This window comes from Chenopodium album, chromosome 25 (genome assembly GCF_948465745.1).
Source record: "Chenopodium album chromosome 25, dcCheAlbu1.1, whole genome shotgun sequence".
Lineage (NCBI taxonomy): Eukaryota > Viridiplantae > Streptophyta > Magnoliopsida > Caryophyllales > Amaranthaceae > Chenopodium > Chenopodium album.
In genome coordinates this window covers 30,724,115-30,796,203 of record NC_137858.1, presented here as the reverse complement: position 1 = coordinate 30,796,203, position 72,089 = coordinate 30,724,115, and the positions used below count along the sequence as shown (strand labels likewise).

General features: G+C 35.6%; 2 protein-coding genes across 2 annotated transcripts; one reads left to right on the top strand and one right to left on the bottom strand.

The window, feature by feature from the left end:
- Positions 1-21,986: 21,986 nt before the first annotated feature.
- On the bottom strand, positions 21,987-30,506 carry LOC145613955 (serine carboxypeptidase-like 17). Its single transcript, XM_081668985.1, has 14 exons — positions 30,355-30,506; positions 29,488-29,633; positions 28,999-29,075; positions 28,730-28,852; positions 28,153-28,255; positions 28,031-28,068; positions 26,037-26,138; positions 25,803-25,889; positions 25,533-25,688; positions 24,917-24,988; positions 24,715-24,833; positions 24,339-24,452; positions 22,239-22,284; positions 21,987-22,143 (listed from the first exon to the last, which is right to left on the bottom strand). The coding sequence occupies exons 1-14, from the start codon at positions 30,504-30,506 to the stop codon at positions 22,060-22,062; spliced, it is 1,419 nt and encodes a 472-aa protein (XP_081525111.1). The 3' UTR covers positions 21,987-22,059.
- Positions 30,507-35,524: 5,018 nt separating this feature from the next.
- Positions 35,525-62,766, top strand: LOC145613324 (sucrose transport protein SUC4-like). The gene is made up of 5 exons (XM_081668409.1): positions 35,525-36,211; positions 40,101-40,843; positions 42,603-42,666; positions 42,739-42,782; positions 62,469-62,766. Exons 1-5 carry the CDS (start codon positions 35,620-35,622, stop codon positions 62,634-62,636), a joined length of 1,611 nt encoding a protein of 536 aa, XP_081524535.1. The 5' UTR covers positions 35,525-35,619; the 3' UTR covers positions 62,637-62,766.
- The last annotated feature ends 9,323 nt before the right edge of the window (positions 62,767-72,089 follow it).

Sequence of the window (72,089 nt, the reverse complement as noted above, 5' to 3'; positions counted from 1 at the left end):
TCATGGAGCGAGAACAAGATAATATCACACGCGGAGTCATCATCGATTGGTTTCCCAAGGATATCCATTTGATTGATTAAATCAATCAATTCATTGACATAGTTCTTCACTGATTGACCAGGTAAGAGTTTCTTTGCCATTATCTTACCATGAATCTTGTAAGTCTCATACCTTAAACTGTCAGCCCAGGAATAGTAAATCTGAGGGATCGAATTAACGATCTCTCTTACATTAGGATCGTTGACGCCTCCACTACCCAATGCCCCTATGCCACCTCTACAGATAGCACGAAGACATTGATACAAGTTGGTCACTTCATACCGATTGAACCTATTATACCAACAGTTTGGAATATATTCCAGTATTAGGTTCCTGACTCTCTGTGCATCCAAAACTAATTTCACATGCCTTTCAGGATCTTGACCTAGAGCACACTTGTTCTCAATGGGTACATATAGACGAGCTTCAAGCTTGTGGCTTGTGAGAACATTTCTCAGCTCATCCTCCCATTCCCTGTAGTTTCCAAGATTTAGCCTTAAATTGAGTTTCATTGGTAAATCTGTGTTGTCATATAAGTTATTCATCTACAAACAAAAACAAAACGAGGTAAAATTCAATAATTATGTTTAATAAATTTAAAGTACCATAAGCAATTTCAAATTTGGTAACTTTAAAGCATTTATTCAATTTTAAATGATCCCTATTGAATAAAATGATTCCAAGATCCTTTATTTGTGCAATAATTGACCGGACTGAGGCCCTACCATCAACCATTACATTTTCAAGGTGAGTAAACTCTTTACTGATTACAACTCTTGTAATTCTTGGTTGAATGATTAACCATCACATGTTTAATTATACCCTTAGCTTCAAGGTTCTAAACTGATCTTTAGGTAACCTTGTTGAGTATAAGCAATTAAAAGTGTAGAACGTGATCTACCCCCACTTCCCCAAGATATATTATGACACTCTGCTGAGGTCGACCCATCATAAACGATCGAAGGTTTCGTCGGGTGTTTAATTGGAAAAGCTGCCTCAATGTTACTGGGATCTAGATTTATTATGTTGTGATTATTTAGTGAACTCTAGCGCATCATCAAGCAACATAAATAAACCTAACATGCATAATCTACTAATGCATAAATAAAACATGACATAGTATGGCCCCTTAATCCTATTGGAAAACTAATAAAGCAAAAATTCTCCCACTTGAACCTTCATGGATCTCATCCATCTTGCTCCTTTGGGCCTTCACTTCATTGGCTTTTGGATCAACTGCAACCTGTAATATTATTCTATTCTACCTTTTACTTAAATAAAATAAAATAAATTACAAAAATACTTAACGGCACGCAGACCGTATTTAGATTACAAAAATACATCACGATGCGCAGATCGTATTTAGAATCTATGGGCCATACTAGTCTTATATATAGCAATAAACAATATCATATATTATAAAGTGCCATATAATAAATCACTCATCATACTTTCCTAAACTACAACATCGAATGTTCACAATAAAGGAAACATGGCTCCTAAATATCTAATATTTTAATTAATTACTGTAATTAGATAATATCATATATTATTCATGACCAATCATAAAATATCATATAATTTAATTTAGGTATGAGATAGAATCAAATCTTATTTTAATAATGGAAGATAAATCATATTTATTTTCCATGATTATCCTAATTAATTTAGGAAATTCTACCCTAATTACTAACCAATCACATATTTTTAATCAATTATTATCCATATTTAATTATGGGATAATCACATTATTTAATCAATCATTATCCAAATAGAATCTTTTGCTCCATAATTATCCAAACTTAACAAAATTAACAACTTTAATCTTGGTAATTATCTTTTCAAAATTAAAACTTATCCTTTTAAAATTCGAAAAACTGATTTTTATCAAAAATAAAATATATTTTTTTTAAACTGTCGCCAGCCACCGTGGTGTGGCTAGCCGAAGCCGGCCATGTTGGTCGTACACCACAAGGTGTACGCTGCTTTGTAGCGGCGCAGGGCAGCAGCAGTGTCGCGCTACAGGTGCACGGTGCTGCAATTGCTGCTGTTGCCGACCCGTGCTGCTGCCCCTCCCCGTCCCTCCCTCCAGACCACCAGCAGCGGCAGCCGCCGTGGCAGCGCCACCCAGCCGCGGTTGCTGCTGCTGAAAATTTTTTTTTATTTTAATTTAAATAAAACAAAACAGAATTTGTAAAATTAAATTAAACTTTATGTGGTCCAATTAATTCCAAAACTAAATCATATTCAATTTTGAAATTAGGGTTCTTCATGAAATTAATCCCCAATTTAATTTAACACTTAAATTAAATAATTTGATCATGAAAATTCATAATTTTAACATGTAATCAAATAGATTAAAGTCTTTAAACATATTACCATCGAAATAAATCAAAAAATTAAACACAAAATTTCACAAATTAGGGTTTAAATTTTCGAAATTTTCAAAAATTAGGGTTCTTGGGGTTCGAAACTTTCGAAATTCTTAGGGAAAAATTCGGATCAAATTAAGGCTTAATATGGAGCAAATTAAACAACTTTAATGATTCTATATTGTTAAATCACATTTAAAATAATAATTGACCCATAATTAAATTATTCTCCCTCCTAATTGAATTAAAATTGTGGATTATCAAAGAATTATTACTCAATATATGTAATTACAAGAGGCTAACTGATACCACTGTAGGAGATTATAGGTACTAATTGCGGAATTAACATGAATCATATTCATATAGCACCAAACCAAGGATCTCATGCATAACACATAAAGAAGTAAGAATTATACCTTTGAAGCGTGATTCCACTAGTGATCGAGCAAGAACAAGGGAGACAAAGAACCCCACGTGTGATTCCTCTACTAAGTCCACGACCACGGATTAAACCTCCACTAATGCTAGTTAGTCGTGACCGAACGCTTCAATCAACCTTCTACGGAGATTAGAGTCACGAGCACACCACAACACCACCCACGCACCACCTAGGAGGAGGAGCGCACGGACGAGGGGAGGAGAGAGAGAGGGCCGAATGGAAGAGAGAGAGAATTAGGGTTTGGGATTTCTTGGTTGCTTGTCTGACAATTCACAGTGTGTTAATTGTTGTGTCATGCAACCCTAGGCATGGTTTATATTTATAGATCATATCTAGAAATAAAACCATGTCACATCCTGTAGACACCCATTTGTGTCTCCCCAAAACCAAACCCAATGATGAATGCCTTTCGCGTCGAACCATAATCGAATGAGGTGAAAGTGTGGAAAAGTCAAGTGTTGCGGTTTAGTTTTATTTAAAATTCTCTTCTCTCTGTTTTTGAAAATAACTCTATTTATTAAAAAATAGCCAATCCAGTTTAGTTTGGTCCGTAATTAAGGTCCGATAATAGTGTAGTTGGATGGGGCTCGAAGAGACCTTTCCATCGATATATTATAAGCCCAATTCCGATGAATATTGAGGAAGTTATGGTCAAAATACTAAACTGGGCCCGGTTAATTATTTACATACGGCCCAATGATCTAGAGGAGGGCCCAATGTTAATTATTATTCCTAAAATTATTAGGATTAATTATAACTTTCTAGAAGTTTCTAGAAGGTTCTTTTTTAATTTTAATATTATTAGATTTAATAATTATTTTTAAGATGGATTTTTATTTGGAATAAAATATTATTATTTTTGAAAATACGTTTTATCTTCTGTACGGATTTCGTAAATCAATTTGGTTAAAGATCGGATTCCGCGTGGAAAAAACGCGTCCAAGTCAGACTGTCGCCAAACGACAAGTCTGTCGCTTGGCGACATACCTTGTCGCCTCGCGACAGCGTGTATTTCTGGCGACAGCGTGTAGTTTTATTCTTTATCAAATTCTATACTTTTCCGGATTATTTTCCTTATAAATAGGGTCTCGAAACTCCGTTTTCATTCATTCACAATCACCCAATTCTCTCTATTCTCTCTTAAGCAATATATGCTTTCTTTCTCTCTCTCTTTCTAAGCTAGCCTTTTACAAACACAATTCCGCATACACAAGATTTAGAATCATCTAGCCAAGTTCGAAGTTGCCTTCACCCTAGACGTGCAAGGTTTAATATTTTCTGAGGGTTTGGTCCAAATCTAGTCAAAACTTTATTTAATTTGATTTTAATTTAATTATTTAATTGTTCTTTATTATTTTCATTGAAGTTTACTAACTTGTGTATTTTGTTATTAGAAAGAGGTACGAGGCTTCCAAGTAAGTAGATTAGCTTACTCTCTATTTCTTTCACAATGTAGAAAGCATGTTTATTAATGTTCAATTCCTAGTATCATGTTAGGATGTTATTTAATGCTTTCTAGTATCATGTTTAGGGTGCCTTTTATTATTTCTTAGGTCATGTTAGCACCATGTGGTTTAAAGCTTTGATTTTTATTGCTTAGTGACATGCTAGGATTTGTTAGTATCATGCCTAGGATCTTGCTATTATATTTAAGCTTTATTATGTCTTATCATGATTATTATTATTATTATTATTATTATTATTATTATTATTATTATTATTATTATTATTATTATTATTATTATTATTATTATTATTATTATTATTATTATTATTATTATTATTATTGTTATAATTATTATGATTATTATTATGTTGCTTGATATTATTTATATTTATAGTTATTGCTTGATCACGCCTTTTATGCTTGTTAAAGGGAATTGGTACTTGAAATCACGCTTAATAAGATAATTAATAATTTGGTTTAGGCTAATATGATTTTAATTCAAGTGATCGCCAATAATAGTTTTATTTGTACATTAATATTCAACCAACATAGATAAACAGGTTTAGGGTAAATATAATGTTTGCATGTTAGTCAGAAAGCGCACATGAATACGAGTAGAACAAAGTAGAGGCCTATTTTATAGGGCGGGTCCTTTCTTTTGTAGATTGGATTCGTACCCTCATCCCCGAACCCTATTTGGTTCATGACCTTATGGAGTTGACGATCTCCTGGATCGTTTTGGGTTTATAAGTTCCTAAAACTTGTTGGCGACTCTTTTTGCTCTAGCTTTCTTCCCTTTGGAACGCCACCATACTTAAGTGTATGATCACAGTGGGGTTCAAGCTTGGGATCATAATGCTTGAAATATTCCCTACACGTCCAAATCCTAATTAGACTCTACTTACAATCCAAGCCCAAATCAATAAGGTGTGTCATATACTCATGAGGCCCAATAATGGGCCTTTAACTTGTTTAACCCAATACTCTTGTGTGTGACCTTGTAGGATCCATTCTATAAGGCTTTGGGCCATTTAACAAGCCCAAAGACCAATTGTCACATCTAGCAATAGACATTAGCAACCTTATAGTATGAACTTATTATCTCCATAACTGTGATCCTTCGATATATCTAGTAATTGCACTTATCGAAGACATAACTCCTTCAATATTAATATAGAACTTAATAATATCAACTTTTTATTATGATCTTTACTAATATTAAACGTATTAATGATCATTTCCTGAAAAAAAAAAAAAAAAAAAAAAAAACATGTTAATGATCAAATTAGTGCATTGACAAGTTTTTCTATGTATTTTAAAGCTTGAGCGGTTTCTTACTTTAGACAATTAGCTATTTTTGATTTGGCTTTGATTAGAGTATATTCTTGTTTTTAATTTCAATTAAACTACATGCTACATAGTTTGAATGTAATAAACTCCCATTTGGAGGATAATTTGAGTATGAATATGAGTTTAGTTGAATATTGTTGGAGTACTGTAAATTGGTAATTATTATAAATGTTATTAGTTTTTCAGAAGCGACTACATAAAGTCGTTAAAGCGTCTATCTTAAAAGACTTTATATTCTGGTGACATGTGTGTGAGATGTCTTAATGTGCAAGATCTATTCAGCAATTGTAATTTTGATGATGAGGAATGCCATTACATATTTGATCGCACTATTACGTGTTTGTGAAATTCATATATTTTTTTTTAAATGTTGCATTTATGAGTATTTAATAATTAATACGTATGATTTTATAATTAAAGAAAAGGAAAAATAGTGTGTTGGTAAGTGTGACAAGTTTGATCTTTACTAATTTCTTAGTATATATGGTAATGATCCAATAATTAGTGCATTGACAAGTATTTCAAGTTTGATAGGGTCAATTATACTAGAGCGAAGATGATGATGATGATGATGTTAAAATAAAAATAAAAAATATAATAAAATTTAAAAAAAAAAACCCCCACTTAGCCGACAACATGATAAGTCCTCGTAAAGTTCTTCTTACGATAAGTATAAAACATATTCCTGGGCCTCAACCATCAGTTTAAGTTTTTGGTTGAAATGGTCCATTAACATGATATCGGAGCCAACGTGACACAAAGGTAACGGGGTTCGAATCTCATCTACCCCTCCTTTGAAAGTGGAATATTTCGTGCAGGGTATGTGGGAGGCCCATGCTACATCCCTTTTCAAGCCCAAATGGCTCCCATGTGAGGGGACGTGATAAAGTATAAAACATATTTCTGGACCTCAACTATCAACTTAAGTTTTTGGTTAAGATGGTCCACTAACAACCTACTTTGATATATGTTTGACAATCACCGTCCAAAATAAAATATATTAGAGATGGAGGAAATAAAAAATAAAATAACCAACATTGTCAATATAAACCCACAAAAGTATATTGTGTTGAATTTTCTAAAGTATGGTTTGCTATCACGTATACTGCTCCATGTATCCAAAAATAGTTAACACGATTAAACTTGACACGCTTGTCAATGCATTTATTTATTTGATCTTAAATGTACATTATTAAATATTAGTACAAAAAATATAAGAATGTTGATAATATAAAACTTTATACAGTACTAGGTTAAAATCTCGTGCAACGCATGGTTGTTAAATAATTTTGACAATTATAGTATAAACTAGATGAAAGCCCGTGCGATGCACGGTTTTTTTATATATAAATCTCAAGAAAATATATTTTCGAATAGATTCTAATGTTTTTTTTCATTATTTGATTTATTTTACTATCTAATAATTTCAGACAAAAAAACACATAATATTTTAATTAAAGTGTTATTGCCTATTACAAAAGTTTTTTTTTTTTTAAATGTAATTTATAATTTGACTTTTTTTTTATTGTTGTTTTGTTTTTTATTGTGGTTGTTAATTATATGACTACTGAATTTAAAAATATGAATAATTGTAAATATGATATCTTTCAAATTTTTTTTGTAAATGTGATATTTTATCTATTACATATTGGGATAAAATCTTTAATATGAAAAGTTATTTTTTTATTTTTAAATAATAAAAATCCCAAATCATTATTCGTTGTTTTTAAAAGATAAAAATATTAAAAAATAATAAAATCATGTATACTATTTATCTTCTATTTAGATAAAATCACCACCTTCGTTTACCCCCATATTGCTTCCATATAATCAAAATGGATAAATAAAACATGTTAGCAAAAATAAAATTCATATAAAATTAATCTTTATAGTCTTATAAAATAAATCAATATATATATCTATCGGGAAGTGAAAAATTGTTGTGAAATTGATCTAAAAATTTTAATTGTACAAAATCAAATCTAGATCTATACATTGAATTTTATCATCATCCTCAATCGCCCGAACAATAATATTTTAAAAAATTAAATCATTATTTTGTTGTCACTAACAATGTGTGCGATATTGCTTCTTATTTGTAACGATTGAAAAATATCTAATGGCCTAAACTTTTCTTTCAATTTATTTTGGACGAAATTGTATAAAGTTGGCTTTAATTGAGACATGAACGCAATGTAATTAAAAATAAAATTAAGTTAATTTGAAGGCTTGATTATGCTACCAAAATCATAAAAAATTGTTTTAATCATAAAACTAATTAATAAAAACTAAAAAGGTCTATAAAAAATTTAAAAAATGTAAACGATTTATAAAGATATAATACCTCTTCGTACTTTGATTTTCCAATTATTTTTGATTGAATTTAATTCTCTGATTTAATTAGATCTACATGTAAAAACAAAATTCAATATACAAAACATAAACATATAATCATTAAGTTTTCCAAATAAACACAATGTAAGCAATAATCACAAATATATACATTTAACACATGGAATTTAAAAAATTAAATTAATTAAGAATTACGCAACCATTGATGACCTAAAACGGACACAAAATTCGCTTGATTTGGTTTTGTATTGATATGAGATTTTATGTGTGTCGTAGAATGCGTCAATTTATAGTGGTAGGGATCACAAATTTTAATTTAATTACAATTAAATAATAATTTTTACTTCTTATCATAAACACTATAAAGATTATCTTAAGATGATTTTTTTAAGAGATAAATTTTAGTTTTTTAAATAAATTAAATCCTCATAAATCATTATTCGTTGTTTTTACCTAAGTGGCAAATTTCTTTAATCTCATTCGTCGCTTTTATTTAGGTGGCAAGTGAATTTTTTAATTCTAAAATAAAATAGAATTCTAATTTTTAATTGGTCAAAAATATACCTTTGCTTATGTGGCGCGCCGAATGCTCTCCAAAAATGCATACTTTATTTATATATATTAGATTATAAAATATATAAAAGATATGATCAAATGTGTCATTTGGGTATATATGGAATATGATTATCAAGCTGGAAATAAATATTATAGGTAAAAGTAGTTTACTAAAAGATTTTGCCAAAAAAAAACAAAAAAAAAACAAAAAAGGCGAGAAAATTTTTCACAAGGTAATGATAAGTGTCATTAGTTATTCACTTTTAGTATAAGTGAATAGATTGTTATTAATACTTATTTAACATCATATCTATACTATATATTAAAAGGCATTCCTAAAGAAGTTTAGGTGCCATGTGGCGCTCTCCTCAATTAATCTGATTTTCACTCTATGTATAAAAATATGGTTCTTACAAGATTTGAAGCCACAACCTTAAATTTAAATTTCAACGTGTTAGCCACTAAACTATCACCATATTACGTGTCATTCAATAAAAATTATATAATTAATAAATATTTTCGCTAGTTCAAATGATTAAAAAAACGCTAAAATACAATTGAATTTTAAATTTTGACAGTAGAAGGGCAAAATGTGATAGTTTGATGTGTATGGTTTGAATGCTGCGAAGAATAAAGCTTGGAAATTGGAATTCTATCTAAGTTTGGAATAGCTCTTTGGTAGTCTTAGCTTCATTCAGCCAAGTGTGCTCGTGAAATCAAATTAAATCTTCTGGTGTTTGGCATCTTTGTGTTTGATAGTATTTGTCATCTACTTAGTTTCCGTTAATGTCATGTCTATAAAATACTTCGTACGGAGTAACTTAGATTACATGTAATTTAAATTTTACACCCTCTCTTTCTCTATTTTTTCTTGAAAAAGGTAGTTTATGATACAAGAAGATCTTATTTAATACCACCCAATCACCCTTATAGGCCTTATTTGATACCACTCAATCACCCTTGTATGATTTTCTACTAATCAAATGTCATCAGGCATGTACAAAAAATAAAGTCTAGTGACAAGTTCAAAATCGATTCACGAGGACTAAGGGTTCAAGGTATATATTAACATAAAACTAAGTCGGAAATAGTCTTTCTGTCTATATATTTCGAAAAACTAGAATCATCAATCTATCATATAAAATCGAATTAAAATTAAATATAAAAGGTAACCACTAACCAGGGGTTGAGATACATACACTTTAATCAACTAATTTAAAAGATTTTAGAATTCAACTACTCAACTACACATGCAAGCATCAATTGTAATGAATCTTAGCCAGCTTATGTCCTATGATCCTTTTCCAAATCACAGAAGCTTTCTTTATAGCTTTGAAATTAGCCGCTCACGCTCTCAACAAGGAATCACAATGCAAAAGAAGTTAATTTTTAATCCAATACATGTCTTTGATTGATGGAGGAGATAACTAATAATTTCCTTAATAAACCTTCTATACATGATGTTATAGGAAGTGTCGGAGAGAGGGGATCACCTTATCTAAAGCTCCTAATAGGGGAAATACGAAAAGTAGTCATAATAATTGTTTGGGTCCAATTTAGTCCAATTGGGCCTAGTCATTAAATGATTCAATTAAAAGCCCAAGGTCAAGGTTCAACTCTCCATTTGTGCTAAGGTCAAGATCAGTCCACAAGGCAAGTTAATTGGGCCCAAATCCCACTTCTCCCAAATGTGCAAAGGTATAAAAGCTATCAATATCTCCTTTTTACATTCATTCACAAAAATCCTCAAGCAATTAATTCTCTTGCATAGCTTTCTCTCTCTACACATTGTACTGACTTTAGCATCGGAGGGGCCTTCCTCGGCAACACCCCCGAGGCTAGTTTACGTGTGTTTGCTGTGCAGGAAACCCTCGGCCCAACATCATTTGGACCGAGCCCAGTCTTCACCACTTCTTTGGACCTTCGGCAAGGTCCCATTGTTTTCACCCGAAACAATTTGGCGCCGTCTGTGGGGAAGACTTTCAAAAATCTTTAAGCCAATCTCATTAGTTCTACCTCAATCTTAGTAACAATGGCTAAGAATCGCAAGAACAAGAACAACGGTGCTTCTCCTTCGAGAAAACGCCGAAAGTTACTAGGACGAGGACCTGTAGAACGCCCTACTCCTAGTTCATCCCCTCCTCGGGACCGGAGCCCCTCTAGGGGACCCGATTCCCAGGGGGATCCAAGGGAGAGGTCCGAATCTCCCATAATTCAATCCAATCATCAGCCGAGTCCACCACCTCGGTCAAATGAGGATAACCGGTCCACTCAAAGGACTCATTCTCATACTCGGAGTCAACCTCGGAGTATTCATTCTCACTCTCGCTCTCAACTGATAACACCCTTAACGGGGCCCAACTCGGAGGAGGTAGTGAGAGCCCTAGTGGTCCTCATGGATGCTATGAAGGCCCAAAACATGCCACCTCCACGCGACCGAACCCCTCCGCAAACTAGGAATCAGCGGAGACATCTCGGTCAGGAAGGGGGGAAACCCTCATCCTTCAGGAAGTTGAATGAATGGGAGGAGGATACCTGGAGAACCGAAAGGGAAAGAAACAGGAACTCTCATTTCTTCAGGGAACCTTCTACTCAGCTCACTCTAAGTAAAAATCACAGGAGCAGCAGTTCTGCCTCTCGGCCAGAAACTGCTCGTCGAAGCGTCCTCAACCGTCTCGGCGACAGGAAACGGAGTGTGCACAGCCGCCTCTCCTACCCTGCAGCCGAAGCCCAGACCTCCCAGCCAGGGACGAAAACCACTTCTACCTCTCCGAGAGGGCGGAGCGCGGTCCCTTCGGCTGGGAATAAGGGAAAGGTCGTGATGCTGCCTTCCAGTTCTCCCTTCGAGCAGTGGATACTGGAAGCTCATGTGCCGACGGTTAAAATCCCGTCGCACATTACTTATGATGGAACTTCGGATCCGAAGGACCATATTGCCTCATACGAGGCACACATGCATCTTTTCCCCAGGTCCGAAGCGACTTGGTGCAAATATTTTCCAACCACTCTCAAGGGGGTCGCGCAAGCGTGGATCTCCAAAGGAGTGAAAGAAGGCTAGATAATTGGGTGGGACGATCTGTCCTCCAAGTTTAAGAGCAAGTTTTCCATGGAAAATCGCCGAGAGAAGACTACTGCAGAGCTTATGGGTCTGCAGCAGGGGGAGGCCGAAAGCCTCCGCGACTATCTGACTCGCTTCAGCAACGAGTCGTCCAGCATTCCTCAGCTGGACCAAGGGGTGGCAGTTTTCGCCCTTCAGCACGGTCTCAGAACTGGACCGTTCTCCAACTTTATGGTCATGAATTCACCCAGGACCTTCGAGGAGGCACTGAATGCTTCGGATAAGTTCATCCGAGCCGAAGAGTGGAACAAAACAAAAACCCAACCTCAATCTAGGGGAGGGAAGCAAAAACAACCCTCGTCTGAAGGCCAAGGCCAGAAGGCAAAGGGAAAGGCGAAAGCCTCGGAACAATCTTCGACCAACGAGTCGAAGAAGGAAAAATCTGCTTCTTTTGCGGGCAGATACGAATCCTACACTCCGCTCTCTCTTCCGCGCGCTAAGATCTACAGCGTGACGAAGGAAGAGCAGAGTTACAGAAAGCCGAGACCGCTCCCATTGTGGTATCAGCGAAAAAATAAGAATCAGTGGTGTGAGTTCCATGAATCACCGGGGCACAACACTGAAGAATGTATCCAGCTGAAGGACCAAATCGAGGATATGGTCCGGAAGGGGTACTTGAAAAAATATATCGCGGATCACCGCGAGAAAAAAGAGGCCGAGAAGTCCGAAAAGGACTCCCGGCAGGAAATCGACTTCCCCCGAAAGAACAGCAAAACTGCGAAGGGAAAATTCCCGCCAATCCTTGTCATTTCGGGTGGAGCATGCTCTCGGAGGGAGCACAAACGTCACCTTAGGGCTCTAACCCACCAGGTGAACCATGCTGATATTCAGCCACCCCAGTCACCGGTGCCGAACATGACGTTCACATCCGCTGATTACCGTGGGGTGACGTACCCTCACGAGGACCCGTTGGTGATCATTGCCACGGTGGCCAACCACGACGTCAGCAAAGTCCTAATTGACGGTGGTAGCGGAGCAAACATTTTGTTCCGAAAGGCCTATAATCAAATCAAGCTGAAGCCCAAGCACCTCACGCCGGTACCCTACCCGGTATCCGGATTCAATGGAGCTTCAACTTATCCTGATGGGAAGGTTATACTTCATGTCACCATCGGCTGCGATGAAGCAGCCAGGAACGTCATGACTGAATTTTTGGTCATCGATACTCCTTCAGTGTACAATGTGATTTTGGGGAGACCCCTAATTCACGAGATCCAAGGGGTTGTCTCAACTTATCATCAGCTGATGATTTACGTTTCAGACGCCAGCTTCCCCGAAAGGATTCAGGCCAGCCAAAAGGAGGCCCGAAGGTGCAACTACCTCAAGCCATCCACTAGTCGCCCAGAGGACGACAATGAGGATGAGGAGGAGAAAGAAAAAGAAAAAGAGCCAAGTACGAAAAATCCGAAAGGCCTAAGTGCTTCGGCCCAAGGTGTTGTGCCCAAAGACAAGGGGCCAGAGAAAGATAAGGCTAGCTCTTCATCTGAGCCGAAAGACTCAGAGGGCCAGCCGAAGAATAAAAAGTCTGGGAAGCCTGCTGACATAGACAGCAGACCATATTGTGAAGAGTCCAGCCCGACAACAATGGACCTGGACCAGCAGACTGAAACGGTCGAATTGACCGAAGGAGATGCTGAGAAATGTGTGACAATCGGGATGGACCTTGATCCGAATATCCGTTCTGAACTTATTCAACTCCTTCGGGACAATAAAGATGTGTTTTCTTTCTCGGCAGCTGATATGCCTGGGATAAGTCCAGACCTCATCTCCCACAAGCTTAACGTCGACCCAACATGTCGGCCAATTAAGCAAAAGGAGCGGAATTACTCCGCAAATAAGACCGAGACATCGCAGCCGAAGTCAAAAATTTGCTGGATGCAGGCTTCATCGAACCCTGTCAGTATCCAGAATGGCTGGCAAATGTGGTGATGGTTCAGAAGGCCAATGGTACCTGGAGAATGTGTGTTGACTTCACGGACCTAAATAAGGCTTGTCCGAAGGACTTCTATCCCTTGCCGAGGATCGATCAGCTAGTCGACTCGACAAGTGGCCACGCCTTGCTTAGTTTCATGGACGCATTCTCGGGGTATCATCAGATCTTCATGCACCCCAACGACCGAGCAAAGACGGCATTCGTCACGAACGCCGGGGTGTACAATTACAAAATGATGCCCTTCGGATTGAAAAATGCGGGGGCAACATATCAAAGGTTGGTGGATCAAGTTTTCGCCGATCAGAAAGGCCGAAACATGGAAGTGTATGTTGACGATTCAATCGTCAAAAGCAAAAAAGTTGAAGACCATGTTAAGGACCTAGCCAAAACCTTCGCCACCTTAAGAAAACACCAAATGAAGCTGAATCCGAAGAAGTGTGTCTTCGGCGTGAAGTCAGGGAAATTCCTTGGGTTCATGGTCAGCAAGAGGGGGATTGATGCCAATCCCTCCAAAGTTCAAGCAGCGCTCGATCTTCATGAGCTGAAAACAAAGAGGGATGTTCAGTGGCTCACCGGAAGAATGGCAGCCCTCTCGAGGTTCAATTCTAGAGCTTCGGAGAAGGGGTTACCCTTCTTCAAAGCCCTGAAACTCCCAAAAACAAAAGAGCTCGTTTGGGAAGACGAGCAAAAAGAGGCCTTCAAGCAGCTTTCGGGAGCATCTAGCTCAGCTCCCAACACTGGCTAGTCCAGTAGAGGGAGAAACCTTGTATCTGTACATGGCTGTTAGCCCAGCCACCATCAGTGCAGTGCTGCTAAGGGAAGAAAATAAAATTCAGCAACCGATCTACTTCGTCAGTCACACTCTGACGGATGCCGAGACTCGCTACCCTCTACTTGAAAAAGTTGCTTTTGGAGTGGTGGTAGCTGCTCGGAAGCTGAGGCCCTATTTTGATTGTCATCAGATAGTGGTCTTAACTGACCAGCCGCTGGAAAAAGTTCTCGGCAAAGTTGAAAAATCCGGTAGGCTGGCCAAGTGGGCTTTTGAGCTCACTAAATTCAGCATCAGCTACCAGCCGAGAGCAGCCATCAAGGCTCAAGCTCTAGCGGACTTCCTGGCCGAATGCTCGTACCAGGAGACGCTAGATGATGAAAAGAAAATCTGGACCGTGTTTACGGATGGATCCTCCACCGTAAATGGTTCGGGGGCAGGGGTACTGATAACCTCTCCCGAAGGCAAATCCTTTGAGTATGCACTCAAATTTTCTTTCAAGGCTTCGAATAACGAAGCTGAATATGAGGCAGCAATTGCTGGCCTAGAAATGTGCATCTCTCTGGAAGCCGAACATGTCTGCCTGAAAACAGACTCTCAGCTAGTTGCATATCAGATCGGTGGCAGATACGAGGCCAAAGAGCCCTCTATGATAGCCTATCTTGCCAAGATCAAATCAGTCATTGCAAAGCTGAGAACTTTTGAAGTTCAGCTGATCCCAAGGGGTCAGAATGCTCAAGCCGATGCACTCTCCAAACTTGCCAGTTCAACTTTGGCCGAGCTGAACAGATCTATTTATGTGGAAGTGCGTCGAAAAAGAAGTGTCGACGAAGCACCCGAGGTGTGCTGCGCCGACCCAGAACCCAACTGGATGGACCCCATCCTAGCTTTCAAGCTTCGGGGAGAAATTCTCGAAGACAGAATTTTGGCCTCCAAGCTGAAGAGAACCAGCTCAAGGTTCATCGTCTTCAGAGGGGAGCTTCTGAAAAAATCCTTCTCAGCCCCATTATTGAAATGCGTGGGCCCAACAGATGCGGATTACATCCTTCGGGAAATTCACCTCGGCATCTGTGGGAACCACATTGGGGGAAGGACCTTAGCCCACAAGGCATTGAGGGCTGGATATTACTGGCCCACTATGGTCTCAGATGCTAAGGAGCTGGTCAGAAAATGTGAAAAATGTCAAAAATTTGCACCAGTCATCCACCAGCCAGCTAGAGACCTCCAGCCAATCCTTAATCCGCTTCCATTTGCCCAATGGGGGTTGGATATTTTGGGGCCCTTTCCAGATGCACCGTACCAAAAAAGATGGTTGATAGTCGGCATAGACTATTTCAGCAAATGGATTGAGGCTGAAGCAGCTTCGAATATCACAGAGCAAACTGTCAGGAAATTTATCTGGCAGAACACCATTACCCGCTTTGGTATTCCGAAGGTTTTTGTCTTCGATCATGGGAGGCAATTTGACAATCTGCCGCTGAGACGGTACACAGATCAGTTCGGCATCAAGTTGGCATATTCAGCAGTGTGTCATCCACAAAGTAACGACCAAGCCGAAGCTGCAAACAAGCAGATCCTCAATGCTCTGAAGAAAAGAGTTGAAGATCAAAAGTCCAAGTGGATAAAGGAACTTTCAGGAACCCTCTGGTCACTTCAGACAACTGAAAAAGAGGCAACTGGCTATTCACCTTTTGATCTGGTGTATGGTGCCGAAGCCGTTCTTCCAGTGGATATCGGTTCTGAAAGTTTACGAGTGCACCACTTCTCGGCTGAGAACGAGCAACTTATGAAGGAATCTCTCGATTTCCTCGACGAAGTAAGAGACTCAGCCCGAGACAGAATGGCTGCTTATAAGTAGAGAATCAGCAAATTTTATAACCGACGGGTCCATGCGAGGCCTCTCAAAATTGGAGACCTCGTCCTTCAGAATGCTGCTGCAGTACAGAAAAGCCGAATCCATGGGAAACTATCAGCAGCATGGGAGGGACCCTATGAAATTTATGATGAGCTTCAGCCAGGGACATACCGACTTCGTCAGTTAGATGGAACTGAGCTGAAAAATCACTGGAATGCTGATGTACTTAAGAAATATCATGTGTAAACTCTTCGGGGCAGAACAATCTTTGTAAGTACATTTTGAGTTATCAATGAAAGGCCTTAGAGCCACCATTTCTATAATTATTTGCAATTTATTATTCTTTCAAATTTTCTTTATGCTATCTACTCTTTAAGGGTTTTTATTCAGCCTTGTCCGAAACCTTCGCCTTCGGGTAACTGGGTTTCGGATTGCTGACAAACTCGTCTTTTGGTCTTTCAACTGAAGTAAAACTTCAGTAAGACTTGTTCTCAAAGACAATGAGTCCATGGACAAATCTGGGATATTGCTTTAACTGAGCCTTGTATCCCAGAAAGCCATTATCTGAAGCATTGCCTTCAGTTGGCCATGTGTTTCAGATATCCATTCTTTCAGATAGACAGAAAACCAAGAATAATAGCAACAATTAAAAATCTTTTATTCAGCTTCGTCTGAAAACCAAAGAAACAAAACCCAACTCAGAAATCCAAAGACTTGAGTCTTCAGATTACTGGGGGGGGCAAGAGGCACTATCAGTGCAAGTTATCTTCAGCAGAATTCTTCAATCCGAAAGCTTTGTACTTAGCAAATTTTTGCGAAAAATTTTCAAGTTCAGAAACAGCAAAAATTTGAAATAAGGCAAAGCAATTGAAGAAGATGCATTAGATAGATGAGAATCATGCTCGGAAAACGAGCTACAAGTTTAAACATTCAAAATACACAATAAAGTATCGGCAGCCGCCCACAAGCGGAAAATTACAGCTGCCGAAGTACGTACAAAAACAAGAGAAAGCAGTTTGTACATCAAGGCAAGCTGAAGCAAAAAACAAGGTAAAAAATTCAGAAAGCGGCAAGTCTAAAGTTAAGCACATGAAGAACTGCAAGATTCTGAAGACGACTGCCCGAGTTCCTATGCTTCAGCCCGAGGATCAGACTGATCAGCAGCACTGGGTCCCTTGGTGGCTTCAGCCCCAGCAGCAGAAGAGGCAGGTTTGGCACTCTGCTGAGCCTCCCTTTCCCTTTGTTCAGCCTCCATCTCCTTTCTGAAGGCTTCTTCCTCAGCTTCATCAGCCGCTAGAATTTCAGCTTCGATTGGAGTTGGATACTTCATGTGAGGGTCTTCGGGATCCTGGATCCATTCTGCGCACTTGGACCAGTCCAGCTTCGGCTCAACATGCAGGCAGACTCTTCGGCACACTCTGAACCCGTTTCTGAAACCCATGTCGTATTCTTCCTGGGTGTAGATACGGACCTTGAGTAGAGCCTCAGCATCAGCGAGCTTCTTCTTGGTCTCCTCCAAGTCTTCCTTGGATTTCTGCAGCTCGACAGCGAGCTTGGAGGACTGAACCTGGGAGCTTCAGTCTGTGCCTGGGACAGTTCGTCCTTCTTGGCCTTCAGCTGATCCTCAACCTCTTGAAGCTTGATTCTCTGGGCCTCAGCAGCAGTAGCAGCCTCGGAGAGTTGGACATTCTGGGCCTGAAGCGCTTCTTCAGCAGCCATTCTACTGGCCTTTAAAGCTTCCAGCCTCTGCTGCACTTCAGTTTGCGCAGCAGCCCCATCTCTGATTCGGCTCTCAATGGCAGCCTTGAATTAGGAGATGTCCACTCCCATGTGCTCCTGAAGGAACTTCTCCCCTTCTATTAATGGGGGAAAAATTTTCTTCTCCATGGCCTCGCAGAAGGTCTGAAGGTCCTTAGCAGCCTTCTTCTCATAGTCTTCAGCCTTCTGCTGCTTCTCTTCGACTGCAAGCTACCTCAGCTTGGCCAGCTTCACTTCTTCCTCTGCCACCCTCTTGTCATCTTCAGCTGCGTCTACCCTATCTTGGAGGGCGTCAATCAACTCTACAGTAAGAGTCTGATTGTGCACAAACTGGAAACAGAGGCACAAGTCAGCAAAAAAAATAAATAAATAAAAAATAATAAGTAAATAAAACTGAAGAGCTGAACTGAAAAGGAAATAATGGCAAGGAAGGAAGTTTACCTGCATCATCAGCAGCTAATTTGACCTAGCTGGATCTGGGACTGATCTGCTGGATTCACCCATCCCAGCAGTGGCCTTCAGCGACCAGACCCTTGCTCTATCTACTTCGGACATGCCAGCAAAATTGCCGAAGTAGGCTGCAGCACCTTCTCGGTTCTGACCCCATATGATATCCCAGATATGATCTGGTATTGGAATTCGGGGGGCCGAGAAACCCATCTCTCCAGAGTGCAGCGTCTGGAAGGAAGGAAATGAGGACGAAGGAGCTTCCTGAACCTTGGATGGTTCAGCCTCTTTCTTCTTCTCAACGGAGTCCTGCTGAACCCCGTCTTGGTCGATTATTACGACCTCCTCTTCTTAGGGGGTGAGGACAAAAGCCTCTACCTCCCTTGCAATATCAGCTGTGAAACCTTCAGCAGTGGGTTTCATAGCATCTTCAGCAGAGTGCTCTGCGGCACTCTCTTGGACCTCCTCCTAAACCCCTCCCTTCGGATCAGGAGTTTTCTGGTCCACCTCCATCTCAGGAGGTGGTGAAGGAGTCTTTGGAGGAGGCTGAATGGGTTGCTGGGGAACTCTCGGCGATCCACCGCCTTCCTCAAGTTCCCTAATGCTGATGCCGATGGGCCTCGGTCTCGTCTGAAAGTCGTGAGGGCCAATAATGGCCATCCTTCTTCTTCTTTTGAGAAGAGGTTGTTCGTCCATGTCCGATTCCTTGGATTCTTCTTGCGGTTGATCTTCGGGACGAACAGGGGATTTCCCTTCTCTTCGTCTTTTGCTCTCTTCAGACAGCAAAAGACTGGGGGGGCAAGAAGCAGCGTGTGAGTAAAAAAAAAAAGAAAAAAAAAAGAAGAAAAATTGCTAAAAAGCTAAGTCTGAAAACTCACCGAGGTCTTCAGCAAAGCCTCGTCTTCTTCTGCTGTCCTAGCCACTGCTTCGTCTTCAACAGCTCTGGAGGTCCCTTCTCCTCCTTCACAAGCTTCTATAACCCGTGCAACCTCTTCGGCTGTACGGGCAGCTTCAACCTCTTCGTCCAGCAGCTGGTACCAGGGGTCCCTCTTCTTTCACCAAGGCTTTTGCCTCTGATACAAAACAATAGCCTCAATCTGGAGGTGGGAGTGGTCTAGATGAACCTCCCTATGCTTCGGATCGGTGATGGAAGGGGCTTGGTCTGTTATAGTCCTTTCGGTTGACGCCGAGACGACCGTAGTCAATGCCGACGTTGGTCTCGTTTAAGAAGGGGCAAAGGTCAGCTCAGCAAAGCAGAAAATGTTGGATAGCCCAAAAGAAAAATGCAAAGCAAAAACAGAGAAAAAACAAATAATAATAAAGGCCTCGGCCCCAGCCGAAGAAGCTTACCATCCCTAAACTTTCGGCTGAGGCCGACAGCTGCTAGCATTTTCTCTTGGAAAACGTAATGCGTATCCGGGAGCCAAGTCTCCGGGATATACTTCATTCGGCCAACACCCCCAGGGTTCAGCTTCTTGCCGAAGATATTTTGCTGATTGAGGTTCAGATATGGGCCATTATCTTCCGGGGGGCCCAGACTTCCCATGTCGGGATCTGGCTCAGCTAGGTACCTGGGGACGCTGAAGACGTAAGGGTGGCCAGGATCTGTGGGTGCCTTGACCCAAATCCATTGACCTCTCCAGTCCTTGTCTGAAGAGTCGTTCGGCCACATTGTCAAATATTGGGGCCGGTTTTCAATCCGATACCACCCTAGACCATGTTCTCCATACCCACTTTGGGCATTCGGCACCAGCCGATGAAGCTTCTTGAAGTAGTGTAGGTTCGGCACATATCTGAAAAACTTGCAGACCCACAAGTACGTCATCACCCTTCGGATGCTGACAGGGGTCAGCTGACACAAGGAGATGTTATAGTGGATCAGCAAATCTTGGACGAATTCGTCCAAAGGAAACCTCAGCCCATACTGAAGCTGTCTCGTATACACCCCCACATACCCCGGGGGTGGACGGTGAATTCTATCAGATGCCTCAGGCATTCGGCACCAGTACCCATCAGCGTCAAGGATGCCGTAATGCAGTTCTATTTGTTCGGCAAACCGATACACTTCGGCGTTATTCACCCACCATGAGTAGGGAAGTTCTGCATCATAGCCGAAACGGCTTCGGGATTCTCCCACTCCTCAAACCCAGGGAGAATGTCCCAAAGTACGGCAGGGACTCCTTCGTCCTTCCTAGAGATGCTCGGCCCCTCCGTTCCTTTAGGAGGCGCCGAAGAGATTGGGGTCTCCCTAATCCCCTCAGCAGGGTCAGGCCTCACCCTCTCTCCATTCCACATGCCCGTCTGATCCCTCGGATCGGGAATTGGCCTTGCTCTCCGGGGAGCACGGGCCCTACCTCTCACTCTTCTCACCATTGTCGGGTTTTCGAAGAGAAAAGTCGAAAAAAAAGGGAAAGTGTTCAAGTTCGAAGAAAATCAAACAAAAATCAAAGGAAATTACCTTAATCTGAAGCGGAATTTGCCGATCTACTAGTTCGGAGTGACGAATTTCAGTTTCTAAGCCTAATTCTCGGGGATTCAAGGAAGTTTTGATGCGGATTTAGGGGTTTTACGCGAGTTTGAGTTCGAGTTTTGTGAAGAAGTGAGGAGAGAGACTGCGGTTCTCTTGCTTATATTTCCAGAAATGGGAATTCTGGGAGTCCGTGCCTTTAATTTCTCTTAAATACCTCACTAAGTAACCGTTAAACACATTTCCTCTTGATTAACTACCATTATCCGTCCAACTTCCTCCATTATCCATCTAACTGCCGTTATCTCATTAATTGCAGTTTAAATTTAAATTTTTTGGATTAATTAAATCATTTACTTCCCTCCTTTTTCTGGTTAATTAAACTCGACCCGTCATACTTCTAAATCGGGTCTGGGGGGCAAGTTGTTTGGGTCCAATTTAGTCCAATTGGGCCTAGTCATTAAATGATCCAATTAAAAGCCCAAGGTCAAGGTTCAACTCTCCATTTGTGCTAAGGTCAAGATCAGTCCACAAGGCAAGTCAATTGGGCCCAAAGCCCACTTCTCCCAAATGTGCAAAGGTATAAAGACCATCAATATCTCCTTTTTACATTCATTCACAAAAAGCCTCAAGCAATTAATTCTCTTGCATGGCTTTCTCTCTCTACACATTGTACTGACTTTAGCATCAGAGGGGCCTTCCTCGGCAACACCCCCGAGGCTAGTTTACGTGTGTTTGCTGTGCAGGAAACCCTCAGCCCAACATCATTTGGACCGAGCCCAGTCTTCACCACTTCTTTGGACCTTCGGCAAGGTCCCATTGTTTTCACCCGAAACAATAATATTATGTAACTGGATAATATATGTAATTGTAGTAATACAAGCATTAATCCAAAACATCGAAAGTTTCAACAGTTTTCTAAAGGAAATCTCATTCTAATATATCTAGTCAATGAATTGTTCGTAAATGTAGTCATGTAGTTGTGAAATGTGTAAAGTAGTGCAAACAGCTTAATACCTAAGATCGATTATGAAAAATCATACCTATAAATAAGACTTTTTTTTTTTTGAAATAACCTATAAATAAGACTTATTTCCTTTTATTATTGAGAAGTAAAATTCATATTGTATAAATTTTAATTTTTATAATATGGGAATATTATAAAGCTTCCCCTCGGATCCATCTCTTGAACATGAAGGCACATTGCTTTGGCTTGTACTCGGGAGCAGTATGTCCAGCTCCCTATATAAAAGAGAAAAATATTTGCTCAATAAATATATCATTTTCATTGCATTCAATTATGTAATAATCAATAAAAGTTAGTTACATAAACTAACCTTAACGGTGGCAAATGTCATTCTATTAGCATATGTCCTTGTAAAGCTACATATATAAAAAGAGCCAATTAATATAAAAACAAAACGCAAAAATCATATTTATCATGAAATATGTAACATATTATTAAAAGAAAAATAATCAAACAATAAAAGAGTTCAAGAAAGGCATAAATCCGATCCCTAGCATAATGATAAAGGAATTATCAATTTATCTAGGCCTTCATATTTTCCTAGCTTGAATTCCTTTATAATGAAAGGAGGTCATTAAAAATGAAGTTTGAAAGTGACAAACATAAAGTTTTCTTTGTTATAGACTATTTTGAGTCTATGAATGAAGAATTTGTAATTATTTAGAAATGGCATGGAGTAAGCAACAAAAGATATTTCAAAGCTTGCATCATATTATCTAAATTTGTGGAATTATTGCTATTGTCAAAAAAAAAAAAAAAAAAAAAAAAAAAAAAAAAAAAAAAAAAAATGGAATTATTTCATCTGTATTTACTAAAGCATGCATGGAATCTTTCAAGATTATTAGGAATTTTTTATATAAACTTCTCATCAAATGCATGTGCATATTTCGTTATAGTAAGATCTTTGTAAATGAATTTGACAAAGAATTATTAGTTAAAATTACACTCTGTATTTGATTAAAAAAATTCTTAATGTTAAGATGGTTAACTAGATACATATTAGCTAAACTCTTTCTTTTTTTTTTTTTTTTTTTTTTTTTTAACAATTATTGGTGGTGAAAGGAATAGATACCCTTTGCTTTTCTCATTTTCATAAAATAATAAATTAATCATTGTAATATACTCAAATTGTTGTGTTAATTATTTTGATTATTATAAGACATACTTTACATTTAAACAAAATCCTCGATTCTAAAACACGTAGCTCATGGATATAAGTTGCACTTGTACTACATATGAGTTAAGTATAATACAGGGGACTCAATTCTTGCAAAATGTGGGAAAAGGGGACTCTATTTATTTTATAGAGGAAAAGGGGACTAGGGTTAAATTTCTGGTGTTATGGGGTATTTTCAGGTGACTTAACTCACCTTTAACCCAAGAAAAATTAAGTCCCCTCACTATTGCCTTGATTATATTACCAGACAAATTCAATCCCTTCATTAATAATTTCTGCTGATTGTTTTGAAAATATGGTTGTTTGAAATTAAGAAAGTACAACAACAATACAAAAGCTTTGTTCTTGAAATTTTTTTAAATGTTTGTTATCCAAAAAAAAAAAAAAATTCTTTCAATAATTTTTTAATGTTCTTCATCTCTCTGGTTTGTAGCTTATTTGTCTTGCATTTGTAGTAGAAGCACACATCGTAATTTTAGTGAAGGCTTGTAGGGCCCTAATTTTTTTAAAAAAAATAAAAAATAAAAAATAAATAAAAAATAAATTATCGATAAGCCTAGTGTATATTGCAACAGAAGGTCATTAAGGAGAGTTTCTAAGAAAGTCAAGCATCCTTTTATGATATTTCTAATATGCCCAAACTATAAACAAGTGGATGGGTGTGATTATATTAGGTGGTAGGTTGGTTGACAGTCCACATGAGTCAGAGTTAGTTTATGAGATGGTCATGATTTTAATTAAAGAGAAATGTGGAGTTAGAAGGTCGAGAATGTAATGAAGATGATGAAGAAAATAAACATTCAAAGGATTGTAATTTTATGCTTTATTTTTGTTCCAAAAAGAGGAAGGAACTCTTTTTTTTTTGTTGGTCTTAAATTAAAATATTTACCAGGAAAAAAAAAAAAAAAAAAAAAAAAAACATACTCCTTTTTTTTAGTTGACCAAAGTGACTCAATTGTTTAACCAAGGGGACTCAATTCTTTAACCAAGGGGACTCAATTCTTTCCCTTATTTAATTAGAACCCACCGAAAACCCAAACCCATTCTAGCCCAGTCCCTTTTCTCTCTATAAAATAAATAGAGTCCCCTTTCCCCACATTTTGCAAGAATTGAGTCCCTTGTTTTATACTTATTTGAATCAAATGATAAGATAATGGACAATTAGTTTAGTATGTAATTTTTGCACTTAAAAAAATAAAAATAAGTAGTAAAATGATGAAAACTTTAACTTACCCGGCTATTTGGCCATCAACTAGCCATTTTCTCCAATCATCAATAATTGAGTAATTCAAAGATCTTATCCATGCTTGCGTTCCCAGAAATGGAACAATCATGTCATGGTCTCCACTAAGTAATAAAATTAAGAAAATTGTTACATGGAAAAGTATTGTGTAGAATGGACTCACGTGAGTCCAATCATACAAAAAAAATTTAATCACTAAAGTGGCAAGTTTAGCATAAGGAAAATGGAGGTGGTGTGTTTGAAGGTTATAAACTGGACTCACATGAGTCCGTTCTACGCAAAACCTTCTCTTGTTACATAATGAAGGTATTTAAGCATTAATATATAGTATGAGATCACAAATTAAAATATGAGTAGTATGCAAACCTGTATATTAGTGATCGAAAGCCTTTGGCACTTATTTTCTTGTGGTATGGCACACTACTTGGAACTTCATAAGAATAGTTGAATTTATAATTACATCTTATCCATTTTCCAATAGTTTCCTATAATTTAGTAAAATAGTTAGGATTTTTTTTATTTTTTTTGGTGTAAAATGAAGATTGAATTATATGCTCATCACATATACCTTACGAATATGAAGAGCCTTTTGAACACTCTTCTGATTCATCCAGTGTTTAGCAACTAAATATCCTTCTTTCTACAAAATCAAAATAAAAAATAAGTTTAATACTCATAGTCGCGCAATTGTAAGTTTGTAACAAAATACATATTTAGGATTAGTACTTGTATTCACATACCAACACAAGTTTTTCTAGATAACTTTCATACTATCATCCATGTTCAAACCACCAACTAAACGTGCTTAAATATGGAATATCTTAGTACAATGTATAATATTAGCTCCTTAAAAGAAAGGTGCACCTTGATAGTATGAATTGTATTTCAAATCTTATTTGTATGGATCGCATGCATCATCATAGCTGGGCTTGGAAACTAATTAATTTTACCATGTAGCTTTTGATCAAGCCCCATTATCCTGTTCTGCTAGGAAACTAAAGAAAATTCCCAATAGGTCACCATCCCAAGACTAGCCACAACTAAGCGTACTTAAATTAATTGTTGTGTTATACTCTCGATGATTATTAGAGATACTACGTATAATTTATTGACAAGCGTGAAAGTTATAATATTACAAGTAAAAGAGAACATAAGAAGTACATGCTTGGATATCAATAACTTACTCGACAACTATAGGCACCGAGTTGTTTGAGATGAAGTAGGCTATTGACTCTATCAATCATCATCCTTCTCTTGCTACCGGAGATTCCATGAATTCTTAGAGAATCAATATCACAATAACTTTCTAATGTCATTGTAATTTGAATTCCAAGCAGGCCCTTGCATTCACGAATTATATATAAAATTTATTATCATCATTTGAACAAATAATGCATCAATTATAGTACGAGTTATTTGTGAATTAATAGAAGCATATATATATTGGTGCTCACCCATTCAAAATTCTTAATATTGTTCCAACACTCTTGATTTCTTGCATTTACCAATTGATATTTTCCTCTACAAGTTCTTTGCAATGACTAGGTGAGGGGAAAACAAATAAAAGGAAGACATTACAAATACAAAGTAATGTGAATATAGGTAGTTAAAATATTAATAAGACATTACAAATACAAATGAATGTGAATATAAGGCAGTTAAATTTATAGGGAGCTATATCATATTACCTCATACTGCTCATCAGAAATGAGCCCCATGCCATGTGCAAAAGGGACTTGATAATTGCTATCAATAAATCTATCAGTGGCAGGATTCCCTAATATATAGCCCTGAATGTATAAATATTCAAATTTATTAGAAAGAATTTCTATTTTTATACAGAAAAAACATGTACTTACTCCTTTGATCTATACACACACACACCAAAAAATAAATAAATAAATAAATAAAATAAAATAAAAAATAATTATCATTCCTCCCTTCTTTTTTTTGTTTTCATTTTGCTTGTATAATTTGTAATACAATATGACTTAAATGGAATTATAACATTGACAGACCTGAATGCTCAAAATGAAACAACTAAAATAAAAAAGCAGAAAATGTATAATTTTATAAGAAATTAGGTTAAGAAAATACAATGCTATTTTGTTATTTCCATATTGGGAATCTATTTAGAATTTTACATTGTGCATATCATTCTTGATTAATTTATTTTTTAAAAATGGGTAAGATATTGGAGTCCCCCCTCTATCATAAGAATGGGCGAGGGGGGATGAGGATCGAACCATCCCTCCATCTCTTATGTCCTCATTCTTGATTTACTTATAAGACGTTAAAATCTTTTAATTTGAAACTTTAAGCAGTGCCTTATGTGATTAGTGATTCTTCTCACTTTTCATTTCAAAAAAATAAGTGTTCAATTCATCATAACACGTGTATACATGTTAGTCTTAGTACCAAGGATTTGCGAGTTGTAATTGTTGCATCGAGGTAACGAAAATAGAACAGTGGTTCATCACGTTGCGTAAATAGAATCTTTATTTTATTTTGAAACAAGCATGTGTCTTATGTGATTAGTGATTAAATCCTCACTCTTCATTTCCAAAAAAACATGTGTTCCATTCATCGTAAAATGGGTGTACATGTTAAGGTTTGTTTGGTTCACCTTATTTTTGCTTATCTAAACTTATCTGATCTAGTCTGATCTGATTTGATCTGAATGTCAGATTTGACCAAACTTTGACCTTAAATATATCAGATCTTGTTAAATTCGTAATAATGTGTATTTTATTAATATGTGATTTTCATAATTTTTTTCATTACGCGATAAGATATTTAGCAATAAAAAACTGCACAAAAAACGATGATCTGATCTGAACTAATTTTTTTTTTTTTTCATTTGATCTGATCTGAACTTATTTTTCCTGATTTGTTAAGATCTGAACATATTTTTTCTGAAATAAGTAAAAATAAGGTGAACTAAACAAGGTCTTAGGGCCTGTTCACATTTAGTGAACTGAGCTGAACTGAACTGAACTGAGCTAAAATTAATATTTTATGAGAGAGGGAAATTAGGAGTTGAATTGAACTGAACTAAGCTGAACTGAACTGAACTAACTAAAATGAACTAAACTGAATTGAACTGAAATTAAGTAAATGTAAACAGGCCCTTAGTCTAAGTACCAAGGATTTGTGAGTTGCCCTGCACCGGGGTAGCGGAAATAGGTCAATGGTTCACCATGTTGCGCAATTATTATTTTATTATATGCTTCATTGAGATAAGTAATTTCTGTGTTGCTTATAGTATAACAATGGGAATTGATTTTGGCACACCCTTAATGATTTTGGCACACTCTTATGTGATAAGAGCATAGAAAATTGTGCTCTCACATAGAGGTGTGCCAAAATCATTTCTATATATAACAATGCGTGCTAACATATAGACATTGTTGTGGTTGTGTCACTTGTGTGGTTATAGGCGCCACGTCAAAAATTGAAATTACCAAAAAGTTGGAGAATTGTATAAAATTCGGGCTATATATAAGCATTAAATACACTCTTGAAAATTATATAAAATTAGGAATTCATGACAAAAACACACATAAATCAGTGTAATTAGTGTTTATATTTTCATGATTTCCTAACTTTTAACGATTTTCGGCTACGTATAGCATTTTTCATAATATAATTGGGAAAACAAAAGGGAATAATAAGTATTAACCTTGAGATTTAGGAATGGTTGTGACCCTCTTTCATTATCTATGCAAGAATTAGCACGAAGAAAGTTATGTCAGCAACTAGAAATTGATATCCTTAACTTTTATTTATATTGGAGTAACTTACCATAAACCATGTCTATAAAGTATAGGGGAAGAGTAAATCCTGTGTATGAATCACCTCCAAGGTAAAGAGGATTTGAAAGGAATTGTGGATGATTTAGCAGCCACTACATTTGATTATAACACAAATAGATTAGTTAATATAATTGAGTTCATTAAAAAGGAACATAGACTAGTTTATCAAAGTATATAAATGTTACTTAATGCAACTTAACACGAACTATTTCGCTTGTTTCTTAAAGTTTATCTTATCTAGACAATGATATACTTTACCTATTTTTATATAGTTGACACGTTCAATTTAGACACACATATTAAAAAGAAGAGAGAGAATGATAGAGTAAGTGGGTAGGTAGTAAATGCAAAGTATACAACTTACCTCCAAAAGGAAACATGTCAACTAAAAAAAACTTTTTAAAAAGGAATACCGAATACATGTCAACTAAAAAAACAAATGGAGGTAGGTATTAATCATATGATGGTCTTCAAAAAAAAAAAAAAAAAAAAAAAAATTCATATTACAATCTCTTAAAAAAATAGAGATAAAGGGAGTAATGATCCGAAAATTGTAAGAATTTCACCTTTCTGAAAAATTGATTAATATTATGAGATGCCTTGAAATCCCCGGAGTAATTGGCACGAGAAGTTTCAGCATAAGAGAAGCCAGCACCCGCAGGAAAATCGACAAAGAGTATGCTTGCAGTCTTGGAATTTCAATTGTCAAATTGCAAACCAGAAAAAAAAAATACTAATTAATTTATTTTTTCGTGCAATTGCAAATTTAAATAACATATGAAAGACGAGAGAAAATTAGATTTGTAGTCAAAAAAAATAAGTGATCAAGGTTTACCTTAGTCCATGCATATTGCCTCAAGAACAATTTTGGTAAAGTATCAATATTATCCACCTCTTCAAGTTGTATAGGTCCTAAACATTCAATTAAAGCCACATATGCATATAGTTAGGCAAAATTAGATGTAAATTAAACGATATAATTTTCATTCATTGTCGAGAATAAAAAGGTCTAATTGTCGCATTTACTATAGTTAATGTATAGTTTAAATTTCAAAAAGAGACTATATGTGGGTTATAAAGTAAGAAGAAATACATTTGAGAAACTCATGCGGATCTCAAAACGAAGTTGCATCCTAAACAACAATATGATCAGTAGCCCGTTTAGATTAAAAAGTTAAAACTCTTTACCTTTCAATCAACGTGAGACATATCACATACGGTATAATACTCACACATTTGCACTTAACATATTAACCATTAGGCTTCGGCCCATGGTTTGGATGATGGGTACTTCTTAAGAGTAAATTGAGCAAGTATGGAGTACCTATTTCATAGAGAATAGCAGACATTGCAGAGCAAAGAGGGCCTCCGATTAGCCAGAGAATCACCGGATCTTGTTTTGGATTGTTTTCGGACTCAAAGAAATAGTAAAACAGTTGAGCCTCCTCTCCTTCATCCACTCCAATGTACCTGTCAAATAATGCAACCAAAATATTGGGCTCAAATTACATTAAAAGTCAAGCCCAGTTTGTAGCTTGTCAATCCCATGGTCCAAAATTTGAAAGGGCAATTCTTACAAAGTTAATATTTATATATTTTTTTGACAGGAGTTAATAAGTTATATAAACCATATTTTATAGAAAACGTTCACTACAACATTTTCTTAGAGACATATGAATTTTAATCTACAAAGGCCTAAGTTCATAATTAGCTCATGCCCTCTAATTTGATTTAGTGAGCCTTATAAAATCTAAGTCCACATAAACTAATTTAGTACATTATTTGTCCTACGATTATGATCATGTATACTATTTTGAAATATATTAAATGGATAATAAATATGGGCCAAATAGAGTATTTAGATATGAAGTACTACACGTACAAGATATACCTTTTTTATTCCTGAAAGTTTGACTCACTTTGTATTTTTAAGGTCTTCAATGTGTAGCTTTGACCGTAAATATCTTCGAATGTGTTTGAATGAAAATTACGAAAAGTTGATATATGGAAAATTTACATAAAGGAGAATTTTAAAAAATCTCACATACTAAACTATATCCATTGTATGAATAAAAAAAATGTGGTCAAAGTTATTCTAGTTTTACAACATGAATAGCTAATGAATCAATCTTTCATAAACGGAGGTAATATATTGAATGCACTAATTAATGTTTAGCTAAAGATGACTCACCCAGTTTCGAGCGAGAAAGGAAGAGGGCCATCGAACCCTGGCAAAAATTCAACCTTCTGAGAGTGAACAACAGTGGCATGAAAATTCAACAGCCATAGGATAAGACCCAAAAGTTGCAAGATAGTGAAGGAGCTAATGTTTGAAATTCTCATTGTTTTTTATTAGTTTACAACTTGAGCTTAGAGTTCTGTGAATATATGGTACGGTGTTTTGTAACTTATATATAGAGTTGTTATTGCATTTGTTTTGTTTTAAATAGTGAGTGAGCTATCTCAACGTGTACTTGAAAGGTTTAGCTTAAACTGCTAAAACTGGTAGAATTTGAGATTTGAAGCAACAACTTTGCTAACATGCCTAGAATTTGATATGGTATCGTAACAAACTTTATAAGTATGTTGCTCGATTATGTCATTATAACATGTTAAGTTCGGATTTGGTTGGCTTTACTATTTAAATAAACACATGGGCTATTTTCTTAGATGACAAAATAACTTGCATAAGATTTTTTGGACTTTTAACTTTTTGGCTGCTTAGCTACACAATAATGAAAGTTTACTTTGCCAGTTTACATATTAATGAGTCACTTACAGAACCCTAAGGATTCGAGATCTATCAATCTCCTATCATTCAATTATACCATTCATATGTACTTCGAAATATGTGACAAAGGAGATGACGGGTGGAATGACAATACTTAACAACCACATGAGTCTTTGAGTGAAAACTAGCTACTCACTTTATATTAAATAAATATATCACTTTGACTGACATAATCCCAGTATATAATTTGATCAGTAATTTTTAATAGCTTAACTTTTTGAAATTTAATATTATGAAAATGTATAATGCTACTAATTATAAAAGTTTACTTAATGATTAAAGACGTAAAATTGGATCTTCCCAATATAAAGCACGATGATGGAACTAACATCACCACCTAATTTGGTCCAGTTTGTGCAACAGATCCTAAAGTTGCTTAACTTTTCCTCTTGTCCTAACTCGTTAGCGTTTCAAAGCCTTTTGTTCTAGTCCATTAACCTGGCCTTTTTTCAGGTATACAAGTCTTATTTCTAAAGCTTAAACCTTTCAATTTGACCCATCATTTAAAAACCTACCCAATAAAACACTTTTGAACTCCAATAATAAGGATGAAATATAGTTAATCCAAGTCCCAAACGAATACAAATTATAAGAAAATCGAATCTGAAAGATGAAAATTAATTCGTATGGAACTTCACAGTTTACATGTCACTCAAGTCGATTAGTGCGAATTGCCACCTTCAGGTCTGACACGCCAATTTGGTGTTTTTACTCCCTTTTAAACTCTTCTTCCACCAAATTCGCTAATCCGCAACCAAATATTTATCTAGCCAACCAGCATGGCACACTACTAAGTGGTGCGACACCACTTAGTAGCGTGGTACGTTTGCCACCCAAGCGTGACATGCCACCTTCTTGCGTGGTTCACTAGTTCCCCTAGCATTACACACCAATTTCTAAACATTTTTTTAATATCATCTTCACCTCATTAACCAATAAATATTCAAACACTTTACGTTTATTTAATGGCAACAACAATCTCCGTCCAAAGACTAATACGAGATGATTAGACACTTATAAATCAATTTTGACTCTCATATTCAAGTAATTCGAAAGTCTTTTGCAAAATCCAAAGTTCTACCTTAAGATTAAGGCGTGAAAGATACAATCACGAGGTTGCTTTCAATAACTTAATTCAATTCTTTCAATTATTATACTTCATAAGTATATTAATGGATTATTCACAATGTAGTTACAAATTAAAGGTGTGACGTCAATCAGTAGTGTGGTACGCTAGCCACTCTGGCGTGACAATTTAAAAAGAAAAGAAAAATAATTTGTTGTATTTAATGTGAAACATATTTTTTTTGGAAAAAGTTAGAAATAATATAAAACGGAGATAGTAGAATAAAAGTGATATTACAATGAAACAATTAATGAACTAATATTACAATGGAACAATTAGAAAGACACAAATTCTTATACTAATATTACAATGGAAGTTTATTTTTAGTTGACACGATTCTTTATTAGGTAAGTTTTATACCTTGCTTTTTTAGTCTACCACACTTGCTTTATCATTCTCGCTCATCTCCTCAATATGTGTGCCTAAATTGAACATGTTAACTAAGTAGAAACGGAGGAAGTATGTAGTTGACTACACCGTGTGACCAGCCATAATAGAGGTCACTTCGTTAGTGTTATAGGGTTTATCTGGTCTGTGTTTAGGGGTTACTTCATAATGTTATATGGGGTCACTTCGTTAGTGTTATAGAGTTTACTTGATAAATGTTTTAGAGTTTATTTTGTTTTTTTTTTTACAAGCAGCTACACAATGTGTCCAGTCGCACTCAAGAAGCGCCGTTAAAAAGGACCAAAACTTATAATTACTTCCCCGGTTTCTTTATAGTTGCAACACATACTTTATTACAAATGTGGACCTTACATGTTATAATACACTTAAAATGGGGTTAAAAGTTGTTAGGAGTATAACTAAGTGACCCATGTGCTTTAAACAAAGGTAATAGTACAATTTTCATCATAAAACCTTATTTTTTATGGTGTGTTGCAACTATTATGACATTTCCATTAAGAAAAGTGTTGCAACGATAAAGAAACGGAGAATTTAGTAATTATCTAATTAACATTAACCCCAATCAATCATACAACTTTATTAAACTAGGGTATCCTACGCGCACGGTGCACGCGGAGGGGCTAGCTCTTGCGGAGAAGTTGTATTGACGTGTATTTACATCTTTGGTTAGGGTGGTAGACCTAGTAATTTTAATACGTACTATTTGATTTTTGTGCATATGTATGTGGTGAATTTGTAGAATTATAAGAAAGCCACCAAAATCTTTTAAGACAATTATTTTTTAAATCCTCAAAAGTTTGACAGTGTTATTTCAAAATTATTATTATTATTATTATATAATATTTAATTGTTTTCCACCCCTTCATATTTTAAGCGGCCATTGTTAGTTTAGAACTCTTAATTATTGTGCATGTTTCAATAGTACTTAGTATAATATTTCTATCGTGTTTTTCTTCATATTTAGTATAACTAGGGTATCCTACGCGCGCGATGCGCGCGAAAAAGTTAGCTCTGCATAGAAGTTGTATTAGCGAGCAGTCACATCTTTGGTTTGGGTGATAGATCTGGTAGTTTTAATACGTACTATTTGATTATGTGCCTATATAGTGGTTTTGTAGAAATATAAAAAAGCCACCAAAATCTTAAATGATAATTATTTTTTAAAACCCTCAAAAGTTTGACAGTGTTATTTCAAAATTATTATTAAATAGTATTTAATTGATTTGCATCCCTTATATCTTAATCTAGTTTATAACTCTTAATTGATTTGCATGATTCAATAATACTTAACGTATTTTTCTTCAAACGAATTTTTTGTGAGCTTGGTCATACGGAGTAATAATACGTAAAATGTTCGTTGTAGCTAAAAACTTAATAATGTAAGTTCAATGTTCTACGACCATCTAATATCTATATCTATATCTAATATTAAAGCAATAACCACTTAGTTATATTTTTCCTCTTAAATTCTCTCCATATTTAATACATTTTTTTTCTATCATCGATTTCCTTCGATTTTAGGATTTTAAGGTTATTTATACCTCTTGATAACATCTACTCAAATATCATTATTTAATATGAATGTCATTGAAATTCCACGTTGTTTATGTGCGTACCATCAAATAATGTACAATTAAAAAGCTAATAAACAATAAAAATATTTGTAATAATTAAAGGACAACAAAATTGTAAATAAGAAGAGCAACCACAAAGGAGTAAAGAAGAGCAACCACGAAGGAGTAAAAATAAATCATCTCGTGGTAATAAACAAAGTCTTCGTACATACAATTTTTTTTTTCCTTTTTAAATAACAATAATAACATATGAAGCACAAAACATTATAATTTTTTTATTCAAAAAAAGGCATTACAAGTTTTGTTAAAAAAAACTTTGTATTAATTGATGGTATGTTTAATGAAAAAAAAAACCTAATTAAGTATATTAATGAGAGTGAACATATTAATGAGGGTAAAAAAGTAAATATATATTTTTGTACACAATTTTGTACATATTTTTGAGGGTATATTTGGTAGCACACTATTCCTAAGAGTTATTTTCTACTTTTTATAAGGTAGGGATATTTCAATAAAACTCTTAATTGTTTTTCTTCATATTTAGTAGGGTCATAATTAATACCATTTTTTTCTACCACCGATTTCCCTTGATTTTAGGATTTTTAGTTCTTTATACCTCTTGATAACATACGACTGCTCAAATATCACCAAACTATTTATTATATGAATCCCATTCAAATTCTATGATGTTGTTTATATGTACACTTAAAAAGCTAATAAACCACATAGTGAGGGATAACTCAAGTGGTTAGAGCTCCCCTCCCGGTCCAAGAGATCTTTGGATCGATTCTCATCATCCGTCCTTGTGGCTCTCTAAACACCAAAAAAAAGCTAATAAACCTTAACAATAGTTGCAATTAAAAAACGACAAGATTTTTTTTTTTTTTTTTTTTTTTTTTTTTGGGGGGGTGGGGGATGATAAGTTAGTAGGATTTTATTCCAATAGTTCGCAAGAGTCAAGAGACTTTGTGGAAATAAGAAGAGCAACTATGAAAAAGTAAAAATAAATAGTCAGTTAGTCACTTGGTAATAAACTGTTTCATTGTACATACAAATTTTTTCTTTTTAAATAATAATAATAATAATAACATCATATAAGTGTAAAGCATTAGAATTTTTTTATTTTAAAAAAAAAATCATTACAAATTATTTGTTAACAAAAACAAAATTAATTGATGATATGTTTAATGATAAAAAAAAAAATTAAATATATTAATGATAGTAAACATATTAATGAGGGTATTAAAGTAAATACACATTTTGTACACAACTTTATACATAATTTTGAGGGTATAATTAGTAGTACACTAGGGATTCACCAGTATTAAACTTTCCATAATTTCACTTAACGCAATAAGCAATTAAGCATCATCCACTTCCACTTTCCAGCAAAACCGCACCCCACCCCACTCTGGACCCCACCTTTTCCCCTTCCCAAAATGCAACTCTACATCATCCTCGACGCTTCCCCATATTCCTTCTTTCCCACCTTTTTTTCCCTCTCTCTCAAACTCTCCATTTTCCTTACTCCAAAAAAAAAAAAAAAAAACACCAAAAATGGAAACCCACCATGAAAATAAACCCGAAATAACCAGAGCAAAAAAAGACCCACCACAACCCGAACCGGGTCGCAGAATCCGACCCATAAACACCACCACAACCCGACCCACAACCCGACCAAGACAACCACCACCGCAACCACCACTAGCCCGAGTCCCACTCACGAAACTCCTCAAAGTAACCTCCGTAGCAGGCGGAATCCAATTCGGGTGGGCCCTACAACTCTCACTCCTAACACCTTACGTTCAAGAGCTCGGAATCCCCCACGCTTTCGCAAGCATCATTTGGTTGTGTGGTCCTATTTCGGGGTTTTTTGTTCAGCCATTAGTCGGTCATCTTAGCGACCGCTCCACCAACCGGTTCGGACGTCGTCGCCCCTTTATATTTATCGGGGCGGTGTTGATCATTGTTGCCGTAACAATTGTGGGATTTTCTGCTGATATTGGGTATTTGATGGGTGATAAAGTGGATGCGAAAACCCGGAAACGCCCGATGGCGATTGTAGCGTTTGTTATCGGGTTTTGGTTGCTTGATGTTGCTAATAATACTACTCAAGGTCCTTGTAGAGCTCTTCTTGCTGATCTTACTGGTATTTTTTTTTTCTTAATTTCTCTGAATTTTGTATTTTTACTGTTGAATTTCTAGGGTTCTTGTTTGATTTTTAATTTAAATGAAAAAGAAGAAAAAACTGGAAAGTATGAGTGAGACGAATGTTGGTTTATGCTGTTTTGAGTGGCAGCATTTCATAGGGGAGAGAGGTGGCGGGGAACGTTGCTTTTTTCCGCCTTTTGCCTAATTTTTTTTTTTAAATATTCTTTTTATTTTGTGAAAAAAGAAAAAATCTTTATTATCGAATATGTTACTTTGTTTTTTTTGGTAGTTTTTAATATTCGAAAAAATTAGAAAAATACTATTGTTTAATTTTTTTTTTTTTTGAAGTTTTATAATTAATTGGGGCAATGCTTGATAATGCAATTATCAATTAACCTATACTAAAAGCGAATCTGAAGTGACACTTGTCACGATGTCATTAAAATTTTTCCCGCCTTTTTTTTTGCCAAATTTTAATGACTTTCATTATATATATCCTATAATAATACTTATTTCCATTTTGACAACACATATAATCCAATCATACTCAATTAATTTTTTTTTATTATTATTTTAACATATAGTATACATACTAGAAATCTTTTAGTTACAAATATACTAACATAGATTACAATTAAGATATTGAAATATATCATTATCCAAGATTATTATAATATTATCAATTTTTTTTCCTCCAACTTAAAATTTCTTTTCATTAAAAATAGAAAAAATTACTTTGGTAGCATACTTTGTATAAATCTTAAAATTGTACATAACGTTTATAAGAAAAAATAAACAAAGTCATTTTACTATATTATACTCCTCCGTTTTTTTTATAAGTTATAAGAGTAGTTGGATTTGCACATTTGTCGAGACACAACTTTGACCATCAATACCTTTAATTAGACACTACTATTTTGTTACATATATTTTTATTGGTTAAAATATTTTTGAATTAACACCATTCTTTTATAAAGTTTAATTATGACCGTGCATGGCACGGGACTTAACCTAGTGCTTAGGCTTAAAGGTTAATAATTTTGTTGATTATCTTTTAATTTTAAGTAAGAGATACTACTAGAGTATTAAGATCACTATCAAAAGGATTTGATTAGCTCTAATAGTTGGAAAGACTGTTTTGCCCCTTCAATTTGGATTTGTTAGTCAAATTGATGGTGACATGTGAATTATGTTTAATTTAATACTACGTTAGAATGAAGATAATTCTAAATTGGGATTATCTAGGCTTATGTAGTTTATGTTGTGTTTTAAGTTGATGGACTGATAGTGACAGATAATGTAACCCTTTTAAAATATCTAATTAATTAATTAATTAAAGTGAGGGTGTCTCACGGAGTCAAGGGTTTTTTTTTTATTTTTTTTTTATTTTTTATAATAGTGTGTCTTAGGAGAGGAAACACAAGAATTGTTATTAGATTTTTATTTCAACATGATTAGGTAGTTCGTAGCGAAACTTGATATATGGAATCAATTTTAGTCATTTTAGCTTATATAAAAGAACACAAAGTTTCATAAAAGAATCAGACCATGTAGAAATTAAGTTGATACAAGCATTATATTCAGATTTTTATTAGTAGTTGACTAAAAAAGAAAAAATACACTTTGTATATTTATAAATTTTCTTTTGTTTTTTGAGATGTTTATGTTTTTGGTATTTTGATATAAAAATAAAAGGTCTATTGGGGTTGGGGGTGGTGGTGGTTGGGGTTGGGGGGAGAGGAGGGGGAGGTTGGAGCCTAACTCAAGCTTAGGCATGATGAGGAAAATGAGGCATTCCTTAATCCAAGGAAATCGTTCTCTTTCACAAACCAAACAAAAGATAATGCTGGAAATAAATTTTTCCCTTAGCCAAACACATCCTAGTATAATAATATTGCTTATTCATAAGTGATTGGTTGTCTGGTTGAAGTATTTGATGCTTAATTATGTTTTAAGCTGGGATGTTCTCTTGGTAGAATTTGGTATAATGATGTTGCTAACTTGCCACCTGCATTCTGGTTTCATGCAAAAGTATTGATAAGCTTGAATCGAATTCCCTATCTTTTGTTTTAACATATTGTCCATTCTATCAATTATGTGGCTACCAGTAATACATGAGCTGAAGCAGGCTTACCTTTATCTTAATAAATAAAACAATGTAAGTAAGAGGCAAACCTGTAAGGTGATAAAGCGTGCCAACCTTCAAGATTCAAGGCATGTTGGCACAACATGTAGTCCAAAAACCCATTCATATTTGTTTGATTCACAAGTGAAGTTAACAAGATACATGGATGACCTTACTCTGTTATTCCTGGAGAGATGATGTCTCCCTTGCTTAACAAAGCTACTATTTGCATTCATACCCTTCCTTGAGTTGACCTTAGTTTGAAGAGCCTCGTTGATTATTTTCCAAATGAAGTACTTTTATTTTGGTGGGATCTCAAAGGCCCTTATCTTTTGAATTCTGCCACAATCTGCATTAACAAAGAGTTTAACTTGTTTAAAGATGACCAGGCATACCATGCCTTTAAATGGATAAGATCCTGTTTTAGAAGAAAGCCATTTGTAGTCTTCTTTCAGGCTATTAGAGTCATTTTAGTACTATAAGTCCACTTCTTTTAGGCTAGGGTACCATTTTCTAAATTTAAAAACCAGAGTTGGAACCGGCGATGACCAGGTCCCAATTTTGAGGTTTGGAATGCTACCACCGGGACTGGTTTCGGTTCCAGACTCTGTGGGTCCTCATCGGTTCTGGGTTTGGAATTGGGTACCTAATGTTTTTGCTAACCCTTAATATTACTGTATTATCTTGGGTTGGAGAAAACCTTAGCACACCCCTCAAACAGCTCTCTCCAACTAGAATAATTTTGTTGCTCTTTCCAAGATCTCTGATGCTACAATGCTTTACCTGCATGACATTACGTATTAATCTTGTACTTATCTGAACTAGAACTTATATGAACTTATTGGTCCAAATTTTGTATCATCTGAAAATTTTACATAAACTTTACTATGTATACTAATTGACCTGAATTAGTAAATACGTGAAAAAAAAGGTGAAGAGAACACAAAGCCTTAGTTAGTAGAGCTCAATTTATCAATAAATTACCTTGATAAAGTAATGAACTATTGTGAGCCATGTTCAAAAGTTGCAATTTCTGCTGTGCAAATATGCTGATAATTTGAGCTCTGCTACTGCTGCATAATCTTAGGATTTAAAGAAACACGCATAGGGGGGCTCATGGTTTATTCTAATAAATTGAAACATAGACCGAAAACAACCTATGGCTTGAACATCTCTAATGTATTTTTCAAGCCAAAAAAGCAATTGTGTCTTGCAAACTTAAGTTCATTTTTTTTTGCAAAAATTATAACCTCAGCTAAGAGTAAAAAAATGATACAAAACAAATTTCTTCCACAATTCCAAAGAGTCAGTGTCCCTGAACAGTTTACAATTTTTTCTGGTGATTACAAGATATAACTTTCTTCTTGTCATAATGATGATTGATCCAGGTTCTTGATGCAGAACAGTCAACATTATCTGGTAAGATTGTCTAGGATTAAATGAGAAACTTGAAAAATTAGAGTGAGACCAATAGTTGTTGCAAAATGTAGTGGTTATCTGACCTGCTACTTAGTATAAAAAATCGGTACAAAGTGTAAAAATTTGGGAACTGTTTATTTAAGTTATATTTTTGGTTTTCTTCTGTTCACTCAATTTATATTGCGGCCGCCCTCTATATAGGATAATTAAGTGGCTGTAGGATTTATAATTTGCTTATTGAAAGTTTTGATTGTTTACTTTTCTACTGATCAACTAGATGTAGATGTCATCATAAATATGTGTAGATGCTAATATTATCTTGTATTATTGTTTCTTGTATTAGGAAAGGATCATAGAAGAAACAGAGTGGCAAATGCATACTACTCTTTGTTTATGGCTATTGGCAATGTCCTTGGGTTTGCTACTGGCTCATACACTAGTTGGTTCACTATTTTTCCATTCACACTAACTTATGCTTGCAGTGAAAGTTGTGCCAATCTGAAGTCAGCTTTCCTCATTGATATTATTTTTATTGTAATAACGACATATATAAGTATCACGGCTGCCCACGAAGTTCCATTGATTGTCAGGAGTGAAGGTACCAACGTGGCTGAAGGATCTCAGCCATCTAGCCATGAACAAGAGGCCTTCTTTTGGGAGCTATTTGGAACTTTCAGATATCTTCCTGGATCAGTTTGGTTAATCCTTTCAGTTACCGCACTGACTTGGGTTGGGTGGTTTCCCTTCCTTCTCTTTGACACTGACTGGATGGGTCGTGAGGTTTATGGTGGTGATCCAGATGAAGGTAAACTTTACCATCAAGGAGTTAGTACAGGAGCTCTTGGCCTGATGTTGCAGTCAGTCATTCTGGGTATAACTTCAGTATTGATGGAAAAGCTCTGCAGGAAGTTGGGTTCTGGAATTTTATGGGGCGTATCAAACATAGTTATGTCCTTGTGCTTTGTTGCAATGCTTGTTATAGCATTTGTAGTGAGCAAAGTAGATTCCATTGGTTCTGTGGGTCCCCCAAATGGTGCTGTTATTGCTGCAGTGATTGTTTTCACGATTCTGGGTATGCCATTGGCGGTAAGTTACTTTACATGTGTATATGTGAGTTAGTGTGTGCACATTATGTTCAGAAAAAAAGCATAATTACAATTTGTCAGCTGGTTTATTCCTAACTATTGTATGAAAAAAATTAGGGTTTTATAGGATGATTTTGGGAATTAGGAGAAAATAAGGGATACTGTTTTGGGGAAAACTATGGGCAACTTTGCAGATAAATTACTTAATTTGTCCTACGCAGTTTAAGAACTTGGATTTTCTTGTTGGTGAACATATGCTTCTGCGACAATTGTGTGGAGTGGTGGCATCAAATTGTAACAATTAGGGGGTGTTTGGTTTGGGGTCTTCAAGAATTGTTTAGGAAACACTGCCTTTGCTTCCCCCCCCTGCGGGGAATCCTCACCCCAAAACTCCTCAATACCCAACCATGTTTGAGTCACCTGCATTATACCTCACTATTGCTTGAACCCTCCTTCCCAAAGTACCACCCTACTGCTTATAACACACCTCCCTCCTTAGGCTAAAACCATCATATCCACTGCAAAAAGTACACCGACCTCAATGCAACCCCAACCATCGCGAATACCTCCAATGCCTTGAAATATACGCTAATCATCCTTGAAAATCATCCCATCCCACCCACTGCGAAAAGGCAAAAACCACCCAACCAATTTAAATACAAATCCAATCACCTCGATAACCAATACTCCTCAAAATCAATCCAAACTAACTTATAAACCACCTCACCTATCACAAAACTACAACCCCACCCACCTTAAATCCCCAACCCCAACCCCAACCCCTACAGACATCTACCTAACCACTGGACCTAAGACAAGGAAAGAGAGATAAATTTGTCTTGAACAAAATATTTAAGGAGTTCCGGTGGAAAAGAGAGAAGGGTAGCGCAAAAGAAGTGGTAGTGTAGATTGGAATGGTGGTGGTTGTTTATGGAAGGGTCGTAGTGGAAGACTTGGTGATTGGTTAGAGTTTCCCTTTCTTATTTTACAAGAAACATGTGAAGCTTAGAGATTTTCCACTCCATTGTCCTTGTATCGGCAATCTTTATTATACAATTTGATATACATTGCAGTGTATTACTGGTTATCATAATTGCTCTTTTGTACAATATTAGCAAATTTTGCTCATGCGCAAAATTTTTGCTCATTTCGCTTAATTTTTATACTTGCTTTATGAGAAAGTTTGTAAGTAATGGGAAATGAAAGCAAAACCGAATTGTTCATCTGTGCAAATGAGAAAAATTGATTTGCTCATGAGGGCAAAGAGGCAAAATTGATTTGCTCATGTCGGCAATTGGGCAAAATTGATTTCATGTCGGCAAATGAGCAAAATAGCAAAATTGGATTTGCTCATGTGGGTCATCTGGGCAATGAGCAAGTCATCTTGTGCAGAACTGGTGAAGATGTTGTATCTCTTTCCTCTTCAAAAAACAGAACACCCCCCTTAGGATGTTATACAAAGATCGCAAAAGAACATATACGGCGGAAAGGCTCAAAGAATAAGATAAACTAGGGAGGAAGAAAAGGTAGGTAGAAGAATGGAGCAATGTTGGGGCTGGGTACTTTTCCGTGAATATTAGGATATGTTTGTATTTGCAATGACCTGACCGTGACTATGCTGTTGAACTAGTTTAGATTGATCTTAGCCAGTAACTCGATGTTATGTTTTCCTCTAGATTGCAGATCACTTATAGTATGATTGATTTGGCCTCAGAAAGGATGTGCATTAATTTGATGCAATTTGTGCCATTTGATTGCAGGTGACTTATAGTGTTCCATATGCGCTAATTTCCTCCAGGATTGAGTCTCTGGGGCTTGGCCAGGGTAAATATTGTAGAATATTTTCTCGTCTATGTCTGTACAATGACTTCATAAAGTAATAATTCCCTTTTGCAGGATTATCAATGGGTGTACTAAATCTTGCAATAGTGATCCCTCAGGTCAGTTTCTATGCCTTATTCTTTTATTAGTCGTATTTATTTGACTTCAGAGGCTATAGAGTTTTCATTGTTGATTGGGAAAAAAAAATCATTATATTTACGATATGATTATTTGAGTATAGTAAACACAATAAGCTCATGATCAGCTCCCAAAGCTTATAACATTTACTCTAAATGTTTCACTTTACTTCCTTTGCGAGCCTTTCTATCAAACTGGATGGCTTTTAAGTTTGAACTGTAGACATTATTAGTTTGTACTAGGTCCAAGCAAGCGAGGGCCAAGGCTTACACTTAACTTTGATACACTAATCTATAACCATCGTTGGACCTAATGTTAGAATGGATAGTGCAACTTATCCAAGTCTTGGCAGGCTATTGCAATGAGCTTGACTAGATTTGACCTAGCATTCTTTGGAAGAGAGTGGTATTAATAAAACTTATGTAACTGTCATAAATTATTGGCGCAATTGATAATTTAAGTTGATCTCTATACTCACCACCATTATTAGATCACACATATTTTAACTTTATGATTGTAACACTCTTAAATTTTGCATGAAGTTCCTTGAAAACTATGAGAAAGTTATATGGCCTAATATTTTGTTTAGATCCTTCATTTTAAACTCCATAGTCAACATTTCAATATGTAATGGAAGAGTAATGAAATAACTATCAATAACTATCCAAGTCTTATGATGAAGGAATCTGATAGGCGGTAGCACACCTATCAAAAATCCACTAACCTTAACTCATCCTTCTAATTATGTAGTAAGGTAAGTCAAGGTCAATCCCATGGAGATGGTGAGCTACTATGAATTATGATATATAATTAGTGAGTTAATAAAAGTAGGATTGAAATTAAACTACTGAAGTAAGAAAATCAAATTATAAAAACATCTAGAATTAAGTATTACCACTAGCATAATTATTGCAAGACAAATTCTTCTCCCAACATTAAAGTAAATGTCTCTTTTTGCCATTGTAGTTCCTATTTTTAGCTACTCCAATCGCTAAAAGTCTTCACAAAAATACTAGTGATGAAGTCTTTGCCCATTATGATATATCAGTTGACGTGCACTCAAGAGCAATGAACATGATTCTTTTGAAGACTTTTATGAATTAACAACTCCACTTGACTTTTATGAAATAACACTTCCACCTCCACCCAAAACTAAATATCACTTTATAATTTACATAGTCTCCGCGAAAGGATGTACTCTTTATAGCCAAGTAGTCAAGTACATTTAGGGATGGCAATCCAGTCCGGATCCGACCCTACTCTGCCTGATCCGAGGTAAAAAAATCCGCTCCGAGTCCGAGAAAAAAGTAATCCGAGTTCAACTCTGTTAAAATAATCCGACTCCGAGTCGGAGGAGGGTCGGAGTCAGATCCTACAAAAAATCCGAGAAAATAATCCGACTCAGTCGGAGTCTCGGAGTCCAATGTTAGAGTCGGATTTAGCCTCCCTTCCTGTAGGGTCGGAGTCGGATTTGGATTTAACATAATCCGCTCTGTGTCCGACCCGTTGCCATCCCTAAGTACATTCACCTTTAGGTCTAGTGAAGGCTACTGAAATTAAAATCTCAAGGTTTTCATAGATTATGGCTAGTCTTCATAACTAGAGCTGCCAGAAGCTGACCCGACCCGAAAAATTTACCCAAACCCGATTATTAACCTACTTGTTTGAATCCCCTGATATGACCCGACCTAAAACCAAACTTAGACCCAAGTTAACCCAAGTACTTGAAACCCGAACCCGAACATGAATTGACTTGGAGATGACCAGTGTTGAATATAACCCGTAAATTATTGACCTTAATCGAACCCAATCTGAACAAAGATACACCCAAACCTTTTTTATCCCGTCAAAATCCGAATTTAACCCGACTTGTTATGAACTGACCCGAATCCAACCCGACGTCTTACTAGCCTGATCCGAATTTAACCCAACTAACCCGACCTGAAATTTAAATAAGGGCAGAGCTAAGAGCTAAGAGCTAAGAGGGGCTGCTAGAGGCCCGCCCCCATGTAGCCCATACCCGTGCCCTTATTTTTATTAATTGGCCCCTGCAAGTTTTTAAATTCTGGTGGCTTAGTGGTAAGTGGGTTTACAATAACTCTCCTTGGTCTGTGGTTCGATCCTACCAAGTGACGTTAGTAGATCTTTCATTTTATTTTCTATACTAAACTTCTTCAACTCTTCTATGAGTGATCTATCTTTTCAATTCTTCAATCTTCTACTTCTACTCAATCGGGTAATTTTTAATTTTATTTTATAAATTACCACATTTAATGTATAAAAATTCAAATTACCGCCTTTATTTAGGGCTGGCAATCGGATCAGGTCGGGTCGGGTTCGTGTTCGGGTCAGTTGATTTCGGGTTAGCTAACCCCCAACCCGAACCTGATCCATTTAACTTTTCGGGTTGAGAACCCCAACCCGAACCTGATATTTTCGGGTTCGGGTCAACCCGAAAGTAACCTGATTTTTTTTTAAAATTTTATTTTTAATTTTTAAAATCAGGTTTTGACCTGAAAATTACTTGAAATTAACTGGGTTCAGGTCAAGTAATTTGGTTCGACTTGATTTTTTGTTTGGGAAACAAATTGATATTTTCATCCTACCTAATAATTTCAAACTGATATTCTACAGCAAAACACCGAAATAAAGCCGTAAATATAAAGAAACTAGCCTAATTAACGATTACATCCAACATACCAAAAATCCAAAATAAAGTCTACTGAAATTCAAATTAGAATTCGAAATAAAAAAAAAATTTGATGAAGATTTGAGGATCTGAAGCTTTGAAGGAGAAGAAAAGAGGAACGTGTATACTGTATACTCGTCACTCTTGGTCTCGTGGAGCGGTGGAGGAGCTGAAGAACTGATGATGTGAGAAATTTGATGAAGATGTAAGGAATTGAGGATGTTTGAGAAATCAGAAATGAGGATGAGAGAGAAACGGCTGCAATATGAAAAGTATCACAATATGAGGATTTTAGGGTTTAGTTTTATTAGGTAGCTTGCTTTGGGCTTGGGCTTAAGTGACTTATTTCGTTTTCTTTTTTTTTTTTTTTTTTTTGGGTTAAATGGGTCGTTTTCGGGTTGAAATTTTCAACCTTAACCTAACCCATTTAATTTTTAGGTCGGGTTCGTGTCGACCCATTTAAGTTTTCGGGTCGAAAATCTCAACCCTAACCCGTTATTTTCAGGTCGGGTTCGGGTCGGGTTTTCGGGTCGAGTCAGCTTTTGCCAGCCCTACCTTTATTCTATAAAAATTCAAATTTTTACTTTTTGTCTAATTGTTTAGTAATAATTTGTCTGTAGATCACCTTGTTTTTTATGATATGATTATAGTATAATCATTAAAAAAAAAAAACTCTTAATTTTTAAAGTGAGTGGTTGACAGCCAACAAGTGGATGTACACCAATTTTATACATAGGAAAATCGATTGCCAATAATTTTAACATGTAATCTATTATTGGCATATTTTTTAATATGAAAAATCATAAATTGTGATTTAGAAAAAAAAAATTGTTATAATCCATCACCCTAAAATCTTGGCTCCGCTCCTGGTTACTAACCCGATTCGAAATCAACACGACTTGTTATTGACCCGACCCAAATTCTACCCAAATTATTCCTGTCCCATTCAAATGTACTACAATTCATATGTAAAAAAAAATTGTATGAAAATTTATGAATACTACTACTTTTTGGATGCATGTGCATTCTTTATTTCAAATTTACATTACAATTTACGAATACTACTACTTTTTAGGTGTAAGTTCATTCTATATTTCAATTTAGTAATTATGATTTACGAATACTACTACTTTTTAGGTTCAAATTCATTCTATATTTCAATTAAGTAATTCCATTTAACTATATAAGCTCCTTTTATTGGTCTTTTTTTTTTTTTTTTTAATTTAATTTTATTATTCATTTGCCTATTTAATCTTATTTAAAACGTTTTAAATAATGCCAGTCAAAAGTTAAAAAAATTTATAAATAATGCCATTAAAAATAACGTTAATTCAGATATGAACTTATTAAAAAAATAACAGTTTCCCTAAAAAAAAAAAAAAAAAAAAAATAACAGTTTAGATAATTTCATATAAAATAAGTTTAGAAAAAAAGTTTAGATAATTTTAAATTGACTTGAATCGAACTCGACTTAAACCCGAGAATGACCTGACTTGGAAATTTGGAAATGACCCGACCTAATTATAACCAGCAAATTATCGACTTGAACCGAACTTGACTCGAATCCGAGAATGACCCAAACTCGTTCTAACCCGTTAAAACCCGAATTAAACCCAACTTATTATTCACCCGACCTTTTATTGACCCAACCCAAACCCGACCCAAACCCGATAAGATGTATGACCCTACGTGACTCGACTAAGCATGACCCAACCCAAACTCGACCCGCATAGGTTACGACATTAACCCGAATCAACCCGACCCACACTAACCCGACCCAAACCCGACTCGTTCACCCAAATTGACAACTCTATTCACAACCATATAGGTGAGTCCAAAAATGCGTCTCAAATAGTATAAGGACTCATTAAGAGTTTTAAACTCAACCTCACAGAAATACAACGGTGGACACGAACTAGGACAAGTGTAATGCGTTACATGGCCTTAAGTCTAATTCCCCTCGATGATTTTTCAACTTGTTTTCAAAGGATCCGCCGTAGGACTATGTGTGGATATAATTAATCGCTAAATTAATTATGTCTAATTTAAGGAGGGTTAAATAAAGTGAAAGGAGAAGAGAAGACATAGGAGAAGGGATTGAGAAAAATATTATAGGTTGTTTCCAACATGTTCCGTTAATTGTCTTTTCTTTATTTAGCTTATAAGTTACTATAAAATGTCTTGATGTAGATGTAGAATTTAATTCTTTCATTTGTAATTCACATCAAAAGTTTAGTTTAAGAAAAGTTTATTTTCTTACAATTATTATTTCCTTCATAGTGGTTAATTGTCTATCTCAAAATTTTATTTATCTCTATGAGGTATCGGTTTCATATTATATAGTAGAAGCCACATTTCCGCTGCGAGAGCTCTAATATCCGCCAAGTTCATTTCGGACCTCACAAAGTCCAATGCAATCACTCCATTCTTGTGCAATTGTCTCAATCCTTTTTGTCTTATACGAATATGTTTCTTCTTACCATTGTAGTTGTTATTGTTAGCTTACTCCAGAAACTGGAGATGAAGTTTTCCACACATTGGTATGTCGGCTAGGAGATTCCTAAGCCACTTCGCTTCATGATCTACCAACTCAAGAGCAATTAATTTAGATTCCATGGTGGAGTAAGCTAGATATGGTTGTTTTGAGGACTTCCATGAAATAGCACCTCCACCTAAAACAAAAACATACCCACTAGTAGAAGAACCTTCATCATTATTAATTACCCAATTAGCATCACAGTAGCCTTCTAAACCATAAGGAAAACGATTAAAATGCAAATATACCTCCATGGTACCCTTAAGATACCTAAGTAACCCATGAAGATACTCACCACATAGGCAATGTTCGGTCGTGCACAGTTTATCAAACTAAATAGAGTACAAACAAGAATCCAATTAATTTCTTTAACTGGCACGATTATTTATTATATCATCATACACCGGAGAACGTTGAAGTATATTAATGTCGTTGCTGTTGAAGGTAATACTTAGAAAGAAAAAACAATAATAACATGAAGTAAATAAGATAAGGAAAACATCATAATATTCTTCAACGTTAAATAAATCAACATACAAACCCTTTAAATAGTAATCCAAAATAACAAACCACTACTACGTTACTACCTATAAGATAGGAATGTGATTCCACTAACTCCTAATTTTACTCAACTAAATAAAACATGCATTTGACTAGTAAACAAACTGACCCACTAATTACCACTAACAACTTTGACTCTCTAACTTAACGGAGCAAGCAACCTAATACTCCTAAAAATACTCATTAAACTATTGGCCTAACTTCTTAAATAATAACTTAGTGATTTTTTTGAATCAATCACACAACACTCCCCCTTGATTCAAAATCACACGTAATTAATGAAAGTTGCTGCTAACTTCAACGACTTGCGACAATGGACCTGAACATGTAACCACACACTTGAATTTAGATGAGCCTGCTCTCTTCCTCAACCTTTTGAGCTATGTTGTTTTGTTCACCACGACCTTGCTCGTCTCTTTGTTTATCCCAACGGTCTTCTTTATGCCCATACCTCCTGCAATAGTAGCATCGAACACTACTCATAGATGAACGACCATGACCACCACTTTCTTCACGACCTCGACCGTAACCACGACCACCACTTTCTTCATGACCTCGACCGTAACCACGACCACTTCCATCACGACCTCGACTACCCACACCGCGACCACGACCTTCATCAAGAGATTGCCAACCATCCGACAATTTTCCTTTAACTTGAAAGGCTTTCTCTTCAACACTTTCATCAGCACACTTATCCATCCTCTCTTCATGAGCCATCAAAGAGCTCATTAACTCATCAAATGTATAAGTTGATATGTCATTAGACTCTAAAAGTACAGTCACAATATGCTTATAATCACTGTTCAAACTCCTTAATACCTTGCCCACTGTTGTCTCATTTGAGAAATTATCACCATATATTTTCATCTGACTAATAATTGAGGACTACTTTGGACAAATAATCTTGAATAGATTCTTTCTTTGTCATTGTTAAACTCTTAAATTAGTACGAAGAGTTTGTAATTTTACAGCAATTACCTTTTTATCACCAAAAAAAACTTTTGTTTGATGATCTCCCATGCTTGCTTGGACGTTGACGCAACGGAAATTCGTGGAAAAATCTCATCATCCAATGCCGATTGGATATACAATAGAGCCTTTGCATCCTTCTTACGATTTTCCCGCAATTGTTGATCGGGAATAGCCGGTGCCGGGTTCGGCTCACCGTAACCATTCTCCACCAAGTCCCATAACTCTTGCGATTTAAACAATGTCTTCATCTTGAGACTCCATAGGTGATAATTCTCACCCTTGAATATTGGGATCAAGGGTTGCGACGACAAATTCATACCATTAAGTGACATAGTTACACTAACTGTGTATAGTACTCAAACGACTCACAACAATTGTTTGCTTCTCTCACGACTGCTTTTAATAAGGCCTAGGATTGAACCATCGGCTCGGATACCATGTTGAAGCTAATACTTTGAAAGAGAAAACAATAACATGAAGCAAATAAGATAAGGAAAACATCATAATATTCTTCTACGTCAAATAAATCAACATACAAAACCCTTTAAATAGTAATCCAAAATAATAAACCACAACTACGTTACTACCTATAAGATAGGAATGTGATTCCACTAATCCGTAATTATACTCAACTAAATAAAACATGCATTTGACTAGTAAACAAACTGACCCACTAATTACCACTAACAACTTTGACTCTCTAACCTAATACTCCTTTTAATACTCATTCAGCTATGCCTAACTTCTTAAATAATAACTATCAGATTTTTTTGAATCAATCAAACAACAGTTGCATGATCTAAGCGTTCCAAAGAAGGCGTGCCAAATTCATAAATTCCGGGAAGCAATTGCTTCTAAAATAACAGTCGCCGTTTTAGGTCTTCATTGATACATTCCTTTCCATCCAGCTGGACAATTTTTCTATACCCAATATTTGCAATAACTGCTTCCCCTTCTCTAAGAAGGTGTTGGATATCTTCCAATGTTGGCTCGCGAAGGTACTTGCAATTGAGCAATTACTCCTTCGACAAACTGTCCAAGACATTCTCTAGTAGTGCTTTCACCGAGCTTAAACATCTACTTGAAGAGCTGAACAACCATAAGCTAACATACGTATGGCTGCTGTGTGGGGTGAAGCACCAAGATGCATGGTAGCCGAAAGATTTAGGGAATATTTTCCTTGATTTATCATTTAGATGACAATCGTATATATACAAAGATATGATTATAGGCTAAACTATTGCCAACTTAAAGTAGATTATTACCAAGCTATTTAACACCTTTGACTAACAACAATGTATACGACAACTATAAGGAGATAGATTAGGGGACTAATCATCTCCTTTGACTATTCCACAATATATACTATATATGTTGTTGGAAGTAGTAGTTAGTTGCACTTAGAGTGTTGAGAATGCGAAGGAAAAGGGGTATGCGCATTCGAAACCTCTTTCGAAACGCGGTTTCATCGTATACCGGTTGGTCACTAAAGTAATCTGCAACTAAATTGTTGGGAGCTCCTTCATGGTTTCCCGGCACAATTTTCCTTCGTTTTCTTTGACATTATTGTTTATGTTGTTGTACTCAATTGTTTACAGATATAAGTACTGCATTTTGCATTACTTGTAATAGATGACTCTCGTTGATAAAATTCATGACCATGTGATCATAGGTTTCATTAGTTGAAATTCATATTATATTTGTTACCAAACAATATTTGAGATAGAAGGTTGTTGGTTTTTTTGTCTAAGGGAAATAGAATCTTATGAATTTTATAGATAAAAATAAGATAAGTTTACTAAAAAGATAAGGTTTTTGATAAGGATATGTGGTCATAAAACAAGGGATGTCAGAAGATAGGGTTTTGGTTAGATGTAATGTTATTAGGAGCAATCTTATGAATTTTCTAGATAAAAATAGGATAAGACTTCTGTTAAAGATATGTTGTCATAAAACAAAGGATGTCAGAAAATAGGATTTTGGTTAAATGTGATGTTATTGGGAGCAATCTTATAAATTATCACAATAATATAAAATAACTTTAACAGACTTAACTAAATTTAGTACAAATAAACGTCATTTTAATACATAGAAATTACACTCATATTAAAATGGTACATTGACAATAATTCTAGTTACAATGACTATAACAATACTAACAATAATAGTAAAACATTCGACTCATACTGTAAATAGTAATAATAATCAGATAAATTAAATCAAATCGAAAATCTACTACTGAATTCATCTCTAAGTTCCTTATACATTTCTAATTCAACTTCATCAAGAACGGGTTTCTGTATTAACCTTTCTAACATTCTAAACTTCATAGCCTCGTCCTTTTGTCTTTTTTTTCTTCATCTTGTGCTTTTTTTAGTTCATCTCTTTCCTTCAACTCATCGAGAAGTCACCCACCCAAATCATTCAACTTATTACCAACTTCGTTAAAAATTTGTATTTAACGATTCAAGATTTACAGTTGAAGATGAAGTAGTAGATGCTTTACCTTTCATCTTTGTTTGTTTATGCCACTAGGTCTTTTAGCTCTTCCCCCAACCTCAATTAGGTTGTGATCTTTTACTGCTTTCCCAACTTTCGGTTGATGTTTGTTGGCCAACAGGTAACGTATTCGATTGATCTTTGGCCAATGAAGGATCCCATTTCAGATATTTTCTCAAAGTTTCAACACATTGCAAGAAACAAAATATCTTACCGTTAGTTGCGTAATAATCATTGTGAGCAAATTTCTCCAAATTTTGCTCGGACTCACCACTAACCTTGGTTTGATAATGATAGCCATATGCATTTACCCATTTACCACAATGTAAATTGATAAAATCCCATCAATTCTGCATAGATTTAATGTTTTTTACCTTTAATTCATCGGGGTTTTCTATTCTAGACTTTTCGTAATGATAATGGATTTCAACCCATAACCCACTTTTCTTTGTCTTGGTTCCTCTCTCTACGTCACCTCTTGCATTTATGTAGGCCGATACAAGTGCTTTGTCTTCGGCTATGCCCCATGATTGGTTTTTCCTTTGCCCGGTGGTGTTGACGTTTTGTTCGGAAACAATTTCGACATCATCGTCAATGTCTTCTACATATGCATTTACCCATTTACCCATTTACCACAATGTAAATTGATAAAATCCCATCAATTCTGCATATATTTAATGTTTTTTACCTTTAATTCATCGGGGTTTTCTATTCTAGACTTTTCGTAATGATAATGGATTTCAACCCATAACTCACTTTTCTTTGTCTTGGTTCCTCTCTCTACGTCACCTCCTGCATTTATGTAGGCCGATACAAGTGCTTTGTCTTCGTCTATGCCCCATGATTGGTTTTTCCTTTGCCCGGTGGTGTTGACGTTTTGTTCGGAAACAATTTCGACATCATCGTCAATGTCTTCTAGATGTCGCGCCCCCACTAATTGTTTCACATGTTCATCACCACTCCCCTGGAGTGAAATGTTCTGAGTGAAATGTTCAAAAATGGGAAAAATCGACATATTACCGTGGGATGACGATCTACTTTGAGGAAAAAGGAAAGAAGGTTAAAATTGTGGAATATTATTAACATTTATTGGTCTTGATTGACTACTATATGTTATGGACTGACTTAGTAACTTCTGATTTAAGGACTAATTAGGATATACGGAGTAAAAGCTTGATAATTTAGATTAATAATGGCAGAATTTGGATACAAAAGGATAGATTAATAGCTTAAGGCTATCACTCTCTTGATAACTTTAGGTTATCACTCTCCTAGTAATTTGAGGTTACTACTCTCAACATTTTTCCTCACAATTCACATGCTTTACTCCATATACTATCTCTATTTATACTAAGGTCAAGGACCACTAACCTAAGAATACTAAACTTCCTAAATTGCCCTTCATAATGTTGGTCTATTACATTACCGGCCCCCTAAACTTGCACCTTGTCCTCAAGGTGGATAATAATCAAATGTTATAGCTTGGCATCGGTTGAAGGTCATCCAGCCCCCACTCAAGGCGTTCAAAACACTGCTAAACTTGCAGATTGTGTTGTAAATTTTTGGGGTAGCAGGTTGTGGGTGATGTAGGATGAAAAATTGAAGAAGAATTTTGGCCTAAACAATTGGGTTTATAGATTGGTGGAGCAATAATGGTAGTTGTAAATTTTGAAAGCTTGGGTTGGATAAATGGAATTACATCTAGTGGATACAAAAGTGGGCTTTAAGCTAGTTGGCCAGAAGAATGCAATCCCTCTTTTCCAGTTTCACACTACTCTAGCAGCTGAATGTATTTAGTGTTGTCCACCTTTTGGCTTTTTACTATCTTGCCCTTAATGATAATTTCTGATCTTAGCTTCCTCCCCAAGCCAAAGTGTGACTCAGCAAGTCTTATCCCCTTCCCCATCTCTTCAGCCCCTATGTCCAGAAACCCCCGTACTTCACCACCGTCACCGGCCAAAAAGGGCGAACTATTGCCGGTGTTTTCATGCGTAGATTTAGATTAATAATGACAAAATTTGGATACAAATGGATAGATTAATAGCTTAAGGCTATCACTCTCTTGATAACTTTAGGTTATTACTCTCCTAGTAACTTGAGGTTACTACTCTTTAACATCTTTCCTCACAATTCACATGCTTTCTTACTCCATATACTATCTTTATTTATACTAAGGTCAAGGACCACTAACCTAAGAATACTAAACTTCCTAAATTGCCCTTCATAATGTTGGTCTATTACACTATACCATTGAAAGCAGCTTGAAACTGAGGGTTCAATAAATTTGGATTAAAAGGAGGATTGTTTTGATTATATTGAAAGTTTGGATTATTTGGAAAATTTATATTATTCCCGTAATTTGAATTATTACGATCCATAGTGAAGAGTATTTGAAATTGAAAGTGAAATGAAGACAAAAAATTTGTGTTTGAGTGATATTAGATTTTTTCCACAAATACTTCCTCCGTTTTTTATTAGTTGACGTGCTTCATTTTGGCGCGTATATTAAGAAAGAAAGCAAGAGATGTACAAAATACTACTCCCTCCGTTTTTAAATACTTGTTCCATTTCTCCATGCGTGGAGTTACAGGAGAAATTGGAGAAAGTAATAAAATATGGAGGTAGTGGGGTAGTTAGAAAATAAAAAATTGTAAAAAGAAAAATTAGGGGAAGAATAGGAGGGGAGAGAGTACTATGTTGGGTCCACTAAGTGTGAGAAATTAATTAGATATTGTAAAAGCAATCTAAAAAAGGAAATGGAGCAAGTATTTAAAAACGGCCGGAAAAGAAAAGTGGAGCAAGTATTTAAAAATGGAGGGAGGAACATTCTCTCATTAGTCCACACCTCCTGAATTCTTGATCTGATAATTGCAAAATACCAAAAAAATAAAAGACCTCACTCTCTCTCCTCTTATTACTTCACAAATTGAATAGACAAAAATAAAATTAAACAAGAAAATAAAATACTCCATGCTTAACAACATCAACAATGGCGGTCATTTACATTAATACATATATATAAATTGAATAGACAAAAATAAAATCAAACAAATTTTTAATGTAAAGACCCATTTACATAGGAGAGGGAAAAAAAGATTAAAGGAAAGCTCAATGCTTAACAATGGCGGCCATCCTTATTCAAGCAACTTTTTATCTCAAAAATTTTCAAGTAATTATATGAAATTGAAACTTTTTGTCACTGATATTTTTCTCCATTAATCTTCATCACGGGCGACTTCAATAATGGATGACGAGGGTGGAGATCGAAAATTTAAGATGGGTTTGTAAGCGCAACTGAAAAATTGTTTCCATTTATGTGTAGTTTGAGGGCAATGATGTTATGTAGATGACTAGCTCTAGTAGTTCTTCAATTGATAATGGTGTTTGATTATTTTGGAAAAGAAAAATAAAATGAACTAGTGACAGAATCTAGAGGAGAGAGACCGAGCATAGAGGAGAGATTGAAGGTCTGTGCTAATTTCATTCTAGCACAGGAGAGAGGAAAGAGAGTGGAGTCTTTTTTTAGAGGAGAAAGAGTGTGGGTAATGTTGTCATTTAACAATACAAAACTTACCTAAAATAGAAACACGTCAACTAAAAAGAAATTACCCAAAAATAAATACGTGTCAACTAAAAAAACGAACGGAGAAAGTATGAGATTAATGGTGAAAAATGCAAAAAATAAAAGTGTGAAAATATGGAAAAATTATACTCATTTTATAGAGAAAATTTTTTTATGACCGTTGGTGCTTTTTGTTTTCTCAAATAAGTCACCGTTTACAAGTTATAGCCATTTAACATTTTAAAGTCACAAAAAAAATTTCACCATTTACATTTTGACAAGTGCATTTTGGCCATTTCCGCCTTCCATGCTATTTTTGCTTTTTTTTTTCCCTCTCTTAATATGTTTGTTTTTTTGTTCCAATTTTGGCTCGTGGGATGAGGCATCTTCTCCTTTCCATAGAAAAGATTTGCTCTTATCCTATCAGTAAAAGGATCCTGTTATAAATTCCCACATCCATGAGGAAAAGAGCAAAAGGATGTAAAAGGAGAGCTAAAAGGATTAAAATCCTCATTGTTATTGGTGCTCTAAGCAAATTTGTTATAAATAAAAAATATTTGGTAACAAGACTTCGATAAAGAGTAGGATCCTCAAAAGAAGCACTAAAAGTAACACTAACCTATTTTGTGTAATTAGAATCTTGGATTTAAAAAGCGCGCCTAGGCGCGCCTCGCTGGGAAATGGGCTTTAGCTAGGCGAGGCTCAGTCACCTACGGAAGGCGCGCGCCTCAAGCGCCTTTGGTAAGGTGCGCCTTTGCGCCTCAGGGGAAATAACTAAGATTTTAGTTATAAATTGAAGAATGATGGACATTTTTTTATATTCAGACTACCTTAGCTTTACATATACCATTATTTAATTAATAATGAATTTTTTTAATTGGTATTAAGTACAATCAAAGTAAAAAATAATTTAAAATAAATATCTAAATACATGCGCCTTGCATACAAAAGGCGCGCGCCTTCGCCTTGCGCCTCGTGCCTAGGCTGCAAGGACCATTTGCGCCTTGCGCCTTTTAAAACTAAGATGGGAATAGGGGATGGCTTACAAGATGACATCATCGCACAGTTAATTATCACTTCGGCATATCTTTGCAGTGTAAGATACATACCTCCCTTTTGCCGTGTTGCCTCAATATCAAGGAAATAAAGTACCAGATCTTTCATAGCAAACTCCGAGCTTAGAAGTGCCATCCCCTTTCTTAAGGACATTATTAGCAAAGACATAAAAATAGAAGGTTACTGGTGGTACCGTCTCACTTAGACCACAAACCCAAGTAATAAGGCTAATTTAGATGTCTACTTAATCAAATTTATTCTAAGATCAAAATAGTTGTCATAATTAGAACACGTAAATGCTAGTTTGAAACCAGGGAAGGGGAAAGGGGTGGTTTTGTTGTTGGGTGGGGGGGGGGGGATGAGTGGTGGTTTTCTGTGGGGGGGGGGGGGGGGGTGAGGGGTGGTTTTCATGGGTGGGGGTGGTCTTAGGGGAAGGGGGGCCGGTTTTTTCCGGCGGTGTGGGTGGGGACCGGCGAGTCGTAGGGTTGCCGAGAGAGTAAGGGGTGGTGGCATTGTGGTTAGGGTTGGGGGTGGGCCGGGTTTTTATTTTTTATTTTTTTATAGTTTTTAAATTTTTTATTTTATTTTTAACATTTTTAACCAATCACAAAGTGACACGTTGCATCTTAACCTATCACAATTGTTTATCAATAGTTTAGGGACCAATAGAAGAAGATGTCCTATAAAGGTGGGATTATTAGATAATAATCCAAAGGTGGGATTAATAGAATCTATTTTCCTATTTAATAAAAATATTTTACGATGTACTTTTTTTGATATTATAGTCATTTATCACGCTTGTCGACGCATAACTTTAACCATAAATAACTTCAAATATCTTTAAGTAAAAGTTATAAAATTTAAATATTATACTTCCTCCGTTCTTTTATTATTGCACCACTTGCCTTTTTAGGAAGTTTTACAAATATTGTATCATTTTCTCTTTAGGAATTTTTTTTTTTGAGTTCACAGTACAAATACCCAACATACCCTTGCTTTTTCACACTTAATTTTTAGTTTATCAATTTGTCACATGGGCAATTTTGTATTTTTACCTCTCTCTTACTCTTTTCCACTATCAAAATATTTGTACCCAACCCCATGAATATATTATTTTTTACATATAACTCATTAAAGACAGTCAATGGAGGGGATGTGAATATTGTAAAAGTCAAAGTAGAAGTAAATAAGAACGGAAGAAGTAATTGTTAGCTTATATTGTTTTTACACGAAGGGAAAACGAATATTTCCGCTGCAACATTATCTGTGATCTTTCCTAACAAAAAGGTCATTCAAGTTGGTAGCATAAATCTGGGTCGACCATAGCTCCTTTTCATTGTGGGTAGAAGGAGTTTTCTTCTTGCCTAGGATGGGAACAATATGGTCTCAATACCTTATGCGAACGTGTGTGAATTTTAAAAAGTTTCGTCCATATAGAGTAAGGATGATGTAATAGATTAACACTATGGAGGGCAATTTGGGAAACTTAGTACCTTTAGGTTAGTAGTCACTTGACCTTAGTATAAATAGGGATAGTATATGCAGTAGGAGTGGAGGTGAATTGTGATGAAAAATGTGAGAGTAGTAACCTCAAGTTACTAGGAGAGTGATAACCTAAAGTTATCAAGAGAGTGATAGCCTTAAGCTATTAATATATCCTTTTGTATCCAAATTCTGCCATTATCAATCTAAATTATCAAGCTTTTATATCTTAATTAGTCCTTAAATCAGAAAGTACCAAGTCAGTCCATAACACTTGGTATCAGAGCGGTGGTCCTGCGGCCGCCGGTACCGGAAACCACCACTCCCTACTATCATTTAAAAAAAAAAAAGGAAAAAGAAGAGAGCAGACAGTCATGGAAGCTTACATATCGCAACGGTTGTCAGCCATAGAAGAGATACTCGCCACCCTCAAAACTCAGGTGGCAACCCTCCAAGAAAAATTGCAACTGCAAGATGACAACCTTACTCGCGTGGTGTCGGCAGCCATTAAGGCAGCCATGGAAGAGGAACGTAAGAAGCGTGGAGAGGAGTTCCTTAGGGGAGTGGTGAAGGCCGCGGTGGTGGCGAAAAGAAAGAGGATTGAGCGCGAAGAGGAGTCCCTTAGGGTGGTGAAGGCCGCGGTCGTCAAAGCTATGGCGGTGGAAAGAAAGAGGGCCGAGGAGATTCCCCGCGGCCCAGAAGCCGTGGAAGAGAGTAGCTTTGTCGCACTAGAAGCTGAGAAGAAGAGTGCGGAAGACGTCGAGGACAGCGTCATTCAACCTGAGGGCAGGAAAGCGAGTCAAAACCCGTCGTCTGTCAACCTCGAGGAAGAGCAAAGCCAAGATGGAGGTGGAAAGGGGGCGCGAACTCCGACGAGCCAAATACATGAGGGTCATGAAGGTGAACACCATGGACTGACCAGGGACGGGGAAGGCAACCACTGGATGCATCGAGATTTCGTGAAATTGGGAGATTTTGGAGATGGGTTTAAGGGTGGAGGTCCGGGTGGAGTCAACAGCGAATTTGGCAGCGAAGCTCGTGCAGTTTGAGTGGATTTTAGTACCGTGCAAAGGGCTGAAGTTGATGTGTTTGTTGATGGTGGGATAGGAGGAATTTTCGAGAAGTGTGGTGCTGATTGCAGTGGGTCCGGTGGTGGTCCTAGACCTATGGCCGGAAGAGGTGAGCTGAGTTGTGGTGGTCGGCACAAAGGGGAGGAATCCGGCGCAAGGGGTGGCGATTTCTCAGATGGTTTTACCGGCGGCGGGTGTTTGGCCGGAGGTGGAGCAGGAGTAAGGTTTCAAAGGGAGTGGTTAGACTGGGTAATTTCTGGTTTCTTGAATTGTGTAAAAGGAGCAGCTTTTGGCAGAGAGTTGACTGGAATTTTCTTTGGCTTGTTGAGGAAGCCAATTTTGAAAAGTGCAAGTAAGGGTATTGTAGTAATATACCTTGAAGATGTTGCAAGGGGATTCAACTAGGCATGTGATTCAAACAAAATAGATGGCCAGCAGGCCCATCACACCAAATATAGTGGGGTCCAGAGGTTAAAGGGGCTTGCTCATATTTTCAGTGTTAAGAAAGAAAGGCAAACAAATGGGCTTAGTAACTTTAGGCCTATTTTTCTTTCTCCTATTTTCATTGCCCAACTCACCACTCCACTTTACATGAAGCCTGCTCTTTCCACTCTCAAAAGTCAATATCCTCCTTCATCAACTTTGAGAGACAATTGCTTTCGTCGAGAATCGAGTGCGAATTATTATCCACCTTGAGGACAAGGTGAAAGTTAGGGGGCTGGTGATGTAATAGATTAACACTATGGAGGGCAATTTGGGAAACTTAGTACCTTTAGGGTAGTAGTCACTTGACCTTAGTATAAATAGGGATAGTATATGCAGTAGGAGTGGAGGTGAATTGTGATGAAAAATGTGAGAGTAGTAACCTCAAGTTACTAGGAGAGTGATAACCTAAAGTTATCAAGAGAGTGATAGCCTTAAGCTATTAATCTATCCTTTTGTATCCAAATTCTGCCATTATCAATCTAAATTATCAAGCTTTTATATCTTAATTAGTCCTTAAATCAGAAAGTACCAAGTCAGTCCATAACAGATGATGGAGATATGGTTCTTGATATTCGAAACTACAAGAGCTCGATGGAAGGTGTTTTTTGAGTCCGACATAATGGTTGACGGTGGAGAGGTTGTGGCAGAACTATGGCTAGGGCGCGTTGAAGAGAGGAGAGGATACTTTTGCCCTAGAACTTGTGATATATACTCTTGATCATGGCCTCCATCTCTATCTATCGTTGATCTTTTCTCTTATTCTTATACTGATAGTCTGATACTGATTAGGGAGGTTTCTTGTTACGCCACTGTCTACATTTGGTGATTGAGTTTTTTAGGGGACAACTTGGTATCTTGGTCATTCAAGTGACAACATACTATTTCTTTTTCTAGTGCTGAGGTCGAGTATTGGGTGATTGCAAATGTTGTTTCTGCATCGTGTTGGATTTCTTCTTTTGGAATTACATTATACGATTTTGCAAGAGTTTAATTGCTTGCCTTTCCATTAGAATTCATAGTGTATATATACACGGTTACAAGGGAATAATTAGGCTAAGATTTTGGAAACTAACTAGCTATGAGTTAGGAACTAAATATATACACGGTTATAAGGGAATAATTAGGCTAAGATTATGGAAACGGACTAACATTGCAGATAAACTAATGGAAAATCATTTGCATTGGTTTAGGCATGTAAAGTGGGACCATGGAGGGGTTAAACGAGGGAGAGGGAGACCCAAAATGACTTGGTTTGAAGGAAAGAAAGATATGAAGTATATGGATTTGCATGATGAAGCATTGGATTGTAAGGAGTGGAGGAGGAAGATTTATGTCGATGACTACACGGATTAATCAAATTTGGTTCATGTAGCCGACCCCATATATGGGATTAAAGCTTTGATTGATTGATTCACATGGCGACAAATAATGATTTTACCGTTTGACATAATGTAGCACTAAGAACCACGATGGTTAGAAGTGAGACCAAGATAGACACAAGGAGTAGACCTTTCTTGCAATTTGTGGATAGAAGTGGAGGGAAAGAAAGGAAAACATAGACAACCAAAGATGTGCTAATTCGAAGTACTTTGGTTAAGATGGTGTTTAGAAGATATGTTGCTAGTTCTAGAGCGTGATGCCAAAATGTAGACAGTGGCATGGAGGCGTGATATTATCTTATCATGGTAACAATTGCAGGAATAGAAATGTTTTCATCAAAATTAAATATTTTGATATTGTCTTTCCTTCTCTATACTTATTTATCTATAAATGTTTTGCATGTCATATCAAACAAGTAGTGTGATCATAGAACTTGTAGCCCTTAGACCTTTCAGGGCATCCAAAAAAGCAGTTGTACTTTTTTTCGAGGAAAGAAGTAGTAGCAGAGGTTTGTGAGACAAATCTCTGCTATCTAACAATTATTAAAAAACAGTGAAGGTACAAGGAAGAGAGAGAAAGAAAGAGAGATGGGAAGAGTGAAAAAAGGTGGCGTGGATCCACTTTTTTTTTTTATTATTTCCAAACCATTCACATGCAAAAAGGACAAAAAAAAAAAAAAAAAAAAAGAAAAGAGGGGACCACTACTACTGAGAGTGTATTATGTAATTTTGTACCACTGAGAGTGTATTTTATACCAACCTATCAGTGGTATTATTTGACAGCCCAATGAAACGTCTTTAAAAGTGCAGCGAAATGACCTTTTACTCCTGTGAGGCATACCAAAAGCGGCTCACTGTGAGCTGTTTGAATGCCGCCTCCTATCCATTGAGCCTTGCTTAAGTTGAACAACTTCAAATGTGTAATTTCCTTACAATGGGTAATCCATTTTCATACAGGATTTTAGAAGTATCCTTGACTCTATTGTCATAGAGGTTTTAGTTTTGATTGTGCCTTCCAGGGTCATTGGTTAATGCAATAAAATTAAAATAAAATAAAATAAATAAAATAAATAAATAAAAACAAAAAACAACCTTGTATATGAAATGCTGTGTTGATGCATGTTTATAATTTTTTTGGACCATTTTATTATTTTCTTTTTAAACTCTTCGATGTTTTAGAGATTCTTATTGCTTCTGTTGACATTTTAGATTTTTACTCCATTGGCTAATTACAACAGGAGATATTGCTGTATTATAATTAAATTATGTAGCTCTTGTCAAAAATTCATGAGAAATTTGTTTTTTCCTTGAGAATCCATGATAAACAAAGAATGCACAAACTGTCTTAATAAATGCTCTGATGAATATGCAGGTGATTGTATCATTGGGAAGTGGGCCATGGGATCAACTGTTCGGTGGGGGAAACTCACCATCCATAGCTGTAGCAGGAGTTGCTGCCTTTGCAAGTGGACTCATGGCAATTTTGATTCTGCCTCGGTCTAGAACCGAGAAAACCAGAGTTCGAGTGATGCATGTATGAGGTATTTCTGTGGTTTGATTTTGTATAGCTATTCATGCATACAGCATAAGAATGGCAATCTGTGAATCTTGAGATTTGTACATAGTGATACCTCCATTTATTTAATAAAATGAAATTGTTCCACTCAAAACTGGTTCAGCTCTTACCAATTACCACTACAATATCTGATTGGGTTTACATTATTTACTATTTTACTGTATTCTGTGTCTATAGGGAATGAAAACAATTCTTTCTTAAATCCAAGTATGATTAAATACAGATATACAGAAATGTAGTTTTTCATACAGAAATTTTCTGAAGATTGCAGATTGCATATTATACTTTCACCTTGAGGACACAAAAGTTCAAATTGGAATTATTTATAAATGTTTTAGCTAATTACTTAAAAGTATTCATAAAGTTCTAAAAATTATGTAAGACTCATGTTTACAGTACATTTGCTGGCTGGATGCATATGATACATGAACTGAACTTATGCATGGAGCAGAGCATCATACAAATAAGTTTAGTGATGTTCGCTTTTTGTTTTGGGTTGTGATAGCTACATGTATAATTAAGGATTCAGTACACACTGGATGATGTGAACTTCATTGCTCAGAGCAAATCAATAGCCCTTTATGGCTTTCCTGTTTCACTTATTCCCAAACATGGTTTCTATTCATGGATACAGTCACAGTCAGTCTCAGAACACCTTTTGTGGTAACGCGAGGGTGTTTTTCTGATTGCTGCATCCGAATCATGATTAGCTTGGGTAATGCGATGGTGTTTTGCTGATTGTTGCATCTGATCATGTTAAGCTCAACTCCTATACAACGTGGTGATGATGCTGAGTTTTAACCCCATGTTTCCAAATTAAATCAGTAAATTTTAGGCGTTGTTTGATTTTGTGGACAGTCCCACTGTTGCATTTTACTTGCATCATTTTGATTGGACACGCTTGTCAATGTCTAATTCTATCATCAATAATTCTAATTAATGGTTAGTGAAAAAATATTTTGAAAATATACCTTAAAGATAAATCTAACATCATATTAAATCAATGATGGTAAGTAGTGTGGGATGAAGGGAGCATTTTTTATTTTTATTTTTTTGAGCTGAAATTGTTTTAGATTTTGTGTATACTTGAAAACTGAAGATTCATTTACGAACGACTGGATGTGAAATTAGGATTACTAAAATGTGGATAAAAATCAGTCTCCTCTGCTGTTATGGACTATGGTCAATGTTCTCCCCATTTGAGGGTATGGGAAAATTCTACTGGATAAGAATTGTGGAGGTAGTTAATATCATCCAATCAAACACCTCCTAGATATTAATGAGTGATTGCAGGAGTTGAAGGAAAGCCCTCATTTTGAATCATTGAAATATATTCTAAAACAAGCCTAAAAATGGACTTAATGGAAAGTAGAATCAATTCTTCCCATGGTTCAAGAATGAAGTCTTGGTTGTGATCGGAGAAATGGTTGTGGCGTTACGGAACGGATGTAATATGTTGATTGCAGACAGTGTCACGATTGTCGCTATGCAAAAGGACTCTATAATGGTTGAACGCTATTAGAATAGTTAGAGTAGAATGGTTGAAGATTATAGCCATTAGTGGGGAGACATGGGGAATTTTTCATAGTATCTTTGAGTAATGGGAAGTAACTTTTTAGTGAAACATGAGATGTCATGCTCAATGCGGGGTGATTTGGGACAGGAATAATTTGTTCGAATGAGATCACGGACTTTTATACACCCTTGTTGATACGGGCTATATTGGTTCGATCATTGAAAACCCTTACAATACGTCCAAACCAAAATGACGAGGCTTTGTTTTTACACCATGATTCCGCCTCATGCGCTGATGCGAGCAGTGCTGGTAGGAGCCATTCATAGATTGTAAGACATTAATACATGATCTTTCTGTTTCGGTATGATAAGGATAAATGCATGAGCCAGAGAGTTTTTGGTGAGGGCATACTACAGTAGTATGCAATGACGGAAAAAAAGAAAAGACTAGGCCATCCACTGAAGTTGTGTGCCCATAAGCCCTACAAAACTTTATCAGTAGTCAGTAGTTTATGGATAAAAGATGCCACAATCGTCAGCCACTCTTTACTTGGAGCCATAGTGCTTAGAATACAGACAACATTGGATAAAGAAAACATGCTTAAGAGTTAAGACCAAGAATTGTGTTGTGGAATAGCAGAACAGTTGATTTTGCTAAGACTTAATTAAGGTGTAATGGATCGATTAGAATACTTGACATACAAACCGTAAGTATAGAGGATGGACTAAATAGAATCAATAAAAACAGGAGGTAATAGGGACATGATATATCGTAGCACTATAAGAGGCGAGACAAAGAGTAAGTTCTAGCACAGAATCGAAGGTTCTCACTGATACAGCCCAGACAAACAGTGCATCTTCACTAGGTATGATGGCAGTTGCTAGTGAGCATTGCTCATGTCAACTTATCCAGCACCTAATGTCTTTTAGATATGTCTCTTGATGACTTATCGCCGTAAGAAAAGCAGCAGCAGCAGCAGCAGCAGCATATGCTGTTAAACACGGGAAAGGATTGCTCCCCATTTCGATAACTTTGCCAACCAGGATGTGCTGTTGGTAATTCAGGATTTATTCCTCTATGAAAAATGTCACATTATTTATGTCCTTTTCATGATTCCCTCTTGGTGCTGGAATCTTAAGCAGTGTTATGTTATGTGCTCAAAACTGATACATGCATGTAAGTTGAAATATATGCTCAAGTGGTGGGGAATCCTTCAATCTTTTAATTCTACATATTTTGAAACTTTGATAGAGACACATCTTTTATGCTCTATGATTTCGCCCTCGAAAAGCCTATTTGATATTTTATTAAGGAATGTTCTCTATTATCATCTTTTTTTTCTTACCTGTTTCTGAAATATGGAATCTATTCCTCAGTTATATCCGGTTATCTGTATGCTCCTAATTCTGTTTTGTGATGGCTTCAGTGTCACTTCCTGCAGAATCATGTCATGTGACTTTTTGTTAACATGTGATTAGACTAAACATTAATCAATGATTTTTTCACCAACTAGACTAGTACTCGAAGAAGGAAGCAAGCAAACAAATATAAGTGTAGAACAAGGGACGAACATTGTGCTGTAACGCATGACGGAATCATCCGTTTAAACCGTCAATTTGCTTCAGAGGTTCCCCTAGGATCAGGGTGTCAGTAGGTTTAGCAGCGTAAGATGTCACGTGTTCGTGATCTTACGGAGGGGATTATTCGTCTTAAGTATAATTATATACACTAATCATTTACGTGTTGTAATATTATATTTCCATACACTCAACTAGCAGCATATAATATCAAACTCAATCTTTGCTAATCTCCCCAATTAGTAAATGAAAATTATACTGCATAGACTTTTGTTCCCAAAAATTTCTTCCCTGCATCAGAAAAATAATTTCTTCTGCCTGCTGCAGTACATGTGAGTTGAAATCACCCCAACTTGATCCCGAAGCTTGTCAGTTTCTATTACTTGTATATTATTGTAATATCTATCCCCACTTTCTTAGCTAAAAAATTCAGAAAATAATTTCAGAGTTAATCTCCACCTCACAAATATTTTTTGATGTTTATGTTCAGCAGAATCCCTGACTACTGTAGCACACATATATTGCAACTTAATGGAGAGGGCTGAAGTTTTACAAAAATAATACAATTATAATAAATAAATAATTAAACTGACAGTTACAACAAATAAAAAAAAAAACTAAGTACTGTATCCGTCCACAAATAACCTTCTTGTATGCTTCTTTAGCATGTTTATAAATTTCACGATAAATCCGTGATATGGATTGTGCACTCTCTTTTTCTAACATGTTTCCTTAACCCTACTAAATTCCTTAATCCGCGCTTATGTGATGTGGAGTCCTCTACTAAGGCATTAGTCTTTTAAGTTGCTTACTTGTTATGGTCTGCTATACTTTGTTGAGTGTTAATAATCTATTGACACCTACTCTATTTAGAAGCTCAAAAGAACATAGTATTGAGGATATTATATTTTAGGAAATTATATGATAATATTTAGTTGCTTTATTTTGTGCCTAGAATATAATCTTTTGATATCTTTGTGATATTTCCTAATTTTATCAGTTTAGGGAAACCTTGTATTATATATTGGCTATGGTCGTATCAATGGAAATCAAGTAATTGAGTTTGTTCAAATTAACATATTCTCATAAATAATTTAGCATGGTATCAGAGCAGTTTAGATCTTGGGAGTGTTTATAAAATATCTCCCCTGCCGGTGGGTTAGAATATTAAACCCACCAGTGGGATAGCATGTGTGAGGTTTGATTAGTTGCTTGTGGTTTACGATGCTTCCATTTAAATCATGGGAGGAATTTTTTTTGTGGGTTTTTGTAGTTGGCGAGAGTGATTTAATTAAGGTCTTAAATTTGACCTTGATTTGATTAAAAAAAAAAGTCTCTCTTGTGTCGTTAGACAAGAAATTGGTTAGTTTAGCACATATTATCATAAATAATTTAGCACATAGCTTAAGTTTCTTTTTGTCACACTCTCAACTTACCCTAGTAAAATTCCTTAACATGCCAATGCAAAAGTAGCAAGAAGAAAATTATTTGTCGACGAAGAGAGTAATAAAGAAGGGTGGGAGTTTGTTATATTGTGAAATAATTGTCAATTACAACAAATTAAAAAAAAAAACTAAATACTATATCTGTCTACAAATAACCTTCTTGTATGCTTCTTTAGCATGTTTATAAATTTCACAATAAATTCGTGATATGGACTGTGCACTCTCTTTTTCTAACATTTTTCCTTAACCCTACTAAATTCCTTAATTCGCGCTTATGTGATGTGGAGTCCTCTATTAAGGCCTTAATCTTTTGAGTTGCTGACTTGATATGGTCTGCTACTCTGCTATGCTCTGTCGAGTGTTAATAATCTATTGACACCTACTCTATTCAGAAGCTTTAAAGAACATAATTTTAATTTTTTTTTTTGTCACATTTTCAACTTATCCTAGTAAAATTCCTTAACATGCCAATTCAAAAGTAGCAAGAACAAAATTATTTGTCCACGAAGGGAGTAATTAAGAAGGGTGGGGGTTTGTTATATTGTGAAATAATTGTCAATGACAGAAGAATACAAAAGGGGGTGAAAAATTGCAGACTGCCAAAAACAAGAGAAAAGAAAAAGAAAAAAGAAATTGGAGGATGTGCACAGATAACTGGTAGTAAGAAAGAGGTGGCAGGCATAAGCAGAGGAGGGCAGAAAGGGGGGTTGGAAATTGGGAGGGGGGGGGTCCTTTATAATTAAGGGGTGGTGCCTCAAAAACAGAGGGCATTTGCACTTGGTGCACCCATTCTTCAGACACTCTCATCCTTTACTCTATTTAGAGGGATACAATTTCTATGGTTATTATTGGAACACGTTTTTTCTTGCCTTTTTTTTCAGTGTTTCTTTGTTTTTGTCCCATCTGCCTTCTTCTTATATGCCCAATTTTCTCTCATTTTTTTTTTTTTTTTTACCACCACCACCCCTCTTTGTGTTTCTTTTTTACTTTAAGGGCCCTCCACTGCACCATGCAAAATTAAGTTTAATCTTTGATTGTCGTAATTACTCTGTTTTTTAAGTCAATTACTCCTACCAACCCACAATCTTTTACCATCATGTACACGTTTCTCCTCGATTATAGTATTCCATCCGTGTGTCATGATGTTACGGAATATTTACAACAGTTTTAGCGGTGTATCCAGTAATTACAAAGTGTGAGTTGGAAATCATTAGCAAAAAGTTTGAAAAATATAGGTTCATTTTTTTTAAAAGAAAAATGATAAACATAAGCTATGTATAAGAAGCATAAAAAAGAAATAATGAAAATAGATTAACTTTCATTATACCGATCTATGTGTGATTAAGTCATGAATTCCTAGCTTAATTCTATTTTAGTAAGTATATTTAATACTTATACAAATCCTAAAGGCTACATATATCATAACACCTTTTTTTTTAATTGCAACGTTGGTGATTTCACGGTTACTAATGCACAAAAAAATTTTACTTAGATGTTGGTGAATATCGCATCAATGTAAATATATTGAAACAAAGGTCGTATTTATAAAATTGATGTAAGTAGTGTTATATTCAAACTACTATAAGTAATCTGAAATAAAGGGTATAGTTACATCATCCTAACATTTGTAGTTAAGCAAGTTAAGGAGTATAAAAATTAAATTTTACATCATTTTATTCTTTTATTTTGAGATTTGATACATTTAGACGGCTCAATCCTAATAAGGTGGGATCATGGAGGAATAAAAAGGGATCTTAACCCATAAAGTAACTATGACAAGAAAAGATAAGAAAACGACCACCACAATACCCACCATAAATTTGAAGGTAACGTGAATCAAACTTTAACCTCAAGGTTGAGAGATGGAACTTTACCTTTGAGATTCTTGATTCTCACCCTTTATTACAATCAAACATTTATTTAATACTATATTGCAATTCGATTGTCAAAAAAAAGCTTGCAATTTCAAAAAAAAAAAAAAAAAAAGTGTACCGAAAATTTCTATACCTTTATTTTTTTGTATCCATCATAAAATATTTTAAAATTCACTTAAAACTTTAATGTTGTGATAAATAAAGTATATATATATATTCTAAAACCAAGTATCATGTGATAAGTATCAATATGAATTTGGGTAGAACGATGCTATAGTTTAGAAAATGTAACAGTTTTTTGCACATTCTAAACTAGTATGTTTTGTAAAGTCTTGTTAGATTTGAAATCGGACATAAAAATAATTTTATCATTAATTTTTTTTTTATTTTTTTTGGCAGTTGAAAAACAACTAAAAACAGCCCAAATTAATTTAGTCACTAGCTAAAGTCCCGTGCAATATACACTTTTTACTAAATTATACTTTTTTTTTTTGTTAAAGGGAAAGCAATTATACTAAATTATACTTGTATAGTAAAGTATAACATTAATTTAACAATTATATACTAAAAAAAATTATAGTATCCTAATATACTACTTATTTGTTCATTTTTATAACCAAGTTAGGGCTTGTTCTAATTTACTGAACTAAATTGAAGTGAACTAAACTGAATATATTATGAAAGGAGGAAATTAGGAACTGAACTGAAGTGAAAATAAGCTGAAGAGAACAGACCCTTACTTAAGAAACGAAAAATAAATACGTAACAAATATTTCATTTGAGTGTGTATGGAAAAATATAATTGTCAAAGTGGAAGGTGAATATTATAGTCTATAAATACTTTTCATGTAAAGGACTGAAGGATAGACAAAAAAAGAAAAAAAAAAAGAAAAGAAAAAAAACGGAAGGATAAAAGTGGAGGGAACATTTTCAACATATATCATCATTGGTTTTGTTTTTAGTATTAAGTTATTGATTTATTGATTAATAAGTGTAGTCCAATAGATTTGTTGTCCACAAGGCCACGTTGACTCTCTTGGTTAAAGGACTCAACCAAACACGTTTACGTACACTTATTTGGTATAGGAAAGAGGCAAAACGTGAGAGTTTTGGCATAGGATTATAATTATCCTTATTTTGCTTCTAGAATTTGCATGAAATAATTTAATATTGTCAAGTTTACATCTAATATTAAAAGGTCTACAGTAGTTTAACTATTTTAAGTTGTTACTTCATGATCATTGGGAAACCACTTTTGACTAATAGTACTTGAGTTGTTACTTCAAAAACAGCTAATAAAAATGAACTATACCTAATTTCTTGTTTTTTTATCTTTTTAGAGTGATGCTTTATAATCTTGTAATTATGCTAAACTATATAATGTGTACAAATATATAAGGTTAAACTACATTATTCAGGAGGTGTGTGTACTGGTGTTAAATTTGGTTTCATTCTTATTTTAAGTATAACAATGTCTTGTGGAGTATATTTGTGCAAGTGCAACATCTTAGTTGACTTAATTTATTCCTTTGTCTATTGCTTTTAGTAATTTAGATGATTTGAAGGAGCCATTTTTGTCTATTAAGATTAATTAGCATCCATGTCTATACTAAACACTAACATAATACGTAGTAGTAAATACCGAATGTGTAGGAGGCGTAATGAATTGTAATGTTCCATAATTGTTACAATGGAAAGCTTTTATCTTTCCTAACATTTTGACTAAATTTCCCTTTTACATAGTTATTTCTTTCTTATAATTTATCCACTATTTCATTTTAGCAAGTATTTGTGAAAATTCAATCAAAATAATATTCAATTCTTTAGTAAATGTGGTATTTTTTTCCCCAACCAAATTTAGTATATGTGACTTGTAATTCGATCGGGACGTAGTGCGTATTCATATTAACCAAAACATCAAACATTACACTTCATCTTGGACTTAGTGAGTATTCATTTCAACCATAACACAAACATTACACTTGTTGGAGCACATTGTCAACTTCATCCATGCCATTGGCTACATTTAATTTGCTAGCTCGAACCTATATAAGGGCCAAATAACTTGTTGGTGATGCTTTTATTATTGGAATCTAGTGACAAGCATTGCAATACACCCTTGAAATACATACATATACTTTGTATAACCAAAAAAAAGTAAACGACAAATAAGATGGGGCAGTATTTAGGAAAATTTATATAGAAAAACTTGTCACTACCTCAAATTTGGGATCCCCAGTATACCTAAATTGATGGTTTTTTTCAATTCATTGTTGACACTAAAATCCGTTTACGATATGATGTATGACCTTAATCACATGGTTAGTGGGAGCAAACCCCATGCAAGTTTCCCTTTTTTTTTTCCAAATAATCCAACTTGAAATAATAGTCAAATAAAAAAATTTTATTATTTGCTATGTCCACTATTAATCTTCTTGTATTGTTTTTGTTTATAGTTTGTCTACTAAAAAAGTTTCATGTTATTTAATTTGGAATTTACCCCTTTGCTAACTTCATACTTTTATTTTATATTATGTAGATCATTTTATCCACTAGCAATTTAATTAATTATATCTACCTCACCTTCCTAATTTCCATAATATTATGTGTCAAAAACTAACAGAATATTATTTGAGGGCGGGGAAGAAGGATAATATTAGGTATGTAGAATGTGTATCTAATAAAAATTAAGTTATGTATATAGTAAAATTAAGATAAAAAAAGGAAGAACTTTACAATAAATTAAATTAAGACATTCTATTATCAAAGTTATTTTGCAGCTTACACATGCTCATAAAGTACAAGCAGATAAACAAAGAATAACCATACGTGTAATACACACAAATTATATCGGTTTTGTGCACAAAATGACAAAAATTATAGTTATCATATATTAATATTTAATTGCTATAAAATAAAATGGGAAAAACTAAAGATGGCTCAAGAAATCAATGACTAAATGAGAAGCTTACTACAATTATACAAATGGTGTACTTAATTAAATT

Bases quoted from the DNA above. Each gene is read 5' to 3' on its own strand.
- LOC145613955 (XM_081668985.1), bottom strand. From the start codon at position 30,506: ATGAGAATTTCAAACATTAGCTCCTTCACTATCTTGCAACTTTTGGGT. The intron at 22,285-24,338 runs GTAAGTTAAAGT...TTATATATGTAG, and splicing joins GTTGATGGCCAAATAGCCGG to CTTTACAAGGACATATGCTA. The intron at 22,144-22,238 runs GTTAGTTTATGT...TCTTTTATATAG, and splicing joins TGACATTTGCCACCGTTAAG to GGAGCTGGACATACTGCTCC.
- LOC145613324 (XM_081668409.1), top strand. From the start codon at position 35,620: ATGGAAACCCACCATGAAAATAAACCCGAAATAACCAGAGCAAAAAAA. The intron at 36,212-40,100 runs GTATTTTTTTTT...TTCTTGTATTAG, and splicing joins TCTTCTTGCTGATCTTACTG to GAAAGGATCATAGAAGAAAC. The intron at 40,844-42,602 runs GTAAGTTACTTT...ATTTGATTGCAG, and splicing joins TTCTGGGTATGCCATTGGCG to GTGACTTATAGTGTTCCATA.